A 60,923-nucleotide genomic window follows, 5' to 3' on the forward strand; every position below is an offset into this window, starting at 1 on the left:
GTGCAGTCGATACTTGGCGCTGTTGTAGGTATATATATCGTCTTTCCTCCTTTCACCGATCATCCACGGTAACGTTTATGCCTTGCCTGAACAATTGGTGCTCTATGCGTTACCGGTGTCGTGATTCTGCATCATTACAGTTGTATAAATTTCTGCGCTCATTCAATGAAGATTAAGTAGGGATTTCATCGTCTCTTCTCTTGCCTTTGTTTCGACTTGCCACCTGTTGACCAGCGTTTACCTCTTCATCCTTTTAGTGAAACAGTTTTGGGAAAATTTCTTCGTCGTCCCATGTTGTCAACTTCACCTGATAATACATGATTTGGCAGAAGCCGTATGTGTGCCATGTGAAAAGCAAATTTCATAGTGGCCGCGATAAATATAGGTTCGATTTCATAAAGGTCTGTGATTAACAAAAAAAATTCTGAACCACGTATACTATTAGCAACATTCGATCCTACAGAGGGACGCTTATTAGTTAATAACGTAGACATAGAATCGAGTGCATGGGCACTGCATCGCCAGCTTTTCTGCAAATATAGTGCTGTGCGCGAGGTGGGGGGGGGGGGGGGGGGGATCTACAGCATAAACTGAAATACGGCCAAGTCAACAGTGTTAAACTGTGGTGGCCGTTCAGCAGTTCTCGTCCAGTTTTTTCGCTCGCAGCCCCCAGTGAGCAAACACAGGAAACAAAAGAGGAAAAAAAAAAATGGATTGGACGGACATCATTCTAAGCTATTTTTGTTGTATAATTTATCATACCAGATAATAACAGAGGGCAACAGAGGGAAAGGACAAAAATTTATAAGAGAAGCATAGGGGATGAGCTCTATAGCACACATAGTCGAGCGCAGGCAAAATATGTGACGACGAGCGAATCTCGACCCGAACAGGGCTCAGCGAGCCGTCTCGCTCATTTCCTCCTCTCCTTGTGCGCTTCAAATGTGCTTTCTGCCAGTGCTACGAAAACAGTGCAATAAGACTACCTTGGGCTAAGGCTACGTCATGCATTGGGAATGGAAGTGTTTTGGGTTTCTTTCTTTCTTTCTTTCTTTCTTTCTTTCTTTCTTTCTTTCTTTCTTTCTTTCTTTCTTTCTTTCTTTCTTTCTTTCTTTCTTTCTTTCTTTCTTTCTTTCTTTCTTTCTTTCTTTCTTTCTTTCTTTCTTTCTTTCTTTCTTTCTTTCTTTCTTTCTTTCTTTCTTTCTTTCTTTCTTTCTTTCTTTCTTTGTGGTGCGTGAATTCGCCATTCTTTGATAATCCGTGACGAGAGGTCTGCCGCCTTCGAAACGTAGTCTCGCGGAGGGATCGATGCATCCGTAGGTGTCACTGCAACGAGAAAACAACCTCGCTGGAGCAGCAGTGCGCGCAGCCGCCTGGCTTCAGCCCGGACAAAGACCTCAAAAACGCTGTTTCAGCCGGAACACCATGACGGCTTCATCGACTGCCTTGACTCTGCAACAGGAAGACGGGCAAATAAGCGCACCTGCGGACACAGCGCGTGCTTGAAACTGCCGGGGTTTCACAGACTGCTTTTTTTTTTTTTTTCAATGCGAATAAAGTAAAAGTAATACCTCTCTCATTGTGTGCATGTGTGTGTGCACGTGCGTGTGTGTGCGTGCGTGCGTCTTTGTGTGTGTGTGTATTTCTTTTTCAGTTAAGTCCAAAATGACTACTTAATGGTGCTGATGAAAAAAATTGCTACAATTTATAAACATGAGAGCGTTAAAGGTCCCGTTCACCAGAAAATACGGCGTCAGCGAAAAATCACAAGCAATGGTCAGAAAAGGAAGTCAATTTATGTATTTACCTTTGCAGCCGTTTTGCAAACACTTTAGCTATGTGCCCTTCAAGGTTAAGCAGCACTGAAAGCAGCGAGAATCCAAGCCAGATTCCAATATATCCTCCGAAGTAGCCAAAGGCTTCCACCATCTGTGAACCAAAACAGGTGTAGATATCGTAATGTGATAGGTTAACTGACAGGGTATCAGCAGACACAGACTACTTTCTCTAAAACTGGAATGGCAGCTGAGCCAATTTTTCAATCCATTAACACAAAAGGCAGAGACTACATAATTTCAGTGCCTCCCTGATACCTTTATCTGTGTTAGCGCTTCTATTGGGCCTGTTTTTTATTTTTATTTTTCAACTAAACCATCAAAAGTTATATTTAAAGTATTTTATTTAAGGCAAGAACAACAATGCTGAAATTAGCGGTATGTTTATGGAGCAGTTTATTTGCTCAATATAGACATTACTCCTCAAATATAAGGCTTAATCTACTCACTGCTCATAAAATAATAATGTTTCGAAAATACCCTTTATGATTTAGAGCATCTAAACATTTTACCTTCACCAAAAAGAAATATATTTTCACAAGAGGCAGCCAGTCTGGAAATACAAAGTGCGTGTACTACACGGCCTTTCTTTTTTCAGGGCGAAATATTCAAGCCTTGCTAAAAAAAAAAAAAAAGAGAACTTTAGGCAATTACACAACCGCCTGAATTTCGTATTCTTGCTAGAAATCAAACAAAAAAAAGTCGTATAATGTACGTTAAGTTATTTGTGGCACCAACAGCATTTCGTTCATGCATATCAATAAGACCTTAAGAGAGCCGACATGAGATCATCGTGAAGTCGACGCAGGAAATTTATTACTTTTGACCATGGAGTTATCACAGTGAAGGGTCTGAGCACAATCCTGATAAACATCAGTGACCAAAGCGAAAGCGGCGGCATGTTTCGCTCGACCCGCCTTTTTTCATCTCTGCGTGGCAGCCTCTCGGCGAGCTGGGTCCTCTGGATGACCTACACGTTTGCAATAACTTGCTTCGCGTGCCTGGACAACTTCGCAGTGCAGATCTTATAGAAAAAAAAAAAAAAAACCCACTCCGAAGAGGCAGTCGCAGTCGCTGCGTTGCGCAGTGCGGCGGGCACCGCTGGCAGGGTTGCGGGGCAGCGAAAACGCGACACGAACGAAAACGACAAACAAAACGTACAAATTCACCGAATCCGACTTTTTCTCCTTAAAAAAGGTGCTTTTTATGGAGTTGATGGCAAACGTAAGATGTATTAAGCTTGCAGACAAAGAAACTATTATTTCCTCTCGTCAAGAGCAGGCACTATTTTTCATCGCGGATGCGGGGAGCGCAAACAAGAGCTCTAGCTTTTGCAGTGTTGCACTTGATGTATGAAACGGAGTATAGACGATCTAGACAGAGCGATGGCCGCGGCTTCAGCGTAGCTGCGGGGAGTGTCGACGTTTACGGTCGTCATGTGACTTGACAAAGGCGAGCGCGCGGTTACCTCGGTTCCGGCGGCGGCGGCTGAGTGACGTCATAACTTCCACGTGGTTTCTCTTCGGTTCAAGAACAAACACGCGCACACGCGGCGCACGAAGAAGAGGCTATGCAGGGGAGTAGTGAAAGCTTTCGCATTTAACATAAGGGAGGAAGGAAACGAGAAGTGCTGTACTGAGGCGTGTGCATTGACTGCGACGAAACAGAGCGCACAGGCAGCGAACTTCGCACAAGGCTGCCCTGTACATTTATAAGACACCTCAAGTCTTACCGAGAGGTTAGGTTGATACTGCAGCACACGTTGCGTGTCGGACGAAAATTTTATGATGAAAGAAAACTTGTTCCTGCGACGACAGAAACAGAGAAGTCTGAGTAAGTCAACCGCAGAAATGGGACAGACGACAATCAGTCGCAAATCAGCAAAATACGGAAAGCCGCGGAATCTTCAGAGACCAAGTTCAGGGTCAGCTTGGCTATACAGACTATAATAGCTAACGTTAATAGAGCTTACGGTATCCATAGGGTTGTTATATAAAACTCCCATTTTTTTTTTTGTAATTTTGCTTGCACCTATACTGCGGAATGGTTTTCGAACAGTAAAGCTTAAATCTGGACCCACTCAAAGAACGAAGTTTAGCCACCTCTATCGCAAGGCATACTAGCAAATCAACATGGAGTCGCGCAAAGCTGGATCATCTGCATAGCTCGTGCTTCTATCCCCTGCGCCGCAAATTTTTGCAGAGAGCCGCCGGCAATTTACCCCCTCGATCGTTTGCATGAAAGCGAACGTGCATATCAAATCATCTCCCGTTTTGTTGTGTTGTTTTTACGTCCAATTAGAGATTATAAAATATTAAATGTATGGACCAGACCGTGTACTTTCCTTGTTGAGCGGTGAAGTCAGTGGGAATCACATGCACTCATGGTGCTCCACGTGCACGGCGTTGAGTATAACATTTCTTGAAACACCTGGTTCGTGTTAAGTGGGTCGCCTTGTACAAAATTGTGGATCTGAGTATAGTTTGACACCGAAAGGCAGATTTTTTTCACTGTAATCGGTACACTTATTACTGCTAGTGACCGTTGTCGACGTATACGGAAAGCATCTGAAAGCACAGATATCTTGAAGGCCTTTCAATGTACAGATGCCGTCATAGCTTTCCATCTCGATTTAACGAAGATGAACTTTTAACTTGCCACCGTACGTTACAAGCTAGACCATTAGCTCATATCCACTACAGATTACATCTTACACAAAATATATAATTAAGATGACTCATACTTACATGTCTTTTCCAAAGTCAGACTGCGAATAGAAAGGAGGGAAAGGTACCAAAATATTACAACGTTTGTACCCAGCTCGTATTAACCAGCATTTTATCTGGTCAGATTAGCCGAAGCATGCGAACTGTTTTCTTCTTGCTTTTTGCTTATTTTTTAGGTGGCATGCACTGGTGTCCAACCCAGCCCCCAGCCGCAGTTTTTATTTATTATTATTATTTCTTTTCTTTTTTTTTTGCGGTGCACATAGCAGATGAATGCCTCCGCTAGCATGCTTTCTTCGTGCGGCGCATTCAGATTGCCTCTTGGAATTGGCGAGCATGACAGATTTAGCTGGCCGCCGCCGAGCGTGGACGTGCCAGAACAGCGAGAAACGCCACTTCGGATGGGCAGCTGCGCTGCTTAGCGCTGCTCGAGCCGAGGTCGAGAAACGGGTCCTCTGACGCCTTGGGCTGACTAGAAGCGAAAATAATAGTCAGTGACCGCGGAGAGTTGTAATTTGGAAGCTTTATTGTTACCACACTGGAGAAGTATCTTTTGATACACAAATGTGCCTGTCCACTGTCGCAATGGTCGCTCATTAAGGTGGTTAATTTTTGTACTGTGCGACGTGCGTGTTGACGAAAGTCGACGCACGTGTAGCCGACACTCAGTACTCCACGCTTCATCCCCGTTGTGTCTGTGTTTCGTGTTGGCATCCGTAAACACAGTGCACCCATACGGTGCAGTGACACAGTTAAACTGGCACGTTGCCGAGCTAGGTGGTGAGCTTGCATTATAGCCCTGACTTGAGCATAGATTCTAGTAGTGTGGAAGGAAAAAAAAGAAAAGTGATTTCTAGAGTGGCCACGACATCCCTGGAAAAAAAAAAAAAAAAATATATATATATATATATATATATATATATATATATATATATATATATATATATATATATATATATATATATATATATATATATATATATATATATATATATATATATATATATATCAGATTAAAACGCAAGACAAGGCTTCGCTGTCCTTGCCATCACGACCCTGCCGTCTCGACCTAGCCTTCTTTTACAATATATAATGTCAGGTCACATATAATTTCAGACGTAAATATTTTGGGAACGTTTAATTGCTACCCGGCTTCGACGCTTATTCTGGATGCAGTGCCTTGGGCAAAACTTTTGAGAGGCCGTCCAGGTCACATATGCAGAAAAGAGGGAGGTAGAGGGTTCTGTGCAGTTACGTCGTCCACAGTAGTGCAAGACACTGTATATTCGTCGCAACCATCTGAACTCGTCTTCTTAATTCGCCTTTAGTGTGCTTGAACCACATGCGACTTTCCGGGTTCATGGAAGGGCTGTTGTCACCGCTGTCCAAACTTTTATCCTGGAATAGAGAGAAACCGAATCCGCGAACAACGCCGTTCGTCGCTTCACCCTTTTCACGTACCTCGACCCGAACAGCCCTAACCAGCTTATATGCCCACAATAAGTGACGTTTAAGCAACACCTACGACGCATTTTCATACATCTATCGCGTGCGACAATTACACGCCCAATTTCCGATGCATGCGGATTCTAACCGACAACACGAATGCGGCACGCGAGCCATACCGTAACGGGACGAAAGAACACTTTCGGAGCAGGACTGGCAGGAGTTCGTCTGCTACGTGCACCCCAAAAATGGCGGCCGGCGACGTGGCTGGCCCCATTTGGGCGCCAGTCCATACCACCTATAACAAAGCGGAGAATATCGAAATGAAGACCTTAATTTGGCTCCATGCCTATTCGTAGTTTTAGTTTGCTAATTGTGTAAAATGAACATATCAGCCTTTTCGCGTTCCTTCTAGGAAGAATCTGTACCACATCCAACCGTCTCTGTGTGGTGAGCACATCCTCCCGCAAGCAGACAAGGATCACTCGAGCAGAAGTTGCACAGTCTCAAGAGCGATCCCTACCCGTTGCGCTTACGCAGTAAATTCGTCTGACGACTGCCGTATACAGCTCCCTCGCTTAATTTTCACCAATGTGCTTCGCACACTTTGCCGTACTGCACATGATCGCCTTCACCTCGTCTTCCTTCCTCTTCGCAGCTGGCACGTGCGAGGAAGAAATGACCGCTAGTTGCTTTGCGGCGAACACCGCTGGACGGACGGACGGACGGACGGACGGATGGATGGATGTATGGATGTATGGATGTATGGATGGATGGATGGATGGATGGGTGGGTGGGTGGATGGATGGACGGATGTTAAGAGCGTTCCCTTTGAAACAGGGTGGTAATAGTCATCACCATGCTCAACCTTTCTTTTTATGCTTTTTTTTTTGTACACAATTCTTCAACTTTAACGACGTTAATTTTTGACCCCGGTTAAAATTAAATACCCTTGTTTAATTTTGATTTAGGTTCCTTGCGTCCCCGCCGTGTTTTTTAGCCATCAATATTACAAATGCCTCTTTCTAACCTTTACCGCCGATTCATTCACGCTTCCTTTGTTGCCTTTAAACCCCAGGGCCTCTGCTAGAGGGACCATGTCCGCATCGACATCAGGATGGACACTGCCACACTCCAGTATAAGATGTTCAATTGTTTCTGGGCATTTACTGAACATGACACAAGTTTCATCTTCTTGATTAAACTTCCTTTTGTAGCTTCGGTTTGTTAGACATCCTGATCCGGCTTCAAAAAGAAGGCCGCTGCTTCTTGGGTTGCCGCAGAAGGTCTCCTTCTTAATCCGAGTTTTCCGTTTTCTATACATGTCTAGGGTCGGCTTCGTTTCCATTGAATTATGCAGTTTTTAGCCTCTGTGTTCTGTACCTGTTTAATGTTTATTTCTCTGTTGGGCCCTCCTACATACTTACTGGTTAGTTTTCTAGTCCTTTTCCGCCACTGTGAGTCAATGCCCTTTCTGTATAAGTATTTAAATAGGTTACCTGCCCACCTACTGTCGTCAATTTTCCGGAGGCATTCTTCGCACAATATTTTGGTCGGAGCTTCTCGTGCCACGAAAGGCGCCCAGCCCGCGACATGGATACGTGGCGCACTCTGTGCGCAGTAGCGGTTAACTACGCATATCCCATTTGTGGCGGAAAGATCTGACGGACGACAGATGTGTAGCGTTCTACCCGCTCGCCGTTGATGTGTTAACTTACAAATGTTTTCGTCCTACATTAGGCATTAGGAGCACTAGGGATATCAGCGAGACAGTCGTGTGTTCTAATTTGCGTTTAGGCCTGAGTTTGTGAGAGTTGCATGATGCTATATTCCTACGTACCTTGTCCAACGCAAGGCTGCTCAACCTCACGTCGTATTTCGTTTCTCTTCAAATAAAATGGCGACCGCGCAATCCACAGTCAGACGTTGAACATGCAAAAGGAAAAAATAGGCACAGAAGACAAATTTTCTCCCATTATTCACAGGATGTCTTTGTTCAGTACTGAGTCTAGTGGAAAGAAAGAAAAAAGAGTGAGAACAACGTTGCACTGGCACAGAACACATGATTCTACGCGGGAACATAGGGGCTACAAACGCGCGGGATTCGGGCATAGAAAAAGAACGACAGATAATTACGATTCTCGATGATGCGAATCTTGAGCACGCAGATCTTCAAATATTTTAGTTTTGCGATATGCTAAGCTATTAAGCAGAAAACTGAAGAGAAAATGAGGGACTCGTTATGATACACGGGTGAAAGAAACCAAATGTCGGTACTACATACTTATTACAGTACTAATTCAGGTCAACAGCAGAAATAAAAAAGAATCCGCTACGCTCACTTCGGCATCGCGCCGACTGGCATGGCTTTTTTAATTGAGATATGTCAAGGTAAGCATTCTAATATGCATGAATATGTATACCGCTAAAGATTGGCCTTGAACTGAAATTCTTTCTCCTGTTCTTAATTGTTGAAAAGATAGCCTTGTGATCTGAGATGTGGCAAGAGATGTTTTTCAGGCGCTTAAGCAATGCCTGGTTCTGGAGGACGAGGCCTATACATCTAGCGTAGAACTAGATGAAGAAGATGGCTACATAGAATGAAAGATCACTGAACAAAGGTTGAGGGGGAGCCTCAGACTGAACGAGATGAAGAAGATGGCTACATAGAATGAAATATCACTGAACAAAGGTTGAGGGGGAGCCTCAGACTGAGTTCGCAAGCCGAGCCAACTTTTCGACAAATGGAATTGTCTTCGTCTGTGTATGAGTTACGTGAGGTCACCACAGCAGTAGAGCTTCTCTCGACCTTGTGTCGAGCGACGCGAAGGAAACGTGTGCGCTTTTCTCATGAAATCATGTTTTACTGCGGTGTACTATACGCATCAACCGGTCCAAACTGAGGTGGCCCCTACCCCCTTCCCTCGCCATACCCACCTTCTCTACTTTCCACCTTGCCCCGTTTAACTTGCGACTCACAGAGGTCGTGCGACTGTTTTGGTCGAAAAGCGACAGTCGCAGGCTAGATGAGCACTGATCGATTTTCCAGCGTTGCGACTGCTGGTAGCAAACCGCGGTAACCAATCAGCGGCGCAGCTGAAGTGAACGGAATTACTTCCTGCTCTTTGTTGATAGCGAACTGTCAATATCGACAACTTTCGTTCTGAACGAGACGAATTCGGGAAAGCGACTCGCAGGTCATGTTTACAAACATCGGTCAAGCTGAGCGGCTCACGCCCTTCGCGCCCCACAAATGTGAATGGGTCTATAGGCTTCCAATTTTAGATATTCTAACATAGCCATTTTCACTCTCCAGCCGTATTCACCTAATCCGGCTTTCGTCCTTGTCCCCCCATTGTGTCATATACCACCGCTCTCACCATAAACTTGTGTTTGTGCCTTCGCGGCAGTCACCCCCTCTGTGCTCCTTCGCGTAGCGCGACTGTAAGGTTGCGCGGCAGGCTGCGCTTCGCTCTGCTACTGTACCAGGCACGGCTAATAGGTGGTCGATTACGCCAACTATATGATGAAAAACGCAAACGCAGCTGAACAGACAACGATATACAGAAGAAAGCAATTGCTTTTTCTTAACCCAGACAAGGACGAGCAGCGTCGTCCTTATCTCTATGTGTGTGTGTGTGTGTGTCTGTCTGTCTGTCTTCTCTGTATCTTGGTTTGTTCAGCTGCGTTTTTCACACGTGCAGACCACTAGTTTGACAATCCGTTGCATTAACGCTAACTGCAACGCCCACGAAGCCTAGAAGCGGCACTCTAGAGAAGAGATGCTAGCGCTCAGCGCGCATCCTCCGTCTCTAGTGCGCTGCCGGCGTGCGTGCATGGGAAACGACGGGAGTGAATAAGTTGAGAACAGCACTCCATACTCACTGGCAGGCTACGCGGCAGCGACTCAGGCACAGCTGGTTGGTCCCCAAGTTTTCAACCTTTCGTGTACATATGTCTGAAACATGAAGAGGTCTTACATCTTCATTGCATGCACCGAGCTCGAGTTCAAAAATGGTGTAATATGGTGACTGTTGATGCGAAAGCATTATGTGTCTCAAAAGTAGAAAAGCTGCCGGCGTCCATGACACTAAAATCAATAACATGCCTCTGGCAGTTGGCAGTTGACATGGCCAGACAGTGATTGGTGGGCGGTTTGTGTGAAGCCACGAAACCATGACCTAATTTGCAAGAGATGCCAATCCCGGCAACACATTCGAGATGGCTACTGCATAGCATATGGAGTTACTGATATATGCAACAACAAAAAAATGCACAAATCATGCAAAGATTTGTACCAATACTGCAAGTAAGTTATCTTGAAAGAGGCATCGCAACTCCTCTATCGTCGCGCGAAGACAGTGTGTGTCACATGACGCTCAGCGCTATACATTTGTGTATGCGCGCATCAGCAGTATCCGGCCTACTTGGAACGCGCCGAAGCCTTTCACAGCGCATTCTCGCTTTCATTTAAGGGCATTCTGAGAGATTTCGAAGAATCGAGAATCCGGCCGAATGGTTTTTGATTTTCTGCTGGTTGTGATTTCATCCGTTTATATGTTCGATGTCTCAATGTGGATTAGACTATGATGGACACCATAGTGGAGGGCTCCGGAATTTCTACCTCCTTGAGTTCTTTAATATGCATTGTTATCGCGCACTAGACGGACACCTTGCTTTCCGCTTCCATTGAAAAGTGGCTGCCGCGGCTGGGATGGGACCCGCGTCCTTGGGAGCACCAGTCGAGCGTCCTAACCACTGACTCACCGCTGTGAGATTTTCACTTTCTGCCTTTTTGTTTCAGGAACAACCCTACAGCCAACACTGATGTTGCACTCAATGTTTTCCGGAAACGTTTTCACAGATGGGTGCCGTCCTCTTCGTAAAGACTAGAAGCACATCGTCAAAACAGTGGCTCCTATTTATATGGCTTTATTTGCAGGGTTTAAGGTTCCAAATAAGCACAGATGATGAGAGAGGCCGTAGTGGAGCGTTCGTGAAATGTAGACCACCTGGGGCCCTTTGGCGTGCACTGACATTGCACAGTACACCTGCCTTGCTTGTTGCCTCCATCGAAAAGCAGCTGCCAGGCCGCGAACAATCTATAAGTCTAAGGTAAATGAAACTTAGGTGCGAGCTAGCACGTTTTGCTCTTGTTTAGCGTTGTTTATCTTGATTTACCCTTGTGTAACTTTTGCATTTGCGGCTCACCTTGTGGATCCTTTTCGTGCACATGAACTTTGTTGCTAAATTATTCACTAATTGCCTAATTTCTGCTTGATTATGATGAAAACTTACTGAGCCCGTGTAATTTCACACATATTTTAAGTATACAGTAATCTGCTACTCTTATGTAGGTTACCACTCGAGATAGATATAAAGCCCACTATTGGGAACCCGCGCTGCTCAGGGGAAGCGCTTAAAATCTAGAGTGCCTCGATGCGGATATCCCCCGCCCCCCCTTCCGCACCGTGGAGCCTGAGGATATCTTGTGAAATTGTCGGTGCCGCCTCCGCGAGGGCGCGCGCCATGTTCGCTCCCACTCCGCGTTTCGCCTGCGTCAGTTTCACGTGCGGCGTCGTGTTTCCCGTCGATACATGCCGGGGTTTCGCGTACTTGCGTGGACGAGTGCACGCATCACTCCCAAAATGGCTGGACTATGTTTTCAATTCTTATAGGTACAAAGAGAAAGACCCTGTGGGCTATACATGTGAAACGGGACAAGTGGCAGTCGACTAAAAGTTGACGCCTATGCAGTGTGGATGCAGTATTGGTATTTTTCGTTTCCTTGCTTTTCCCCTCATAGTTACGTGCACATCTTTAAACAACGTTAGCGATTTTTTAGGCATTTATTTACATTTAACGCATGATATTTGGTACGATCGTTTATGCCAGCATACATCGCGGAATCGTGTGCTGTATTTAAAACGCTTAACCAACGTACACTTCAGGACGCGCAGCTGAGGGCAGAAAATCGCATATTTAGTGTAAAGAGAATAAGTTGCCAAGAATACGACACCTTGATCTGAACAGAACAATAAAATACAAGCGTGCGTTGCAGTGGCGCATGCCCATTGACCTTTATGTTCTGTCTCACTGCCGTTCGTAATACGTACCGAAAGCTGCAAATGCCTCTGTTATTGATTAAAGGGGTCATTACTATGTAATTTTAGGCCAACCTCCCGAAATAAAAAAAAAGTAAATGTGTCAAGGCTGGTTGACGCATTAGTCAGGTTGAAGTCAAAGATAACAAATCTGCAGCTGTCGTGGCAATAAAGATATGAATGCAATTAAGGGGATCTCTTAGAAGGTATGAGACTGAATAATTAATATTACATTTAGTAATGTTATTAAAGAAAAAACGTGGAAAAAATTATTAACCAATATAACAATTAATTCAGAATGACGCGAAAAATTAGATTGGCTATTGCTTAAAGTAGCGCAGCAAAATTAATTCGTACCGAAAATAACTAATCAAAATAAAGTTCCCCAAATGGCACTCAAATTAGCTACGAAAATTAGTTGTAAATGTCTTTAATGTGGTAATCCTTCGTAGTCAAGCGCAGTCGGAAGGCATATACTTTCGCACTTCTGCGAATAAACTGCCCCTACAGATTTATTTTCCGCATACTGCTTTTTTACCGGTCTTATATTGCCGCGAACCATTGAGAACTTTATTTCTTCTTTTTCCTACAGCCGCTGGCATGCGGCCTTACACTACAATTCCAGCGCAAGCATCGATTATGTATTCTTTCTTTTGTTCATTTATTTTTTCGCGAGAAGTAGATTTATCATTTTATTTGTTGCGAAAGATGCGCCGAGATATATCTCGAAGATTACAGCCATTCGCGTGTGTTTCTACAATGTTCCAGGGTATATTAGTCGCCCATTGCAGTTTTATCTCGATCTTTCTTCGTAGCCTTTAAAAAAACCTCTGACGCACTAAACGGACACTCGTAGATCGACGACTGTCGAACACGTTTGTTGCTATCGCCGCCGCGGATTCCTTTGTTATTTTGCGGGCGCCAAGTCAGCTTAAATAAAGAATTTGTTCCAGTGAATTTCAAGCCTCCTCATTTGTCCCCAACGGCATTGTCACAACTACGTGACATCTGGTAGAGGTGCTGCCCTTCGTGTACTGGTTACCCCTTCAAGCCAGTACCACAGCCCCGTTACTGTCGCCCTCGGGGACCAGCCCACAGGTCACCCAGCCAACCGCCGACTTCAAGGGCTCCAGCCAGAACAGGGTCTGCTACCGGATGGTGTTCGACCCCGGAAGAAGGTCCTAACGTCTACAATGGCCCAGGCTATGGTACAGGTTGTCATTCATCAGCCCCGACAGCTCCCCATTTTCAACGGCAACACGGGTAGAAATCTAGAGGACTGGCTAAACCAGTACGAACGAGTTGCCGCTTTCAACAATTAGGACGATGTCTTAACTCCGAAACGTCTTCTTCGCTCCAGGCGGAATAGTGCGGACTTGGTATGAAAACAACGAGTCTTCACTAGCGATGTGGGAGGACTTCCCGAAGAAGCTGTTGAAACAGTTCGTAGTGTGGTAAGGAAAAAAGAGCGGAGCTCCTTCTTCAGTTCAAAGCCCAGCTCTCCAACGAGCCCGTCCTCGCTTAGGTTGAGGGAATGAAATGCCTTTTCTACCAGGCCAACCCAAACACGACAAAAGGTGAGAAAATTAAGTGAGGCGTTTAAGAGTCGCTTCTTGCAGGACTTGTCCGGAATCCACCGAAAACTGGACGAATTTGAAAGTGAAGCGTCGACCATCAAGAAGACGATGGACACTGGATGCGCCACTATGATCGACCACTGCAACCGGTCTGCGCAAGAACCTACAGCAGCGCATCTACGAGCGGAGAAAGCCTTCGGGAGCTCATCCATGAGATCGTCCGAGAGGAACTTCGCCGGTTGCTGCCATTATTCCAACAACCCCAGGTGGCAACGCTCGCGGACGTCGTCCGTGAAGAAGTCCAGTAGGCGCTGGGTGTTCCTCAAGTGGCTGCTCCGACGGCTTCAGCACAAGAAACAACAGCGATGAACTACGCTGCTGCATTATGTCGTCCGGCGCCCCGGACTTTACAAGCCCTCGCCGCTACCATCCTGTTCCTGAAAGCCGCCCCTTAGCCCCCACTCGCCAAGCCTACCAACGACCTCCAAGCCCCAGGAAGTGCGACGCCTGGAGGACTGAGAACAATCGGCCATTATGCTTCCACTGCGGTGAGGCCGGCCACATTTTACGCCACTGCCCGTACCGACGAATCGGCCTCCGTGGATTTGTAGTCCACGCCCCACGACCCCGCCCCGGTGAACGACCGCAAGAGATCGAGAACTACCTGCGTAGCGGTGAGTTTTCACCACCAAGCGGTTGGTTCAGGTCTCCATCGCCGTACAGGGCCCGCTTTGCGTCACCATGCAGGCCGCAACTACGATGACAGTGTTCGAGGAAGGTCCCCAAGCCCCCGTAGGGGAAACTGAAGGTAGCAACCTTTGGAGGTAAGGTTGCTTTACGGCGAACTAACCAAGATCCTTCGTTGCCGAAGACGAGTAACAACAATGATGCTATGATGCAAACACTCCTTAGAAGACGCCTTCGACGCGCCCAGACTTCAAAGTGACACCGCCGCAACGCACGACGTCAATATCCAGGATGACGCGACCAGACTCCAAGTTGACACAACCGCGCAGCGAAGTGACGACGGTGTGCCCCGGCCGCGACTTCAGCACAAGACGAAGCAGAGATCGAACACCGAAGCCAACATTCAATATGAGGACACGAACGAGTGACCTCAAAGTTGCTGTCGATGGTCGCACGGTAACGGACTTAGTTGACATCGGAGCTGACTATTCTGTCATCAGTGGCGCATTCGCCGCCCAGCTCAAGAAGGTGACGAGCACTTGGGATGGCCCGCTAATTCGTACCGCTGGTGGTAACCTTATTACGCCGTCGCGGCGATGCACCGCAAGGATTAGAGTGAAAGGACATAACTATCCTACCAGATTCGTCGTCCTACAGGAATGCTCGCGCGACGTGATCTTGAGCATGACTTTTCTGAACGAACATCGGCGATCATCGACCTCCGCTCAAAGCTCATCAAACTCTCGACGGACAACGCCATACCTTCCACGACAGCAACGATGCACCACATCGCTCTAAATATCCTCGACGGAGACTTGACCGTGCCGCCACGATCAAACGTCGTCACCTGCGTGGGCAACGCAGACATCAAAACTGCCGAAGGTGTCGTCGAAGGAAGCAACCAGTTGCTCTTAGAGCGTGGACTATGAATCACAAAAGGCGTCGCCCATTTTTGTCATGGACAAGCTCAGTGCTGGTCACGAACTTAACCGAAGAATACCGGCACCTGAACAAGGTCACGACGATCGCTTTCCTTGACGAGCTAGTGGACACCCAAGATATCTTCGCCCTCCCCAGCCAACCTGAAGACGATGCACCCAATCGAATAAAGCAGCTCACGTTCGACATTAACGCAGCTCTGCCCCAAGACAGACAAGACCGGATTCGCACTCTTCTTGAAAGATACAGCAGTGTTTTTCTTCATCGTCGAGGGTGCAGCAAACTCTGTTGGCAACAGGATAGTTAAGTGGGCGAGTTGGTGATACATTATCAAAAAAACAAAAACAAAACAGCGCGAGCAAACGGGGACGAAAGGAGTTCGCGCTGTTTTTTGGGTAATTGGATCTGTTGGCAAAACATTGCATGATCACGGAGGACCACGCTTAACCACTACGTCAAAGCCCCTACCGTGTATCGCCGCGAGAGTGCCGGGTCATACGCGATCAAGTTGAGGAAATGCTTCGTGATGACGTGATCCAGCAATCGAAGAGCCCCTGTCACCAGTCGTTTTGGTGAAGAAAGAAGAGGGTGCACGAGAGGGCACACTTCGTTTCTGCGTCGATTACCACCGCCTAAATAGCGTAACGAAGAAGGATGTGTACCCCCTCCCTCGTATAGATGGCACACTGCACCGGCTATGCAATGCAAGGTACTTCTGATCGATGGAACTGGAGAGCGGCTATTGGCAAATTGAGGTCGATGATAGAGATGGCGAGAAGACCGCATTCATCACACCGGACGGCTTATTCAAATTCAAGGTGATGCCATTTGGCCTCTGCTCCGCACCAGCCACGTTTCAACGAGTAATAGACACAGTCCTGGCTGGCTTGAAGTGGCAAATTTGTTTGGTATACTTAGACGACGTCGTTGTCTTCTTGTCAAATTTTTAAAGACCACTTAAAACGGCTGCAGACAGTGCTGGATGTCATCAAGTCATCGGGACTAACGTTAAAACCAGAGAAGTGCCACTTCGCCTACGAAGAACTGAGGCTCCTAGGTCACATCATTAGCAAGGATGGTGTTCGCCCAGACCCAGAGAAAATGGCTGCGATCGAACAATTTCCACCGCCTACCGACAAGAAAGCTGTGCGCAGATTGCTTGCGCTGTGCGCTTACTATCAACGATTTGTCAGAAATTTTTCGCGCATCGCCGAACCGTTGACGCAGCTTACAAAGGCTGACGTAGCTTTTAAATGGGAAGCGCCGCAAGGAGACCCCTTCGCCAGACTTAAGGCCTAAAGTGTGAGTCCCGTCCCGTCCTAGAATACTTTGATGAAAACGCCGAAACAGAAATTCACACCGACGCAAGCAGTTTGGGCCTAGGCGCTGTTCTCGTTCAGAAGAGTGCCGGACAGGAGAAAGTTATCGCCTACGCTAGCCGTTCCCTGTCGAAAGCTGAAGCTAATTATTCGACGACGGAGAAAGAATGTCTTGCCATCCTTTGGGCCACATCAACATTTCGCCCCTATTTGTACGGACGACCATTAGGGTTGTGAGCGATCACCATGCTCTGTGCTGGCTCGCCAACTTAAAAGATCCTTCCAGACGCCTTGGCGGCACCTTTTATTTGCCGCTTCCTCGAACGCAGCACCACACAGCAAACAGATGCAGGCCCAGATATCTAGGAGGCGTTAGTACAGCAAGCATCAGCGGCGTTTGAAATTGATTTACAGGATAGAAAAGGCGCTGAATCTGTCACAATTCTCCGCGGACACATGTACCACGCCGTGAAAGAAGGGAGGAAGGTGGGAGTGAAAGAAGAGAGAGAGATAAAGGTGCCGTAGGGGAGGGCTACGATCCACAGCGCTATAATGGATTTCACCTCATCACACTTTAGTGGTCCAAAGTTGCACCTAGAATTGTTTTTTTTTTTGTTTTTGCTGTGAGATGCTTCCGAAGTGCGGTGTCAGTGCAGAGCGCATTGCATGCACGCTTCTGATCAAATCTGAGTTAGCTGCGATGAAGCATTCGCTACTTGAGCCGAAATATCACACCAACGTGAAAGGATCTTCGTGCGATATAGCAACATTCAGATGGGTTTCCGCGTTCTGCTCTAGCTAAGCCCAATGAACGTGTGCCATACTTATCTTCTGCCCCACTGAAGCACTGTAATCACTCAACTAGCTTTATCAGGGAAAGCATTTGCCCACCAGAATCGCATTCCGTGTGTCGAAATATATTGCACCTTGGAAGAGAATGGAACACATCAGTAGACAAAGTCCTGCTGTGGCGTTTCAGCACCTGCCGGTTTACGACCGCGCGCCACTAGGATTCGATGGATTTAATTATCTTTTGTTTATTCTTCGAAGTGGAAAACACCATGGTTCGTTCCAGCTAACTATACATTTGAAAGACTTACAATGGTGGCACTTTAAGCAGTCCTGATGATAAATTACGTGCAGAAGAGTCAGTGGCCTAAAGTGTGAGAGCGCGGAGAAGAGTTACTTCCCACAACTTGTAATCGCCTCAGCTTCCGCTACTGATCTCCATAAGTAAGAGGAAAGAATGAGCTGTATCGATGGATGGTATTCCAACCATGTGCAATGAATGCAGAAAAGAACTAGTACAAACTTAAAAAAAAATATAGCTATGGTTGTGTCCCTGCATAGGGTGAAATCTGCGGTAGGCATAATTTTAACTGTGCGGTGTGTATGCCTACACATCCGGCCACCCCGTGCACCTTCTGCGACCAAAACCCAACGTATAAAATTTAGCGGCCTGAAGCAAGATAAAGAAAAGGGATGCCTCAATTTGTAGCATACGTGCCTTAAAACAGCCATTCATTGTCAAGCAGCCAGCCAAAAGTACGAAATGTATTGCAGGCAAGATGTTCTGGATGTAACTGAAGAAAATCGATCTAATCGAAAGAGATTCATTCGAACGTATGCTGAACAAATACCGCACGAGCGTTCAACCCTGCGTAAGCAACCAAACTCAAACATCAAACGAACTAAAAAGAAGGCGCTTCTAGCGCTGCTGGAAGCGACATTCGTAACAAGCAGCGAGCGAGTCGGGGGAGTTGTTTTTGAGCATGGCTCACTCAGTGTGGCTCTCTGAAATTCTTAAGCGGCCACTAGGTGAGTTGCGACAGTTTATAATTTTCAAAACATGTTGGTTAGGTAGGGCATTGCGTACCTGACCTTTAGCACTTCAGAGTGGTGAAAATATAGCTCAAACAGACGTTCTTTACAGCGAGCACGTTTTTACCCCAATTTGTGCAAACCGTTAAAGGGAACAAGCAAAATGTCATTTGTACGTACGATATACGACAAGAGAAGTCGTTTTAGGAAGCGTGATGAAGTAGTGTACAAACGAGAAGCAAAACAATCTATCGCACTCGTCGAGCCGCTTGAATGCAGCTCTGGCACTTCTCTTGCACGACTACGGTGGAATCGATTGTAGAGCAGGCGAGCAGTTGAGAACGGAGCAGCATGTATTTCGCTTAGTGGTAATTTAGCCACCCTTCCACGCCTTCAGTCGTGCTATGCGCAGTCGTCCTACTCAGAGAATGGTGCACCGTCCACTAGGTGGCGCTAGTGGTACGCTGGAAACTCCAGCGTCGGTCTTCTATATAACCAAGCCGCAGGAACCTGTGTGGCCTGAAGTTAGCCTCGATATCTCAGTGTCTCGGGTGCGATTCATATCTAATCTTCCTAATTTAATAAGCTGCCCGAGTTGACAGCTCGTGCCACTAGGCCATGTCACGTGGTCTCGCGACGTCACACAGTCCGCCGACCAGTCAGTTAACCAATAGAAGGGTGCAATGATACAATCTCTCTTCTTCCTATGATCATGTCCTTGCGCTGTTGTATTGGTTGACATTGGTTGGTAGGCAACAACTATAGCCCGAGAGCCAGTACTTCTACGACTAGCCAGTGTCCGGCCATGTCACCTGCCTTAGGTTTCAGCCAGACATAATGGCTTCTTTAGCAAGTGAGAGTGGCAGTGCGGTAAAAATATACCCTGCGAATGTAAACGTTCAAATCAGTAGTAGATTCGCGGTACTGGAAAATCACCGGCGCTCACCTACAGCTTTCACCGCCCAGTACGTAAACGGATGAAAGGTACAAGACAAACTCAAAGCACGTAACAAGGATGATAACGTTACAGGCGGTAGAGTATACGAGCAGTCGTGCATCGTCTAATGGGTATCAATAAGTGTCTTTAGATGCCTTAGTTTGTAAGCTGAACTCGCAATGATGTCATTTGTTGGAATGACGGTGTTACCCACCAGCCCTCTTTGGACTGATTTCTAAACACGTAGTTATGCCCAAGAGGTCGCCCGTGACGTCCAGAGATGGAGCTAAGCGCTAAATGATAGGCGCAAAATACAGAGGTCAACCGCGTGCTGCAGCCGCTGACATAAAGACATAGCATGCTCCTTTGAGAACGAAACATTTAGAATCGTTTGGGGGCTAGGAGGGCAGTGACGTTTTTCTCTTGTTTTACATGCGCGACGTATTCCCCTTCGCAATGCACACCTTCGAAGTGGTGCATGACGGATATTTCCGAACGTCTAGTACGTGAACTGTGACTGCAGTGTATCGAAGACACTTAAAATGACGCTGCTAGAGACGTTGACATTAACAACCAATCTAAACAATAAGATGGAGCGTGAAGGCACTTGTGCGCTTTCACTCGAGCCTATAAGTGGAACTGTGAAGCCATTTCCTACTGTGTGCTGGACATGACTTCACATTTCTCTATCCACGTTAGACGTCAGTGGGTGAAATGCCCACATGTTATACAGCACGTATGATACGATCAAGAACAGAAGAAAAAAATAACTTGGAGGATACCGCCTTTAAAAGTATGACGCAAAAACATTAATGGCTCCCGTTTTCCGGCTCCCCCTTGCTGATTCTCGTTCGCGCACAAGCGCTTTGTAGTCCGCTCGACACTAATGCCTTATTTCTGTGCCTCTGTTTCGGCACACAGTAAAGCTGCCGCATTATGTGAAATATCAGCCGACATCCTAGGCGTGCAATGTGCATGCCTGCACGGAGAGGTACCTTGTCGGACTGGCATCCAAGGGTCCTCGAGGACGGTTCGATTCCCTTCACACTTCCACCTCAATGGAGGAGCCGAGTTGTCGGCTCCTGCCAAAGCCGTCATCTTATGCGGTCTCGAAACATTACATTACCCGATACGACCAATCATTGTCCTTCCGTGTCAACTGCCACCTTCCAGTGCAATGTCCGTCATTGTTCGCTCACAACGCCGACAACTCCGATGCCGAAATTTCTGGAGAACGGGAGCCTTTGATACAATCGCGTCAGAAACAAAGGGGTTCTATTGCATGGTGTTAGGTATCATGTTTATTAAAGGTTCTCGACAAAAAAAAAAAAAGTGCACTGCAGAAATTAAAATCTGCGGCAGTTGTGAGAGGTCATCGCAAAACAATAAAAATATTACTTTTTTTGTCATACATGCTCGTAATTCTGCATGACAAGTAGCCGATGATTGCAATGTGAGACCAACGCCTTTAAACTATACCCAAGTGATAATCATGAAAATACAGCGCTTTGAGGAGAAGGCAAAACATGGAGTGGACAGCACGTGCGCTACTCTGTGTGCGTTCACCCTACATTTTGTCCTTGTCTTCAAAGCGGTGTATTTCCATGACAATAAACCAACTCGCCCGAACATCCACCCTGACGAAGGAATAAATAAACTGGTTATAATATTTTGGCCCAGAGTTATTTCCATCTCAAGCTGCTAGGCCGGAATACCGGAGTTAATATTACTGTGTCGTTAGCAGGACACGAAAAGTTCCGGTGACCAAGGATGACCAAGCTTGTCATGAGCTTACAGCGCGATAATGCTGTAAAACAGGCCTTAATCTTTCCTTACTTTTCCCTCATTCGCGACATTTTGCGGCATACCTAGCCCGACAAGCCCGCGCAGAGCACGAACTGGTTCTGCACAATATATGGAGCGCAAATCAAGCCCGAGAGCCCCTCGCTCTAATTCTAGATGATGAGTGCCACATATGGAAGAGCAAGCGATATGAAAACACATGACCGTTTTGATTTCTTTATTTACTTTCGCGAGTACGGAAGTGAATTTAATGTTTCCCACTATGCAGACAAAGTTAGCACACATACCAGTAATACGTGGCTCCCTATGCTTTCCTATCTTCCGTGCATTCTGATTTTTTAAAGGGTGCTTTCTTCCAAAAACAGTCATACTGCAGCAAAACTAACTTTAAAGGAATCGTTAAACAGACTGTAGAGAGAAAGTTAATCGAGCAGTGGCATGAGACGGCAGGTATGCCTTTTTTGTCGTCAACACCGCACGGGCAAGGAATAAAATTACATAAAAGATAAAGATCTGCGCCATCCCTCGCAGATTCTAGTTATGACGCTCCGTCAAGTTTATTTTTCGCTTGTTATGACTGCATAGTCGATTTCATGCACAACGCTGTTTAGACAGGGGGAAACCAGTGCGGGTAAGGAGGTTATTGGAGCGGACAGTTGGGCCGAATTGTGATAAGGCGAAGCACCGCTCGCTTTGCATATCTCGCAGTTGGCTTTAAGGAAAGTTTCATGCGGATTCAACATCGCAACCGCAGTGTCCAATGGTTCTCAGTATGAACTACACCGCACCATTGCTCGGGGAAGCGCTATCGTTGTGTAGCCCATGCTTAGCGCAATAGTACAAGTTCAATCGCGTTCTTTCCTTAAAAGAAGCGGACTTGGATGAACGGTGTGAAGGTGGATGGTAGCCTGGGTGGTACAAAGTACGGTGGCGCCATCTGCTACGCGGTCCGTAAATACTGTACGACCACACATTCTAGTCATATAGATAAAGCGGATTTATTTTCTTTCATTTTCTCCAAACGAAAAGCACGTAGAGTCATCTAGGTTGACTGTGGATGTATGTCAGGGATTTCATTGGCGATAATTGGCAATCAATAAAGTGATAAAAAACCCGACTAAAGCGTAGCTCCTTTGTAAAAATGGTATTTCTCTTTACTGCGCCTTTTGGCCAAAACATTTTTTCAAGCGTGTTCATTGAAGTTGTGCCATGTCAGCACAGGTGTTTGAAAGGTTTGCTTGGTGATGAAACGAAAGGTAATGTCCATGGAATCAAAGGTGGTCTAGTTTATGCGTTCTGGCACCTCAAAAGCTTTCACTCCTAGGGTGTTACTTTTGTAATAAACGGCAACGCAACCCAAGAGACGATGACTAATGAGGGTCATGAAGCGGGCAGAGCGACATGCGAAAGTCATCATGCATATAGGGTGCCAGCTGTGTCCTCGGATCACAACCAAACAATGTGAATTGCATGCCATTATAATATATTAGCTTTTTCGTTCATCCCTAATTAATTCCTTGTTATTGCCAAATAAATTCACTGGTTTAGTGAACGATATTACCCTTTCAAAATGAAGAAAAGAGGGGCATCGTTTACAACTAACAAAGATTGTGAAGAATACAAATTCTTCATAACTGGAATGTAATTCTCATATCATTCCACTCTAACATGCAAATAGTGCAGAAAAGTACAGCACTCCCATACCGTCTCTAATATTATCGCAGACTTGGCCTCCAAATGTTGCAGCAAACTCGTGGTGCGTGCGAACGCACTGACAGTGCTTCATTTCCAGTGACATCTCGCAATCCTGGACACATATCTAGACAAAAAGATGATTAAAATAGTAGTTAACACACTGTGCGACGAAACGAGCCTAAGAAAAATCCGAAAAGTCAGGCGCAGTGCTTATGCGACACGCATTGTTAGATGAGTAATCAGACTGTCCGAAATATGCTCTCCGGGAAACGAATACCAGTCAGACAACGGCCGAAGCGAAATCGTCGACTGCAGCACATCGCCTTCTTAAAAAGCATAACAATTATACAATGTACGCGTGCCTTTTACCACGAGCACCTGCCTTCATTTTTTCTGATAATCTGATAAAATGCTGATACCATGATTATTCGGCACCAGGCGCACGAGTACACATGAAGGGAATTACGCAAGCAAGAAAGCCCAGCATGGTTAAAGGCCCGCAATCGTGACAATTGAAACAGGTATACGATGTTTCTCCCAAACCTGTACAGCCTTGGTCTGTAGCCGTATGGCTGGTCTAGGGTGGACACAAATGAATAATCACTTCCTTATCACCAAGTTAATGCGCCGGTACCGAGAATCATCTACAACTTGTTTTTGGGAACTGATGGTTGCAAGTTGTTTTTGGCTTGCTCGGCTGTTTGTCGCTAATGTGACCTCGCTTTAGTAATACCCGTACTATATGCAGTGTATAAAACAATTAGTGGCAGCTTCTCTGTGTGCCGATGCATAGCAGTGAATAAAGAGAACGGGTTGCTTCGCATTAGTCAGAACAGCACACGAGATGATGACGCCTTCAACAGTAGTGGGTAGCATGCCCTTGTCTTCGAAACGCTTGCTTCAATACGTTGTCTTCGGGGCAAATGTGCCGAGCTTTCGATGCTCGCGAGATATTATTGGAAATCCGGAAGTCAGTACTTCTCTATTTTCTTCGCCCCGCACTACTCAGCGCAACGTAAAATAAAGGACAAAACAGCTCGGCGGTAGTTTTGTTCTCCTAAGTGAACAGCACTTCACTAAAGAAAGGACAGCATAAAAAGACACCTTTTTGCTTGCTGGCGTCGAAACCGACATTTTCGATGTGGTAGCTGGAAAGTTTATAGCTCCGCTAAAACTTTCTTGCAGACGACATTGCACTGGCCTAATAAGAACAGTGAGCTGGTTTGCTGGCAACTGCAGCCACAATAAGTAATTTTTTATTTACTCCAGTAGACAAAGATTCAGGCAACCATGGTAGGGTTTTCAAAACCTTCATTATTTGGCTAACGGGAACACCGAAATACTGGCGAATATACCTCATGTGAACGTCAGCATGGCGAACCGTCATTCGGCGTTTTTACATGCTATATAAGACCGATAGCATTACCACATCACATGCAACGAAAATCATCTTCCACTTTCAAAAATTTGATGATGTCGTAATGATACAAATGATAATGCATTTCTTTAGAAAACGACAAACACCATTCTGACAAACTAAAAACACAATGCCGTCGTTCTCAGGATTTCCGAGTAAAAGGTATTTGACACAGCACGGCAAAAGAATTCCTTTTCCGCCATCCGTGTCTTTGCCGCCAGATCCCTCCTTGCTGTTAAGAGAACATGTCCCCGCAAGCTGGACAAGCAGTCGCCGTACTCGTTAAAACAAATTTGCGCGCGTGTTGCACATTTAAAGAAAAAATGCTTTTTACGATTGCTGTTTACCTTTCCACGGCCTTCACATTTTGTTTCTTTACATAAAGCTTGTTTCTTGGACTTGTTTAAGAGACACTCATTCAAGTGCAGAGTAATTTTTCGAAGCTCACGTCATACGAATGGGCCGTGTGGACTCCGATTTTCGGAGCGCATTTACTCACTGTTGCGACCAATTAAGTACACGAGAGTAGTGAGCAGGCAAAATACCACGAAATTTGAATGCAATTGTATAGTTATGAGCCTGTGCGTAACCTAAAAGTGCAAAACGTGGGGTTACTCTTGGGAAACCGGCTGTGGTAAGTTCGAACTCATCCGCTTAATCACGCGAGTGATGTGCTAGAGGTGCAGCAGGTTCGATCTACAATGTGGTCAGAGTTGACCAGAACCGTTAGGTCTAATGGCTGTTCAAGCTCGCGATGAAGTAGTAACAGCGAATGTCTACTCCACCAAAGGCGGAAGGCGTTCCCGCTGTTAGTGCATCATGGGATAGGAGAGCTACGGTCGTTGTCTCCTCGGCTCTCTGTTACTGTAAAGATAATACGGGATATGCTAAAGGTGTCTGATGTCCGGAATGGCACTGTAGGTATTCAAAGTTATGCACTGAACATGTGAAATCATCTGCGCTGCGCAATAGTTGATGCCATCGGGACCATATGACAGCGACCAGGCGAATAGCAGTAGTTATACAACTGGCTCGGGGAAACCAGTCGCGCAGCTCAGCTCTCAGCGGGGCCGTAGGAAGAGTAAACAATGTTTCCGGAGCGATCATTATGCTGCGGCACTAAGAACGTTTAGCGTGGAAAAAAGTAAACAAGGCGCGTTTGTCCTAGAGCGTTGCATACCGCTAAAATCATGTACGGCAGTTTCACCGAGCCAAAACACACTGCTTCCTTGGAACACTATATAAGTAAAGGTGCTTCATTGGTCATTACGCTGGCGACTGCTCATCAGACGCTGCAGAATCGTAACCCATATGGTTGGTCCGAAATGTTGGCGCATGAGTCGGAACACATGTGTGTGACTACTGTCCATTCAAAAGGAACTATCAAATGCACTCTATGGAAACCTCCAATAAGCATTCATCATGGTTCTCCCTTACACTTTTTTTCAACAAGAATATAATGTAACGGCAAATACTGCATTAACGACAAATGCCTAGAATATTGAAAATAATAAAATACTTGCGGTTCCCATTTTATAGGTTGTCAACCAGAACTCAAAGATTGTCAGTCGAGCGGTTGTGCGGCTGGCAGATTACAAGTGTGCCAACGAGAAGACAAAATTTAGGCGATTAAGTAGAGCGGAAATGTTCGACATCTATACTGTAAGGAAAAAATAAGGAAACGATATAAAGTACTCAAAATGAGAAGCGGAACGAGTGTACTTACATCCTGTGTGTAGTACCCGAAGTATTTCTTCTGATTTCCCAAGGCGATATAGTCCTTACAGCTCGACTTGTAAGGGGCCGGCAAACGTTCCACTTTTTCCTGTATGCGGTGCAATGCAGATAACGAATGGCTCCGTGAAGCATCTCTATAGGCTCATGCTAACACCTTTGCTGACCCACAGGCAACTCTGCGCTGAAGTTGAGGCTGCCTCCGTAGTATCAAAAGGTTTAAGCGCCTCCATTGAAGTGCTGTTCAGTTCTATGTTCCGCATTAGAAATGTTTACTCATAAAGCTGCCTACATTGAATTGCACGAACATACGATGGGAGGGTGGTGCCCGATAGTGGCACTTGCTATTTTTTTCCAAGAAAAGGATTGAAATCGCACAAACTCTGGCGCAGTGAATACCCTGAAAGCATACAAAAACTACACACATGACGGCATAGGCACTGTACAATTTAGTGCTCAGCGTATGACGTAAGCAATATTAAGAAGAAATTTTGGGCAACGCATACTAAACTCCAGTCGCAGATAAGGAGCGGTGACAAAAAAGTATAGAGGGAACCCTTGTTTTACGAACCGCCTCCTTTGCAGCACAAGACATTGATGAAGCAGTACCCTAGTTTAAAACAGTTATGTCGTCCGAAGAAGACAAATTGAAACAGTGACACGGAAAAAAAAAATGATCCCGCAACTTGGCACCTCTCGTATCGACGTATGGAAGAAATGTCGAAGCCGTGACATTCGTACTTATCCTGAGTGATTTTTTCCTACTGTTTACACATTTGTAGCTTAAACATTATGCGAAATATGTCGGTGCTGCCTGTTGGTTAAGCAGCAAGGTGGACATTATCTAAGTTATAGAGTTTAATTATCGTGCTATTAATTACCTAAAAAACAATTGAATTTTTATTTTATATTACTAAAATGAAGGTCGTCAAAAAAAAAAAAAGGTAGGTCTTTTTTATTTTCTTATTTGCCAATGTGTCTAAAAATATCGAGCGCCAAAATGTGTACCTAAAAGCTTGCTGAGGTTGAGTTGGATTTCACGTAGTTTAATACGAATAATTGGTTGACAGGAAAGGTGCAGTATCTGTCACACCTGTTCTGTGGACACCTGAACCATGTCGTAAGAGAAGGGAGGAAGGTGGGAGCGAAAGCGGAAAGGGGGAAATGATTTCCATAGTTGAGGGCTCCGGAGCAATTGCGGCCACCTGGGGATCTTGAACGTGCACTGACAAAGCACAGTACACGGACGACACTTCGTTTCGCCTCCACCGAAACGCAGCCGCCGGCGGATCGAACCCGGGTACTCCGGCACTGTAGTCGGGAGTCTTACCCCCCCCCCCCCCCCCACTCCCCCCTCCCCCGTTGCGGGGCTTTCATGTAGTTTGGTTATAGAAAACGGCATCTATTGCATTTTTATACATCGAATACGGACGACGTTTGTGTATTCGGTGACGTAGAACGAGATAACATAACTTTGGCAACGATACGACGCGCAGCGTCACCATTATATAGATATGCAATGCGTGAAAGCCAACTCAATTAGTTTTGAGATGCGTATTTTTGACGTTCGATGTCTCCAGTCATATTGCCAATTAAGAAATTTTAAAAACATGATTCACCTTTGAGGTTTCCCGCCTTCAATTTCCAATAAAATAGTGTCCCCCGAAAATAGATTTAAGAAAGTTTATTAGGCGAAATTGAGTTAATAATGACCCAGCCATTAATCTGAAGATTGTCTGGTACAAGAAAGTGCCGCATTGAGAAACTTATGCTGCATGCATTGGCGCTTCGGGTGGAATTCTAATGATACACAATCTGTACGCGCAACTGTTTATTAAAGCTCACGAACAGCTGTCGTTTAGATCGACAACTATCACACTGGGAAATAGTGACCAACGCGGCTTTTACTGTAAGTGCATTTAATTTAGGCCATGGGGGAAGGACTTAAGGCACAGGAGGGAAAATGGAAGTTGCCTTGAATTTGTATATTACTGCATCCTAATCACAAAAGTTTTTAATTGAAAAAGGAGCTTTGCAAAGCTACAAAATTATCCTCCAAAAAGAGAACTAATGCAGGCATAGGTGTCGCACGCCGTTTTCCCGAACTAACTGCGGTGACAAAGATCACTGAGAACGTAAAAGGAGCACTGAGGGGAAATTAAAGTCGGCCTGTGCCGATAGGTTACCGTAATGCAACGACATATAGGCTGCTTTCGCAGAAAGAAGCAGAAAAGGCCAGGAAGGTAAATACAGCTGTCGCCCCCGCAGATAGATTTCTTATCTAGGCAGTTATGAGCGGACAAAGTTTTCTTGATTTTCTTTTTGGATCTAAAGGGCTATTGGCTTCAACGACATTTATTTCAAAAGAATGATCATGGAGAACTTTGTAGACGTCACCCGTCTGAATCGAGCAGCGGGACAAATTTTAAGCGCCATTTTTACAGCCATAGTTGCGCGCTTTGCAGTAGTACCAACATCAGCCTGCTCCGGCAGAGGCATAAAATCGGTGCTTACGAAGAAGGAAGAATAGATGGGGCCGCCCTGCGAGCGTCCATTTTAACAATACAGTACTGTACCTGCGAGACGGCGATGGTGTACGTCATGCCCGGCTGTATCATGACCGAGGAGAGCTTGTCGGGTGGGCACGAGTACGGGCTGTGCACAACAAGCGGCAGGGCGTCCGGCTCGCCTAGAGCCACCGTCGCGTTGCGCTCCCAGAAGGCACGCAGCACCAGCTCTGCCAAGTTAAGCCGCGTGGCAAATTGACGGCAACGAAGCGCTCGAATAGCCTCGCCCTCTTCATAAGGCCATCAAAACAGGAGGGGAGAATATCTAAAAGGCGGCTGTACTGACTAAAAAGAACATTCTCGACATTTTCTATTCACAGCACTTGTAATCCCTTTGATGTTCATGATTGCTGATGGCTTTGGGCCAATAAATAGTCAGATCATACAGCAGCCTACAAAGCGCAGTTTTATGTATGGAAAAATTGTACACTTTGGATGTTACCTAATTTTTATTCTCTTAGGCGATTCTGTCGTTGGGTCGCAATTCTGTCTGAAATATTGCCTTATATACTCTGTTGTTTCATGCAGATATAATTATTGTTTTCTGCCTGTAAATCGAATCAAGGGTGGTTTCGAGAATGTTGCGCAAGGTGCTCTTGTCACACTGCGCTGTGCATCAACGGACGCCTGTGCCGCATACGAGTGCAATGATGCTCTAAGGCCAGACCATGCACATTGAACAGAAAATAAAATAAAATGGTATTTTAGATTATGAATCACACCGAGGTCAGTACAGATGTGAAAAAAAAAAGAAAGCTGCGTCGCGAAATGCTGCTCCTTATTCGAGACAATATAGTACATCTCAGCTTACAGAAACGAAAATAAAAACGTGACGTAATTAGAAAGGGCGTTTCTCGACTACGCCACAAGACATGGTGCATTCTGGGGTGAGCAGGCGTGCATGCGCTCTGAAAAGCGTAATTTATAGTAATCACCATAGTTCCAAGGAGATTCACATTGCTGCACCGGATGCTGAGAGTTGGTCCACTGGTAGGCATCGATGGTGTAGCACATTTCATTAGGGTACCTGTAGTAAGTCAGTCGAATGCTGGCAACACCGGGGATTTGCATGGAGAAAAAGATATTAAACAAGTTAGAGGTTTTTTTGTTCTCCCCCGCCCGAAAATTCTTCGCGAAAGCAGATTGAAATCCTCTTTAGCCTTAATAAACAATATGACCGAGCGCTGCTCAGGAAGTAAGGAAAAGCCGGGGAACGTGATGGCACAACAGACCCATCCGTCATCAATAACACGTAATTAAAAGGCACTTAAATGGAGCTCTAGGTATTTAGCAAGTTTTCAAACCTATCGGTGATGTGCGGATTCGAGAAACCCCGCGGAACGGTGCGTTAACGAGTAAGAAAAGAAGTCCTTAAGCTCTTTTCATTTCCCAGGAAGGCTGCTGCGAACCCACGCTGGCTGGCCGTGGCATGTCCTTTGCTATGCTAGCGATATGGGTCTCGATTCATAAAAATCCACTGTGCGATGTGACCGTAGGATTCTGTTGGCGGAGCCGAAGAATGCAAAATGGAAAGGAGAGAAGGGGAGACGCACTACGGTAGCGCCCTTTGCGGGAGCGAGAGCAACTAGTGTTCGTGCAGGAGCCGCGTCCACTCGTCACCCCTGAGATGTTCACAGCGCACCCCATCAGCCTACGTCACGACTGCGGATGGGCGATAAAGGGCCAGCAAATGAAGCTGTGAGCGCAGATCTCAGTCCAGGCACATGGTTTTTCCTCACCTTTTGCTCATACCCTACGCGCAGTTTCCTTTGCTGAATCTTTACCACTCATCCGCAGTCGTGACGTTCGTTGTTATAGGAAAGAAGATCATGTACCGGCATTGTTAAACGGCACGACATAGGAAAGACGCAAATAAAAGTCGAATAATAAAGTGGATAAGAAACGATGAAAATTTAAATTGTATTACTGACGCAGAAATAACCTACCACATAGTATAAGTGCCTCCATTATTTTGTTCTGCCTATGCATATATAATAGTGAATTTCCTATTCGATGAGCGTGGTACAGGCAAAAATACAATGAATATTAGGCGACCAAACCTTGATTGTAAGCCATTACTAAGACACTTTTTTGGCGCTTTTTCAGTTAGACTTTCTATAAGATCAGATTTGCATTAGTGCAGAAATACGCTGCTAATACTCGCCATATGAACGCAGAAAGTTGTAAAACAGCCAACTGTATACTCTACACGTTGAGCGTGAGTACTGTTTACCTCAAACTAAACCTGCAAGTTTCTCCGCGATGAAAGGTGTTCGTATTTCCTTTTGTGGTAGTAGCTAATGCTCTAACTTTAGGAGAACCAGCGGAAAATACGCGACACAAGAGCGAATATATAATCAAGGCAGCCGCCAATACACATCTGTTCCGTACAAAGTGTCATCGTCATTCTGAAATCGCAGCGTGTTTCCTCCTATACCACCTTTGCCAATTGTCTACCAGGCTACGGTCTATCTTGCATGCCCAGGTAGAGTACATGGACAAATGTGTGGTCTTGAGAAGAAGGAAAACGTTTATTACAGGTCACCGCAAAGGCCGTGCTGAAAAAAAAAAATGCTTGCTTCGTCAGAGCCTGTTGCTGATCTGCATAGATCAAAGCCAAATATTCACGGATGAAGGAAAAAGATACAGAAAATGGGGGAGCTAAGAACAACTTTTTGAGTGCAATTGCTGTGCTTATGATATGCCGGGTTCTTCAGAGGAGGTGAACTAGAAGATATCGAGATAGCTTTACTGGCATCAGAAGACAGAAAAATCATGCAAACTAGTAAGCTGTTCAACAAAATTCCAATAGTTAACGCCATTACTATTTTGTTTTAGGTTATTAAATATAAGGGGAGATTTGTAGATGGCCGTCAGTAACAACCATTTCACTTTTAAAATTTTTGAGGCGAGCCTTCCTCAGCGCTAGGGGTCATCAAATTTCTTCCACCACGCGCTATTATCGAAAATCGTTGCGGATGACCGCCAACCACTGTACGTCACTCCGCGGAGTATTTGCCAGGTGAACTGCCCTGTAGTGCCTGAGGTGCTGTGCTCATCGCTGCTCTCTGCTCTAACCCGCACAGGAGAGAGGCCACGCTACTGACGCGCATGCAATGATGTGTAGGGATGACGTCACTTCGCAACCCCGTGAAGACACGGGCTCTTCTAGTAAGAAGCGTGGCGAAAACTTTTTGCGTTATTTTCGATACCAGGGAATCATTCAGGCGTAGGAGCCAGCGGTTCTTTGAGTGATGGTTTCCGGGAAGCTCTCGTATTTAATTATGCACTCCGAAACTGAATGCCCGAACTATGCCAGCGGGAGGTCCGGCAAACATGCAATGAGAATACTCGAAAGTAGAGACGACAAACACTTTTAGTCCACATTGCTCTGCACCCCGGCACACTCAGCGGATGTTGGAAAGGAAGGCGTTCAAACCCCGGTTTGTGCTCTATTACACCGGGTCTCCCAACACTAGTAGGACCTAATTATTCAGAGCTGCATTTCTGATGCACTCTAACAGCTCCGATTAACAAATAGTGTGTGTCGAACCGGACCGTTATCTAAACATTAAGGGTCATCTTAAGGAAATTGCAATGAATAATTTTATCAACCCAGTCATATATAGCTATCTTCCTAAATTCGTATGATCCGTAGTGCGGCAAATGCGGCGAAATGGCTAACCTATATCACATGGTTTGGGCATGCATGCTGGGGATAAAAATCCATACACCGAAGGAAATTAAGGACCCCAAAACTTATGCCCAAGTGGCAGCGCTGCCCAGCTTTCTCCCTCTTTTTTATCACACACACACACACACACACACACACACACACACACACACACACACACACACACACACACACACACACACACACACACACACACACACACACACACACACACACACACACACACACACACACACACACACACACACACACACACACACACACACACACACACACACACACACACACACACACACACACACACACACACACACACACACACACACACACACACACACACACACACACACACACACACACACACACACACACACACACACACACACACACACACACACACACACACACACACACACACACACACACACACACACACACACACACACACACACACACACACACACACACACACACACACACACACACACACACACACACACACACACACACACACACACACACACACACACACACACACACACACACACACACACACACACACACACACACACACACACACACACACACACACACACACACACACACACACACACACACACACACACACACACACACACACACACACACACACACACACACACACACACACACACACACACACACACACACACACACACACACACACACACACACACACACACACACACACACACACACACACACACACACACACACACACACACACACACACACACACACACACTGTACACACACACACACACACACACACACACACACACACACACACACACACACACACACACACACACACACACACACACACACACACACACACACACACACACACACACACACACACACACACACACACACACACACACACACACACACACACGCACGCACGCACACACACACACACACACGCACGCACACACACACACGCACGCACACACACACACACACACACACACGCACGCACGCACACACACACGCACGCACACACACACACGCACACACACACACACACACACACACGCACGCACACGCACACACACGCACACACACACACACGCACGCACACACGCACGCACACACGCACCCAGACAATGTGGCGCAAGAGTAGTTGCCATTCTGAATTTCTCAAGAGTAATATGGCTCTTACTGACGGGTGGCTCCCAATTTTTTATTGCAGCCTGTCGCCCAATTGCAATAGACACTAAGTTAACTATTTAAAATTTCTCAGCCAGCCTGCTAGTTAACGGAATTTACCTGTTATCTCATGCCCGCCAGTACTGCACCGCAAATGCCCCCCTTGATATCTCAAAACGGCTATTTTTAATAATTCCGATCCACCTTCGCTGAAACACCTCGTATGAAATGCGCAAAAAAAAAGAAAAGCGCGCAGACACTTTGGGTAAACCAGAAAGGGATTCCAGTTCTTTGTCCCGATATAGTTTCTACTGTTGCCCTATCGAGTTGCACAAAAAAGGCTGAGGCGCGAGGTATTTTGTGTGCTTCCCAACGGGGACAGAAGGCGGAGCCCACTCACGCGGCGTTGCACGAGAAAGAAGCGCACTCGGTGACCTTTGACCGCATGTGGCACTGGAACAGCTCGTCCGGAAGGCGCGCCACATGCGCACGAGCCTCCACCTCCTTCCGCAGGAAGTGCCACCGTTCGGGATCCAGCAGCGTCTGCGTCGCACCGCCGCATATTCAGCTTGTATTGAACCGCAGTGGGACATTCATATATACGAGGTAAATTATTCCATCAGGGTGGCCAAATCCCGTTTCGGCGTGGGTGTGCGTTGTCGGATGGGGTTAGCGGGATCAAGCCGGACCACCGGTTCGGTTATGCAATTCCATCAATATATGGTATTTGGAGTGCGATATCACCTCTAGCCGAGCACGATAGCTTTCCTCTACTTCTGTTTTCCGCCTAACCCAGTCTCTCTACAGAAACATCCAAACCTACATGCGACCTAGACGAAGGTCAAAGCTTATTAGGCCTAGAGAACAGGATAACCAGTCAAAAAGTAACAAAGACGAAGAGAAAAGACGTACATCACGACGTCTGGTCGGGATGCAGGTCTCTTCATCGTCCATGTCCTTTTATGACTGGTTCTCCTCTCCACAATGTACGAACTGGCCCAGATTTTTTCACTCTTCTTTATTAGGCCTAATTAATACCAATCGAGAAAGCGCAAGTTAGGAAAATAACTCTGAACATGTCAGAACACACATTGGCGTAATTATGCCTTTCTAACATTAACCAAGTGTGTTAAGATTAGGTAAGCATAATAGGTTTATCCAAGCCTAAAGGTATGTGAGAACAATATAGCAGTACGCTGCTGTGTGAGCACATATTGCCCGCAATTGCATCTGTGTAAGACTAATTCAGCTTGCTTAGACTGAGTTAAGCGCAATAGGCCTAAGTCATTTCGCTCGTAAAACTTAACGTTGTCTTGCTCGTAGCGACCAGAACGTCATTTGAGGCGTGAGGACATGACTGCACCAGAAGGAAAAAAATGCTGCTACCAAGAAAGCACATGAATCACCAGTGGTGCGAAGCCAAACAGTTGACCGAGACTGCACTGAAAGCTCGTATACAAATATCGGTGTAATATTTGTGAATTTCATAAATTCTGAATAAACAGTGTTCGATAAAAAAAAAATGAGTGGCATAATTTTTGGACCTCCCTATATATTTTGGCATCAAAAGTAGTTTTCACTTCTGCACCATCAAATTACGCATCCACGCAATCCGTTTCTTGACCTGCAGCCAGAAGACGGAGCAAGAGTTGGACGTATTGCATAGAAACAAGGTTCATGTAAGGAACTGGATAAGCCTATGGCTCCACCCTGCAACATGCACATTATACGCGAAATATTGAATCCCGCATTTATTTTTTTATTCAGGAGGCCTTCAGCGCTTCGCCTCGTTCGCCCCTAGTGATATCTTTTCAGGAGGTATTTTCACTTCAGAGCTATTGTTTCGAAACCTTGTCTACACACAGCATTAACTTATGAAAACTGACTCCGATAAGAGTGGGAGAAACCGAACAACATAGCTCGCTGTGGAGTGCTAACGTTTATACTAGGGCATGCGACTTGTACCAGGTGCACTAATTCATATCAACACCTAACAATATGACGCGCGAACATCACTAAAATAGAGATCAGGTTAAATTACAAACGCATATTCTCCGCGGGAGAAACCCAGTCAGTGCTCGCTTGAAGAGATGCTCATGGCGTACACGTACGTTACACTCACCTCTTCTTCGCCAGCGCACTGGCTGATGTAATGGAAGCAGAGTCTGGAAATGTCGATCCTGCAATTCAGTACACAGTCACTCATATGTATCCATATAGAGGTCTCATTCCAAAAAACACGATGTGCCTGGCTTATAGGAAACACAACGACCACTGCATTTGCGCTAAGGTACAAAATCCAACTCCTCGCCTCAGTAGATCGGTGGTTAGGGGTTAGGGCGGCTGATCCTAAAGACGCGGGTTCGATCCTTGCTGCGGCGACCGCTTTTCAATAGAGGAAGAAAGCAAGGGACCCGTGTACAGTGCGATATCAGTGCACGGTAAAGGAACCGAAATGGTGGAAATTATTCAGAACCCTGCAATACAGCGCACCCCCCCCCCCCCCTCCCAATAACCTCAAGTATTTTGCCATATCAAGCTCCATAAACCCTAACCCAAACAAAACTGAACAGCACTCTCGTTTCGACGGTAAAGCATCGGCTCGGAAGCCCAGTCCTCTTCTGATGCTATAATTGAAATAGGGTGAGCATTTTAATCTCCTTACCAAGCTCAGACAGTGCAGTACACAGAAGGAATGTAATGGCACCGCAATGTTTTTAACATAGTTCTGTTCCTCGGCCGCTTTATGTTATCGTCATCGACCTCTATAGCGCTCCTTAAGGCTGGCAAATGATACATTTTCACTTGCTTATACTCGCCTTCCCTTTCATGATGTGCTTCCTTGCGGATTTAACAGGCCAGGAACAATGAAAAAGAAGGTTCCTCCTGAAACTCCAATTATACTCATGGCTCCTCAAGTGTGCCATTCCAAGAGATCCTGAAATTGGCCGCGGAATGGCACTGCCAATGTCACGCCTTAGAATTATTCTCTGCTACGAATTCTAAACTGCACTCGTCTTTCCAACCCTGCGCACACATTACCGCAAAGGCCAGCTACGAGGGTCAGGCATGCATGATATTTCACGGGGGCCTGGAAATTAGGGCAGAAAAGAAGAGCGCTTTTTTTTTATTTTGTTGCATCCCGCGCCTGAAACTGAGCGCACGCAGATGCACCATTGGTGATATAAATATCCAGGGAGCTCAAATAGCAATCTTGGAATATTGAACAGATGTCTGGAAACGATCCCTTGGTTCCACTAGCAAACATTCAGCCAAGTCGAACTTTCACGTTCCCAGTTGGGGACATAAAAGAAAGTTATACAGTTTGGTTGCCATTCACGCGCGCCAAACGAGACCTTACGCCCCGATAGATAGTGCGTGCACATCTACAGGGCAGGTCATAAACGGTACGCTAAAATGCCCGAATAACGTCACTGAAATTCGCGGCGAAGCTGGAAAAAAGCCCCGTGTGTGCACTGACCATCGGTGCAGACAAACAGTGGCGGCTGGAAAGAGCAGATTCTTGCGGACGTCCTCGACCAGCGTCACCGAGAAAGGGTACTCGAAGAAGAGGGACAGCATGGAGCTGGTCTGGTAGAGGAAACCGACAAGGCAACCGGCCCATATAATCACACGAAGGCAGATTGACGCCGACATCGTCGAAATGAAATCTCGGCCAAGGCGCACCCTGCGACCTTTATATACATGCTTGGGTGTTATTGATCAACGACGCATCTGCGGTGAGTTCCGGGAGACGAAAACAGTCGCTGTCCCGTGTCAGACATGGTTTCTCCGAAGTGTACATGGGCCAGTGCTGTCCAAGGCCGAGATCTCGTTACCACAACCCTCCAGTTACATGGATAGCGAGATGTCTAATGCTACAATAGAGCGACCTCTTTCATCGATACTTGAATTATCTCAACACTTATGCACGCTACGGGAGCTATGTTAGGCAGCAAATATTGAACTATCGTCAGGTACAGTTTCGTACGCTATCACTGCAATGCTGATTTTTAATTAGATGCAGATTAGAAAACACAGCGGCTCCATGATCCAGGCTCTCCGCGTATAATCGCACACGCATCCATGTACACAAGTGATCCTCGGATCTCCGCATTACTCCACTCAAAGGGACCGCAATGTATGCCCACCAGTACATACGCTTCCAGTGTTCGATTTGTGGTGAAAGAGCGACCAACGAAGTTGCTAGGGGGCTTCGTTGTTTCATTGGGCCAGACAGCCAACGAAGCGGCTTACTTCCGTTCGATATATTTGCACAGGCCATGCGTGCATGTGAGCTACCAAACCGTGTGCGAGGGGTTTCGCGTTGTAGAGCCCTATCTGCGTAACCGCAGGAAGGGTGTGCATCGGAACGCTTGGGCGCAGTGTGATCTTGCTTTAGTTACAAATCAGAGGGCAAGAAGCAGACGCTGTGCCGGTCAGTTGAATGGCAGACGGTCAGCTGGTCAATATAGTTCTCGAAAAGCAGACGAATACGAGTGTCGTACCAAGCAAGCCCTTCTTCGTCATGTTGCATCAGACCATTCGAAAACTCACCCGCCGTTTACTCACACCTGTGGACAAAGTACACGAACAAACAGCACATATCCAAACAGCACATCAACGGCGCTGCAACCACAACTCCTAAGGACATTCGTGTTTTAACTTGTCCCGTCGGAGCGGGCCTAGCGCGGGTGCTCCTGCCCACGCCACGTCTCGCTTCTTCGTATTCCTCGTCTGTACCAAAGCGTGTCGCGCACCACATCATTTGCGCTGGCGAGCCCCCGTTTTGTAAACCAGGACCACAGAGAAAGGATTCGGCAAATAGCAGACACTTCCATAGGGCCCAGCGGCCAAACTGACTGTCGCGCACCAAGCTTCCGGTGCTTGACACACATCCGCCTTCGGTTAAAGGCGGCGGGAGTATCACGGTGGCCATCGTGGTATTAGTTTAAATTCTGCCACCAGGCTACGTCACTGATTCAGGACTGAGAAAGCGCCTACTGGTCTTGCTCCCAGTGACCGAGCGACCCAACCTTGGCTTTGTAGAGAAGCTTTCTTTTGATGAGGGGAGGGCGAGGGGGGGAGGAGGGTTCAAAGCCCCATTCTTCTCCCCGCCGTGCGCAGGGGGAAGCGTTCATCGGTTCCTAGCTTGACTACAGCCCTACAGCGGGTAGGAGGACTGGGGGGTGCTAGCTTGCCTTATCACGGCTGAACTTGCGGTAGTAGCGACGCGCGCCGCCGCCGCTCGATCCGGCCACGGCCGAGTGTGTGTAACGTAAATGAAGTGTACGTCGATCGTCACCTCGTTTTATTGTTGGCTGTTTTTGATAGAGTGGAAGCTTGAGCGAGTTGATGATACATCACCGACATACCTTCATGATAGTTCAAGTGAACACTCAAAAAGGAAAGGTGCTCTACCATGCAAAATATTTCTGTAGCAATGTATAGTATACTTTGACTCACAAGATGTTTGCCCCACTGCGAAATGCGAGGGCGCCCTGTCCCATTCAAATGCGCACTGTGATAGGTAATTGTGCTCCTACGCGCCCCTCGAATTGGCGAGGGCAACAGTGACAACACAATTGCCTATTGTAGGTGGTGGTGGTAATTTATTGAATAATCAAACAAAAGGAAGCAAAAGAGTGCTGCTAGCCACGGCAACTGCTATCTAAAATCTGAAGCACCTGAGCTGCGACCGGCGAGAAAGCAAAGGGGTAGGGAGAGGATAGCGAGGAGAAGTGCGGAGGGAAGCAATAGCAAGAAAGGACAGAGGGAGCTTTGTACATCATTTACGAAATACAAAATGAAAGGAAAACGAGTTTGCGTCGCTCGCGCGCTAGTGTCCGAGCCTATTATAGTGCGCTGGGGTGAAAAGTGCGCTTGGTCCATGGCGACCCGGCCTTTCGCAGTACTGCAAACATTTTCTGAGACGAAGTATACATCTCTGGCGGTTTCGTCATGACCTTTGGCTGAAATCGACACCTGTTTTGCATCTTTCCTTTCCTATCGATGTTTTGCGCTGTTATCTTGTGGAGTTATGGCAATTTTAGTACGAGTCGCAACATTCTTGTGAGCTCTCTGGCGCAGAACTACTTGTATCAAACGTTATTACATATATATTACAATTTATTAAACTCCATTTCAATGAACAGTCATTATGGCTAATTTCTTTTTTTTAGTTCAGGCTTTTCCAACTGGACGCCCTACTCGGTCAAGGACGTGGTGTTAGAATCCCGCGAAACAACTGGTTCTTAGCACAAGGAGGCGTACCCACTCAAAATGCAATCACGAACAGCGCCGTAAGCTAAGCGATAACGGGTGAAAAGGCACCTGCAGCAAAGCCGAAGTGAAGTCTCGAATACCATAAGTTGTTCAGTTTCCTGCACGAAATCCCAGCGACGCTACTTTGATTAGCAGCCAAATGTGGTAGTTATTGCAGCCAAATATAGAAAACAGATCTACTCTCCGCCAAAGGCTGCGGGAAACAAGAGGCGCCACCACGATATTGCCGCATAGAAGACGACGCCAAAGATGACTGGTTCCACAAGCGCGAGCCTGGAGGAGAAGGAAGTTGGAGCGCAAGACTCGTCCAGGTTGATTATTAAACCCGTCCTATCTTTGGGTCCTCCTTGGTGTTCTATCGAGACGTGACAATATGTTGTTTCGTCCTTCCCCTATTCCTTTCACAAATATTCCGCTCAGCCAAGCTCCCATCTAATGGCAATTCATTGTGAGCTCCTTGTAGGGCAGGTGTGGTAACTCTGCAATAAGAACTAGCGACAAATTGTCATAATATATATATATTTTTTTTGTAAGTATATTATTGCATTCGGGGATGTGGGCACGAGGATGAACATTTAAGCATTTCGATGAAACGAGTGGAAACCTATGAGGATGAACATTTGCGCCTTTCTATGAAACAAATGGAAAGCTATCCCCATGCTACTTGGCATAGAGCCAAGGCCGGGATTCCCATTCTATCTAGCAAACGGAAAGTTGCCCACTGCTGAGAGTGCACAAAATAGTGCAACCTCCAGTGTACTGCCTCAATTATCGCTAAATAGATGACAATGAATAATGATTACCGAACTCCCGCCTGGTAGGTACAGGTCACCATGCAGGAGCAGTAGCATTGGAATATATTTAGCAGATAATAACATACTACATGCTCTTATCGCCAGAAGCCGACCGTGACAAAATGCACTTTCAGAAGTGAGTACACAATTACTGCACGAAGAGTGTTGGGGTAGGCGAAGGAATTTTAATGGCAGTCGCCACGTCGGTTTTAGCGTCGCGATAAAAAAAAATCAAAAGCATGGCACTGGCAGGGGACATCTGTCACTTGTCATGGCCGAGCACTGATTCTTCGATGTCAGAAAGTTGTGAGGAGACCCAGTGCGTACTTGCAAAAAAGCCATGATTGTTTCATAACATACGACACTGTGGCCGGAAAAGTCGCAAAAAAAAAATTAAAATATAACGTTCGCTACAGACAACGTTCTAACGTAATATAACTTTCGGAAACGGAGAATTTCGAGTGACGTTCTGTAACTACAGCCGATGAAAGAGTCGCATACCCTAGTTATTTACAGACGCGGGACGTACAGTACAACGCCAAAAACAAACCAAAAGTATCGTTTCTCTTCCTGAGAATGTTCGTTCATTCGTTTCAGGGCGAGCAATTTCGCCTTTGAAGTAAAATACACACCTTTCGGCATTTCTGCACCTGCAAAATATGTTCGTATTGGGCTACATTTCACACACACACACACACACACAAACACACACACACACACACACACACACAAACACACACACACACACACACACACACACACACACACACACACACACACACACACACACACACACACACACACACACACACACACACACACACACACACACACACACACACACACACACACACACACACACACACACACACACACACACACACACACACACACACACACACACACACACACACACACACACACACACACACACACACACACACACACACACACACACACACACACACACACACACACACACACACACACACACACACACACACACACACACACACACACACACACACACACACACACACACACACACACACACACACACACACACACACACACACACACACACACACACACACACACACACACACACACACACACACACACACACACACACACACACACACACACACACACACACACACACACACACACACACACACACACACACACACACACACACACACACACACACACACACACACACACACACACACACACACACACACACACACACACACACACACACACACACACACACACACACACACACACACACACACACACACACACACACACACACACACACACACACACACACACACACACACACACACACACACACACACACACACACACACACACACACACACACACACACACACACACACACACACACACACACACACACACACACACACACACACACACACACACACACACACATCTTTGTCTTCGTCTTCTTGCGCTACATATTTCTACATGAAACAACTACAGCTCGGCTTGTTTTTCACACTTGTAATTCATACTGATGTTTGCTGTGCGCTTCACACATCAGACAGTCTCACATGACAAGCGCTAACACCGGTCCCGGCAGCTCAAAGTGTGCTGCTGATGCTGCGGCACGCAGCGCGCTTCACATACAGGTTGTGAAGGTAGAGCATCCGCCTCGCATTCGGGAGGTAACGGGTTCGGTCCCTGATGCCGCCGGTTACCCACCGATTTTTGAATGGGTACAAGCTTTCCCCCGGCCTGGTGCTCGGCTCTTCTGGGGTGAAATGCTTGGGAGAAGAGGTAAACACCGAAGCATGGCCTTGTGGTAGAGCATCCGCCTCGTGTTCGGGAGGTACCAGGTTCGATCCCTGGTGCCGCCGGGTACCGGCTTTTCAATGGGTACAAGCTTTCCCCTGGCCTGGTGCTCGGCTCTTGCCCCCAGTGTACCGGAAATACACAGCTAGCACCGGGATAGAGGAGAGTTAGCGAGCTTCCCCAAGCGCGTACTCCCAGAAAGGGGCGTTTGTACCCTTGACTGTATGTAACCGGTGGGTACTCGGCGGCAGGGGTCGAACCCACTACCTCCCGAAGCCGAGCAGGGGCATCAAACCACTACTCTACGACGATTGACAGCGCAGACGAAGTAAGTGATGAAACGCAGAAAAAGACAAAATATTTGTTGGTGCGTACACCAACAGTATTTTTCTTCTCGGTTACCTACCAGCGGTTCCCTCAAGGCCTATCTCCTTGGCGGTGACACTCCAACTAGCAAATCTCCGGTCTATATCTTTGTACTGGGAGTCTCTCTAGTCCCAAATAGACGGGTGCCTTCGGAACAGTGGTATGGGCCGTTAATGTTTGCTCACATGGGATAGTTTGAAAGAACTCATGATGGCAGACGGCACAAAATCGCGTTACAGAACTCGCCAAACTCACCGTAAACAACCTGTCCCTATGCTAGTGTTCTCAAAGACACCGTCACCTTGACGTTGCCGCTATCTGGACTCGCATTGGATACGCTTTTCGACGCTTTTCGCAACGACGCGCCGTGTGAATCGCACTCCCTTTCGCAAATGTGTCCCAACTTTACCCGGGCCACCGAGCTATCGTCCCGATTGTGCACACAGGGGCTATTCGCTGTGACACCACGGGACTAGAAAGGGGTTTCACAACTGCTTCGTTGGCGGTTACCGCCGCAGTGGTGCAGTGGTAAGATGTCCGACTAATGTGCCGAGTACCCGGGCTCGGTCCCGACCGCCGGCGGCTTCGTTTTCATTGAGGCGAAATGAAGAGGCGTCCGTGTACAGTGCGATGCCAGTGCAGGTTAAAGATCCCCAGGTGGTCGAAATTACACCGAATCTCTCCAGTACGGCTCCTCTTTCTCTCGTTTCACTTTCACTCCCGCCTTACTCCATTCCCTTACGGCGCCGTTCAGGTGTCCAGAGAAGCAAGTGTGACAAATACTGTGCCTTTCCCTTCCTGTGAACCAATTACTATTGTTAATATTATTCGTCGGCGGTTGGTTACTCGGTATCGCCATAGCGAGGAGCATACAGGTCCGAGCACGTGAACGCTTAAGCGCAGGCTTAGGCTGAGTGTGATCATTCAGCCGATACATCCGCCAAGGAGCAGCAGCGAAGAGAAAGCGTGATTGTCTTCAGGCGGAGACCGACGAAGAGCGAGAAGCTCGCATAGAGAAGAAATGTCAGCATGTCGGCCATCCTTTGCAAGCTTTCTTTCGAACGACTTGATTTATCCGTTATAAATATCTGATTTTTTTTTCTTTAAGCAGTCATTTATTTGTGGTATTGATTCGTTCTCTCCACATTCGAGCACGGACCCCAGTTGAGGAATGTTCAGGAATACTGACATCGCCTTAGGGCCGTCACAATTGACTCCTAGAGATAAGGCTACACTGTGTTAACGCATTAGATTTAAAGGCGCCGTTCGAGAAATCGGATGGCATCACCATCTTCAGCAAAAAAAAAAATTCCTTGCATTTCATGGAAGGCGGTTGTTGGCAGGGGATTCGGCGCACACGTCTCTTGCAGAAAGTGGGGGGTGGGAGGGGGCACACATATTGGTCGTCGGTTTGAATGACGTCACGAGTCTGCCTGATATGGTCGCACCGGAAGGCCGCGCTGCAAACTAAGGCTTCGCCTCTGAACTGGAATGCATCTCTCCAGGACCCTTGGATCCAAAGTTAGACACGATATCCTCTAGGTCACACAAGCACGTTCCTGCGGCTTGGTTAACTCTTTCGGGACCGCGAATGGTCCTTGAAAATATGCATTTCAATAGACCTCTATTTTAACAAACCTAGTATAACAAGTACCAAAACGTCGCTATGTAAATTTTCCGTCATACAAAACAAAAATAATATTTTACTTAGGCATTATACATAACATTAAAAAAAAAACTGCCTGTGTAAATTTTTGAAGGAAAAAGATGAAAAACTGTGAATATAAAACTAAGGAATAAAAATAAAATAACAACATCAGAATACACTAAGTGTGGCACAATGCTTCTTATCTTACTTGAGAAGATATGGTTCGCTTTCGCGTATCTGTAGGTGTCTTTTGTTGGCACTCTTTGCACCAGCGACACCCACCCTGTTCTTCTAGGAGGGCGCTTCACCTGTGGTCCTGAGCCAGGCAACGAAACAGTTTCGTGCTTTTGCCAAGCGCAAATGAAGTTCGCACAGGCATTCAATTGCTAAGCTTTCGAAGTTTTTTGTGCTTCATGTTGTGGTGGTTGCTCAAAGAAGGGTGGAGTTGGTTCTGGGTTGTCGTCGATACTGAGAACCTGGTAAAGAAGTTCTTCTCTAAAAACTACGAGGTGATAACGATCACTTCGTTCTGCAGCAAATACAAAAAAAGCAAGGGCTGAGAGAATGTTTTTTTTTGCTTCTCAGTGCATTGCTCTCATTGCAGCCCAGGTATATATCGGGTTTCCGAAGCGATGAAAATACCATTCTCTAATACGTCGACTAAAGTTGGTCATCTCCATGGCTGCTTGAAACGCAAATAAATTGGATTAACATAGCAGATAGACTCAGTTAGCACGTGCACTCGTGATCGAGCTAAATCTGAAAGCATGGTAAAAGAAAAGCGCGAAACAAACGAGGAGGAAGAAACGCGTGAACACAGGACCTTGACTGAAATGACTGACTGAAAGTATACTTTCACCGTGGAGCACAGGCTAACAGATTGTTCGCTACTGATATCATTCAGGTAAACAGCAGTTGGAGCAGCGTAATCACGCGATTCAAGCCGGCTTCGTGACCATCATGACGCTAGCTTGATGCCATTTTGGTTGACATTTGGCCCACCCAGATCCGATAAAAAAAATCGTTTAATGTTGCTAACTGCGAAAAAAAAGTTAACCACATATAAACCTAAAGTAAAGTTGTCATACTATCTTCTGATATCAGAATACATGTCAACACGTCGGAATTTCAGTTCTGCAGCGCGTCGAAGTCCTTGAACCATATGTTATCCATGGCCTATGGAGCGAAAAAGTTAAAGTGAGCCTTCATATTTATGTCGGGGGTATTTGGTATATATTGTACTAGGTTACGACTATGTGCTAAGGAGAACGTGTGGGATAATGTAGTCACAGACTGTAATACTAAAGTATAAGTGAGCTACAATCTGCATGTACGCGAACTAGATTGTTGTGAGGGTAGCTGGCAAATGGCAGCGTTTAATGATGACGCTTAATACCCTTGAATGAGAAGCTTAAGAGTACCCCGATATATTTATCAGTGCTGAAAAACTGCGCCATCCACCTACAAGAACGCATTCCTGAGACGCTTAGCGTAGTGCGAGAATTATCAACAGGCTATCAGAACAAAAAAAAAACAAACAAAACAAGATGGGTGTTTTAAACTCAGCGACGCTCTTTCACCGTAGCGGACGCCGCGAACGGTTGAAAATCACTTACCTCCACTCTCACCCCGGTGCGATAGTCGGAAAATGTTCGTCTGCCTGGAGTGATACGGCGGTGAACGCGCGAGCTTCGAGGATACCCGCAACCATAAATTAAGTGAACATAAGGTCTCTTCCGCGTCTAAAATTTCGTATTGTAGGTTGCAGAAAATTATTTTGCGTTTAGGTAATTAAGCCACAGAACCGGGTTAAGTGGAGAAATATGGGAGAGGCCTTCGCCCTGCAGTGGGTATAATCAGGCTGATGATGATGATGATGATGATGATGATGATGAATTAAGCCACAATTCTGCGGCCGGCATTTTTTCCGTCCAGTGACCCCTGTGAGATTAAAAAAAGAATCTTACTCCTTTACGTATACGGTCATCTAGATAAGTACAGGCGCCCACAGACTTAACACGAATGACGGAACGCGTGGTCTGGACTGCCATCAGTGCCACGAAGCGATAGTCATCGGTGCGAGGTAAGGCTCTCGGTATGATTGCTGTGGTTGACGATAGCTGGTGTGGGAGCTCGCTTTGATTGCTTTTTTTCTTGTCGCTGATCGCCGTGTGGACAGTGCGTTCATCACGGGGACGTTTCTCGCCGATGCAGCCTCCACGGCACCGACAGCGCTCTTTTTCAGTTTTCTAATCGCACGAACCAAGAATTGCGCGCAAAGCTGCCGCAGTTCGTGACGCTTGCGAGTTTGATTCAAATGCTGCAGTCGTAAAAATGTTTTCAGCTCTGTGGTGCGCTTCCAAGTAGAGCCCTTTTAAAGTAAAGCCTTTTTACGCATTTGAACCCAGATTAAACTTTTATTTTAAGAAATTGTTTTCTTAACATAGTGTTTTTCAGCTTTTTTCTGTGAATCATTTGCACGTTTAGTTCACGCCAGCTCCCTTTCTCTTTCTGCTCTCCCTCTCTGAAAGAGAGAATAGTCCTGCGTCTCAAATTGGAAGGAAAAGAATAGAGCTTTTGTCACTGGCTAAGTGAAGAAGAAGAGAAAAAAAAAAGCAACGAGGGCTTGATAAAACTCAATCTTAAAGCCTCCACCACGAGCCTCTTCACTGCTTCCATGCGCTCCGGCAGTCATTAATAAAGCGCGTCCACCAGCTCTACGTCCGCCTGCAGAAGTTGCCACTCCTCTTGACTGGCAACACAGAGGAAGTCCCAATTGGTGGAACTGGACCATGTATTCCTGGAGAGCCTCGCTTTCATCGTGCTTCAAACATTTCCGATGATATTGAGGTAGGGGCTGCGGCTTGGCCACTACACCTGTTTACGGCATTGCTGTTCAGAAAGGCTTGCGCCCCTCGAGCCTTGTGCACTGAGGCGCGATCGTGTTGCAACTAGAAGCAGCCTTCCTGAAACGGCCCATCCAACACACATGACATCCAAACGTTCTCCAGGATGACGATGTATGCCTCCCTTCTCATCCCGCCTTGAATCTTGTGGATAGGTATACGGCACCCCAAACATTCACTCCTGTTCGGCGGCTCGACCATCAGATATAAGCCGTTCCTCGTACCTGAAAGAAAGCGAGCGTTTTTTTTTTTTTTCCTCAGCTGTTATGACATGACGCATCAAAAGCATACTGGTAATTTTCAGGACTTCAAATTCTCTGGCGCTGTTCCCATCTTGTGCGGAACGCTGATTTATTGCTGAACACGACGTAGCAGAAGTCTCCAGGCGTCCATTCTTCGTGGGCCCCTGCGAACTCCAGCCGTTGGCGGTGGTGCGGTGGGTCAAGTCGCGGCTTCGTCTTGGATGCCTGGCTTTGGATTCTGCGTATGGTTTCCTCACTGACATGTGGGCCAAACACGTCGCTGACTTCTCTCGCGCCGATAAGAATGGACCATCAGCTGTAGCTGCGACAATCAGAAGATCTTAGTGCGTTGTTGCACTCCGGAGCTCCACGCGGACCACCTTCTTATCTCTGTTTCTACCTAAATGCCTGTATACTGCGGCTGACAGTAGAAACGAGCCGCCCCATTCTTGCTGATATTTCACTTTCGCTCATCGTCTGAGCCATATGCACAATGGCAGCACGCTCGTCAGTGGACACTCTTCGAGATATTTTCAGACAATTATCCTCAAATGCATCGATTCACACAAATTATGGCCAAGCATCACCGCTAATATTGCTTCCATTGCCTGCCCCCCTGCTACAGCGGTATTGTTGCTCACACCACTACGCTGGTCCTTTTAAAGCGCAGCTCTTCGGCGCCCATTCCTGCGTTTCGCGTCGTAGTCGGCGTCGTGCCTTGTAACCAGTTCCGCCCCCCTCTCAGCGTCCCAACTCTGCCCCCTTCTTCCTACGTGGCGGCAACCACGCGTGTTCACCGATTGCTGCGTGCGCTCCTGGCTCCACCGTTCGCCGCTGCGCATAACTGCGATATCAAATGGGTTTCTAGTTGGCTTGAAGAGAATGCTTAAATATTTTCGGTCACATGTTAGATCTTTTCTCTGTTACGACATCCAATTACGATTCGAAATTAATTGCACTCATATGCGTTCATGCTCAGGAAACGCGCAAATCTTTTGCCACGTCTTCCTAAGGCCTCTCTCATAGTAACCAACTATATATTCCGCCCAGCAGCCCAGCGACGGTCTGCGCTAATTTCACACAAACCATCACGCAAGACGCGGAAAATACACCTTTATTGATCGGATGAGACGTTAATTGCGCCCACACAGACTGGGGCTACAACCGCACCAGTGGTAGAGGACAAGCACTCTACAACCAGATACAGCAGTCGCAGCTGACTACCTTCAACGATTTCGACCTCTCCACGCGACATGGCGAGGTCGGTCAAATGGACACTCCAGACCTAACGCTAAGGAAATATCTCGGGTACCTGAAATAGGAACGAGCACCAGACACACTAGGCAGTGATCACTACATCATAGCTCTGAAAATTCACAGGGTCCAAAGGGCGGAAGCGTACTTATAAACATCGCGTTACAAACTGGGAAAAATTTAGAGAGCACCGTCAGCGTCAATCCGCAGAACCAGGGGAAACACTAGAGGAATGGGTCCAACACCTCCTCCACGATAAAGACTCCCACACACAACATTACACAACACAGCAAGACGTCCCCACGCTCGACATGAAGATGGCTCACTTAACAGAAGCCCACGCCAGCTTAACCAAACGTCTCACCAATCAGAAGCATAATATCAAAATTAAGCAGAAAGTACGAGATCTTACTGCATAGATTGAGGAACATGGCAACCAGTTGTGCCGGCAAAACTCGGCGCAAATATGCTAAGGGTTGAGAGGACACCTTACTACCGCCCGCGCATGGCAACTGCTCAAACACATTCAAGATCCCAGCGAGAACAAAATAATCAAACTTAACACTATCGCACGCCTAACTCACTGACACTCAGTTACTGTTGGCTCAGCTCAAACATGTATACACCACCCCGGGGCAGCCACAACGGCTGCCACCCTATGCTGGCAAAATTAATACTCTGCTAGACGCGAAGATCACGTTCGCCTAAGTACAAACAGCTCTTCAGAAACTTCGAAACACCACTCCAGGGGAAAACCGAGTCACCAACGCCATACTCCACAATCTTGACGACAGATCATTTCATACACACACAGACCTAATCAACCATCACTAGAAAGCCGGTACAGTCCAAACGCATAGACGCATGGGAAGATAATCCTTATACCGGAACCGAACAAGCCAATCATCCCCTACGAAGATGCGCCTCATATCGCTCACATCTTGCATTGGGAAACTCTTTGAACACGACGTGTTAGCACGTCTTACAGCATACATGGTCGAAACCACACAGTACCCACATACTATTCTAGGTTTCGACCTCGGCTCTTCGCTCAGGATGGCTTGCTACAGATAACTACTGACGTACTCAACCTGAGCGCGCCAGCACACACGAAGGCAATTCTAGCCATTGACCTCAAAAAAGTTTTTGATAACGTCAAACACACCACCGCCATTCTACAAGCACTGACTGAGCTCAACGTAGGTGCTAAGGTACACGGATACGTAAAGGCCGTTTTACAAAACCAAACAGCCACGCTGCACGTCGACAACAACCACACACAACCCTACACGCTGGCCAGCATAAGAACACCACAAGGCTCTGTCCTATCTCCCTTTCTATTTAATATAACGCTTATTCGCCTTGCTCACAGATTACAAGCTATCCCCCTCCTTTAGCACACGCTATATGCTGACGACATTACTCTCTGGACAACTCATGGGTCCGACGGACAAATCGAAAATACCCTACAAATCGCAGCGGACACCATAGCTACTATCACACATGCCATCGGTCTTGAATGTTCTCCAGAGAAATCGGAGCTCGTAATCCTGCCGCCGAAAGGTGGGATCTACCACACGAACATTGAGATACACATCCAGGGTAGACGCGTCCCACGTGTGGACATGCTACGTATACTTGGTATGTATCTGAAAAACGACGGGAAGAACAAGGAGACACAAAAAAGGCTGAAACAAACCCTCGCCGCAACCGCTCAACTAATAAGACTAGTTACGGGCAAAGCGCACGGACTCTGAGAAGCTGATACTCTACGCATAATCCATGCCTACAAAGTTAGTTTCATCCTCTATGCGACTCCTTTTCTTAGACATACCGCAGACGAAACTCAACAGCTAGACGCCATGATTAGGCAAGCGACGAGAACGGCTCTTAATCTACCAGGGAACGCAGAAAAAGAGAAACTGCTTGCCCTGGGACTGCACAATACAATACGCGAATTAAGTGAAGCACACCTTCAAGCCCAATACATACGCCTTGCCGTCATACCCCCCACGGGTAGACAAATATTGCACAAACTCAACATCAGGATCCCTGCCAACGATCCAAAGCTAAGCACGCTTCCATCTCACATCAGAGAGTCTCTCTACATCAAACCGCTACCTCGAAACATGTACCCTTTGCGGGATCAAGGCCGCAGGACTGCACGAGCGAAAGCACTACACAAGTGGTACGGGGACGCCCCAGATGCGGTGTGAGTAGATGCAGCTGTAGACGACCAGGGAGCTACGGCTGTTGTATACCAACCAAATACCGACCCCTCAGTTTCGAACTGCCACCAGGCACCACAGCAGAAGAGGCTGAAGAGACAGCCATCGCCATGGCCCTGACAGACACTAGTGCCAACTACATCATCAGAGACTACAAAACTGCAATGTTAAATTATGCTAGACGCAGGGTACACCTCGCAGCCAAAAGTTTGATAGCCACAGCAACCCTCCCAACCCCCGACGCGTTGAGCTCATCTGGGTGCCTGCGCACTCAGGAAATCCCGGCAACGAGGCCGCCGACTCCTTAGCCCGAGGGTCAAGAAACCGGGCACAGGCGGAACTCGGGGGCGATTTCTCGAAGGAGCGCATGCATACCTTCGCTGAGCTCACCGCATACTTCCGCGCCGAACGGCAACAATACCTACCACCACATTCCTCCCTTACCACCAGGGAACAAAACCTCTGGCGACGATTGCAAACGAGGAGCCTCCCCACTCCCTCCCTATTAGCTCGCTATCAATCAATCCCAGCAACCTGCCTCCTTTGCCAAGCCCCTAAAGCGACACTGACCCATATCCGACTAACCTGCCCGGCGTCTCCTCCCCCCGGCGGAATGGTACCCACTCCGGACTTGGGAAGACTCGGAGACCACACTACGCGCAAAGGACCCGGCGAAGCAAAAGATCGCAGTTCACCGGGCTGCTGACGTCATGGGTAGATTGAACATGAATGTTTGAGTACTGTGGGGTCGTGCGGGGATCCAGGGGGCCATGGGGCCCCGAATACCCTTGCGAAAATAAATGCTTTGTCTTCCTCTCCTTCCGAATGCATGATCACTAGAGCAGTACAGAAAAAGTAGGACATCAAGGGAAATTGTTCTGGAGACGTAAACCGACGCGCGGTGTGGAAGCGAAGGAAATGAGGAAGAATTGACATAATTTCATGCGGCAGATTTTTTTCCTTACAAACCTTACAGGCTGCACTAGCTAGTTTTTGCCCTGTTGCTCGTTTTTACGCACTTGGTACGACAGAATACCTGTGGCCTTATGTACAAATAATTTGGAAGCTTATCGTGGTTTTCATAATATAAATGTTGTTACGTCCGCAGTATTCGGAACAAAACGAGCGCGAGCCGCGGCAACGTGTAGCTCGCAATTTTTGGTTCCCGCGATAAGAAAACTGCAAAGAGCATTGCTCGGCGTGGCAGGACGCAACAGGGCCCAAAAGGGCAGAAGCATCTCCGTGACGAACCGCGCGGTCATCCCCAACTAACAAATAAGCAGTCAAAGTGATCTGGGCACCAGCTATCGTCAGCCGTAGCGATGGTACAGCAACGGAGTTGTTTTCAAGCACGGCCAACTTCAGGCACCTCTTCCAAAAGTGTTAAGGAGTCAATAATGGTTAGTCGCGATAGTTTGCTGCCGAAAGAATTCTCAACGCATGCCGGTACATTACCTCCCCTGAGCATTTCTGATAAAATATTCCAAACGTTCCCTTCTGTATTCCACTCCCGCGTAGTACTTCTGATGCTGCGACTTGCGTCGAGGACCGCGCCTTTACGCATCGCCCCATGGTTGCTTGAAACGCTGCCTCCGTTAATTGCAGCAAGCATTAACTGCGAACACTTGCAGTGCTTAGTGCAGACAGACAAGTAGCGATGCGTGAAGTTGAAGCGCGTTATTCACGCTTCTTATAATACGTTAGTGTGGTGCGCTAGCGATATAATATCTTGAGTGGCATACTCTGAATCAAAGAGATAATTTCAGCGGACTCTTGTTCAGGTAAGTAAATTAAAAAAAACTTAGAACATGAAACACAATTCATGGCTCCAATTAACTCCATGCCCTTGATTACGGCACTTCACTCCCACCCAGCACACACATTTGTAGCACCCTGAAAGCTTTCCTGAAAGTTTTGTGCTACTCAGGGTTGAAGCATGTCCGTGGCTGGCTCGTTGGGCTCGTGAAAGGATTTGTTAGCCATTTTGAAGTATCTGAGCAGGTAAGATTTCAAGATAAGCTCATATAATGCTTCCACATCCAATGAGCATATGGAAGCATTCATGTGCCACAAACAGAATATTTTCCTGCTGCTAGATTGTATTTCCAGCATTTGCTCAAAATAGCATCCATGTATTCGAGTTTGTCTTTCTGAAGGATTGTCCGCTTGACGTTCATTGCCGGCATGTCGTGAAAGCGCACGATACCTTTCTGTGACAGCTTGTCATAAGCCTTCAGCTGTGATAAGGATTCAGGCCTTCTCTAAATTAACAGATATCAAACATTGTCACGAAAATGCCCGACAACGAACGTCGTAACCAGCCACACTATAACGGCTAATTCACAAAGATTACACCGAGGGAAAAAAAACCCTCTCGAAGAGCTTACTGCACACAAGCATCCGCAATTCTGTCCCCAATCCGGGTCTCTAAGCTGCAAAGAACCCCATTTTTTATATTATGTCGCGATTTGTGCGCATAGGGGAAACAGCTTATCGCTTCGGCCCCTCCGTGGTGGTTCAGTAGTTAGGGCGCTCGACTTCCGTGCCCGAAGATGGAGGATTGGATCACGGCCGCGGGCCGCTTTTCGATTGAAGAGAAGTAAGGCGCCCGTGTGACGTGCCATGGCAGTGCACGTAAAGGAGCCACACGTGGCCGAAATTTTCAAAACATTCCACTAAGGCGTCTCATAGCCCGAGTTGCTTTGGGGCGTTAAACCCCTTAAACCAAACCAAACCAAACCAAATCTTTTACAGCGATATGTGTATACAAAACTGCTTTCGGGGAAGACGGCGCCGGCGCGGTGTGACGAAGCCGACAGCTGCGGCCAGTTAGCAAGTATACGCCTCTCAATTTCGTGAAGCTGAAGGTGGGCTGTAAGGGACTACGTTAGTGTTAGGCTGAGAATTTATTTCCGCTGCCTGGGATTATCAAGAGCGGTTACTGGGCCCAGTGCATGGATTATGCGCTTACACCCCGTGCCGAAATGAGGCCATCAAAGCCGGATTTCAATACAAAGGCCTGGTACTCTGATACCAACGGCAAAACCACGGATCCATCGCGGCCGGTGCCAGCTCATGCATAGGCCTTGCTTGCTCACCGATGTCAGCGCTTTGGCCGGCACATTCACTGGCCTCGAAACGCCCCAACCCATGAAGTGCTAAAGTACCACAGAAATGAGCTCTAGCAGCTGCGCGGACACGTGAGAGTGTCGATACACGAGCGAAGTCAAGGAAAAAGTGCTGACTTTCGCAGCATTCTCTGGGATCCCGTAGGGTACCTCAAGTTGACACTTCCCCTGCATGCACCTAGCTTTATTGTCGGTAGTTTTGAACAAATCATTTTAAAGGGTCAGTTTTACTTCTTTATTTACCAATGATTGAACAATCGCACTTCTCACAATCGAGGATAAAAATTTTATCATTCTACAAGTCTCTTGTAATGACAAGACGGTGGCTGCGTCTGTCACATTTATTACACTGAAGTACTTTTGAAAACTCTACGCAATCCAGAACTTTTGAAAAAGAATAAAAAACAAAGCCTAAGTCGCCGCCAGCTTTCTCCGTGGCTGCTCAGAAAGCACCGATACCGTTCAGGGAGGCGCTGGCTAGGTTGCGTGGTATGGCTGCGCGGGCAATCTGCGAAGGCAAAAAAGAAAAAACAAAACAGAAGGCAAGTCAACTTGTGTAGCAATATCGGCAGTTATACCGATTTTCACACATTAAAAAAAAAAAAAAAAACATATAATGAAGGCGACCTTGCAACGCTTGCCGCACCACCCAAAGCGAGACAGTGAATTATAATTGCTCCAGACCGAAGCGTGCCAACCTAAAAATGCTGGCTGCTCTTTGACTGTAGTTTCCACTCTACTGTGAAACCTGAAGCGCTCTCCTAATTGGTTATTCTAAATATTGCCGCGAAATCTTGAAGTCTGCATTACTTGTTTTTTAGCAGCCGCCGGCGTGAGGCCTTGTCAATCTGATTCTGGCTCGCGTATCAGTTGTGTATTCTTTCTTCGTTGTCGCGAGACGCACCTTTATCAGCTTCTTTGTCGCGCAAGATGCGCCAAGATCTGTCTCGAAGATTCCGATCACTCGCGTATGTTTCTACAAGGTTCCGGGTTGTGCAAGTAGCTGGTTGCGACATTATCTATAGTCGGGTGCAACTTTAGAAGACAGAAGGGGCCCCGCCCAGATGACCGAAGCGAAGCAGCCAATTGCCTCCGCGACTAAAAAAATAGTCCCACTCAAAAAATTGTGACTGCTTTTAAAACGCGTATTTCTCGAGATTCGTAAGTCTTGATAAAAGGTTTGGTAAAACTATCATAATGGGAATGCAACAGCACATGCCGGATCGCGAGAGAAAAATAACTCCGTGCCTTCTACATCGCTGTGCGTCGTCTGCTACGGAGCAAGATTGACGGCGCCGGGTGTGTAGTTATAAAGCATTCTGGCTCAATAGCATAAGATTCATATATAATTTTGTGTGTTTTCACAAGGTTATTTTTAATGTGTTAGGCATATATTATTGGTACATTTTTGTTCGGTCTTGAACTTGCAATGTCGTGAGTTCGCGTACGTTCGCGCACGGCATTCGTTTCCTCCATGGAGCCCAGCGAGGTGACATCGGAACGCGATCATTTGTTGTCGAACGAGGCTCGTGTCGCATCGATGACCACACCACCAAAGAGCCTGGGCAAGAACAAGAGCGGCCACATCCTGAACAACCGTTCACGCAACATGATCTTCAACTGCTACACGTTTTGGCGTAACGGGGAGCCTGAACCACGGTGGCCTGAACGCAGCGTAGAGGACACGAGCAAGTTTGTTGCTGACATTCTCGTTGTCAGCGAAAGGACTGTGTTCAGGGTGAAGGAGGAAGTTAAAGCTTCGCATTTTTCGGGTGGCAAACTGACGACGCCGTCGCGAAAGCGCCCACGCAATGCGGAGAAAAAAAGACACGGCGCGAAGTTTCGGGGGGGAACTGCTTCTAGTTGTGTGGGTTGAGGTCATGTGTCCACGATTTCTTCCGCCGCAACGAGATATCGACGGTCGAAAAGATAACTACCGAATTGTCGGAGCGTATGGAACGTTCATCACAAAGGCGGTGTACTGTGCGTCGCTTGCTTGCCGAGATCGGCTTCAAGCACGAAAAGAGAAGCCGCAGCTCAATGGTTATCGACCGGGATGACATCACCGATTTGCGGAATCGCAACCTCAGTGACGTGGAGTGCTACCGGGCGGAAGGCCGGAAGATCTTCTACCTGGACGAGACATGGGTGACTGCGGGACATACTCGGTCGATCGTGTGGACTGACACAGTAGTCCAAAAGCGCGGACGCCTGTTCGCTCGAGCAAATGGCCTGACGAAGCGTCTAAAACAACCTTCTGGGTAAGGTCAGCGCCTGATCGTCCCGCACATCGGCAGCGAGGATGACTTCATCGACGGCTGCATGCTTGGATGTATTCCGAGGCCAAAAGACAGGCGACTACCACGAGGAAATGGACGGCAATCGCTTTGAGGGCTGGTTTGATGACGTTCTGCAGACGTTGCCACCTGGTGGCGTCATAGATTTAGACAATGCACCTTACCGTAGCCGGCGAGACGAGAAATTGCCGACGACGGCCTGGAGGAAGGAAATAATACAGGAGTTTCTCACAAGCAAGAACATCATATACGGTGAAAGGATGGTAAAGAAACAGCGGCTTTAGTTTGTGGCATCTGTGAAGTCACACTTTCTGAGCTGCATCGCAGACAACACAGCTGTAAGGGCCGGTTGGATTGTACTGAGGCTCCCGCCGTACCACTGCGAATTTAATCCAATTGAGCTTGTCTGGGCCAAGGTCAAAAATGGCATCGCTGTAGAGACTTCAAGCTGTCCACGGTCGACGCCATCTTGAAGGAGAAAATCAAGCACCTAACGGCGGAAGACTGGAGGAACAGCAAACAGCACGTGATGGACTTGGAGGCAAAGTTCAGACTCGACACGTCTGGGAGTGAGCACGTTCAACCCACCATCATCCAGCTGGGCGAGGATGACACTGAAGAAAGCACATCCGACTGAGAGTTCTCCGGCATTGAGCCACTCGACAAGCATAACGGCTTCTCATTAACGAAGAATAGCCCTCATTAGGGCTACCAAAATTCTACCGGTGGGTTCGCAACAGCCAACCATTCATTCCGTGACATCTCAAATAAACAAGCAGTTCCATATATGGTGCATTCCTTAATATAGAAGCTCAATTCGTATAAAGAACGTCCTGCACGCATTGTGCTCGGTTTAAGAAGTGGTATAGAAATACGCCTAATTGCTGGTATATCTGAACTGACACACAATTGTTAACTCTGATTATCGTTGGCAGGCTCAAAATGCTCATTCAGGGAGCCACAATCGAGTTTTATGGGCCCCATGGTGCAATAACAGTAGTCAAGGCACGCTTTATGGCTCTGTTAGCTGTCTGCACCACAGTCATGTCATAGCCAGTGCTGGTGCAATAGCAGTAGTCGACACGAGACTGACAGCCCCTGTTAGAAGCTTGCACGCCAGATCACATTCATGTGGTAGCATTGCTTATTATGGTTATCTGGGTCGCACAAGTAACGACAATAAGAGAACGAATATAAAACATCATTAGCTTAGTAAGGCCCAAAATTCTAATTCAGGCCGCTACCGTCTAGTTTGACGGGATCCATGGTGAAATAAAAGTAGTCAAGGCACGCTTTATGGCTCCGTTAGGAGTCTGCACTGAATATTGCAGTCTTGTCATAGCCAATTTTTGATTAATTTATCTGACTCAGGCAAGTAACGTGGTTGAAAGCACAAGTAATAACGTGAATAACTTTGCAAGCATTTTTTTTAGGTTCCGGAAAAATGCTCTGCAAAGTTGAGCGCGTTTTAATGAGTCACTTTGTTCATTACAAGCCGGAGGCAAAACGACGACCACATTCAGACAGTGATATTGGTGAAGAAATAAATGGTGAAAGCTTCAAAAGCAGAGAGAGGGACGCGACGCTGCGTCGTCTCCCCGTCTGCTTCGTCTCTGTTAGCGCTGTTTTTAGGTTAATATCAACTAAGATCTGAAATGCAAAAAAAGGGGAAAGTAACAAACATACACAAAAACGCAAGAACACGCACACACATTTAACGCAGACGCTAGTAGAGGTATTAGGAGTGAGTTCACAAGTAGCTGTGCCTACTTTGTCGTGCGTTTTTTAAAAGTACAAAAATCAAATAACAGCAATAATTTATTAGCAACGTATGACAATCGAAAAGCAGAGCAAATCTGTGTTGTTGGAAAGCAAGTCGAGCACTTGCAGCACAACTTATGCGCGATTGTGTCACAGCAGGTATTCTACAGCTGGCACGTGCAGTGAGCGAATAGTTATAAGTCACACAGCGAAGCAAATTCATGCCGAGCTCCCTTGTAAGGGCACCAGTGTATGAGTCAATTTTATATTAGTACTGAGGCTGACATCAAGGAAGCAAAGACTGCTCCCATGCGCCTGATCGTTAATAATCCAATGACAATCGCTCAAGCAGCGCGTGTTAGTCACTGATTGGTAGCATTGGTGGAACGCAATCAATCGACGGGGCTACACAACAATGGAACGATGCCCTGCTATACACTCAACTATCAATCGCCTGCGCGCTGAGCTAACAGCAACGAATCTGTGCGTCAGAGGTTGCTTTCGCAAATCTTTTCGACTGAGGAACTCGTAGGTTGGTTACATCCGCGCACGTTTTTCTCATCCTGATAATTGGTTTTGCTCCATCACTTCGCCACGTCCGACGAGAAACGTAGGGGCACAGTACACAAACACACCCGCCGTTCACAGTATGTACCAGACTTTGGCAAACTCTCCTCCTCGTAACTTCACTTAGGAGCAAACCAAAACACCATAGAAGAAACACGCACGATGTTTGTTTGCAGCGGTGTGTCGCCGCAGAATCCGGTTTACAGACGAAGTACAGCGCAGCGTCACCGATGTTCGCTGTAATCTTTTTTCGTCGGCTCACGGCTCAGAACAAACGCACGCGGCACAACTTGTGCATCGTAAGCTCGCAATATTATTTCCCGCAAGACAGACGCCCACAAACAATCCGCAAGGTAAACGCCTACCGTAAGCAGAAATAAAGACGTAATAAAAAAAAATTCGAATTCACTCTGACGAAGGGAGACGCATACAGATAACGCGACCCGGCCCAGTCATACAATCTCTTTCTCTATGGCCCAGTTCGAAGCGAGGGCGGCCATGTTAGGCAAGTTCTCCGTCGGCGGGGTCACCGGCAGTCCGGCTCATGGCGTTACCTGAAGTGCGCGCCTATTGGCGGAGGCTTGTGTGCATCCGCCAGCATTCGCCTTTGAGGGGCAAATGCCGCTGCTTTCTAAAGTTGTACCCGAATATAGACAAGGTATATATACAGTACGACGAGCATTCTTAGTTCGACGATCGACGAGCACGATTGTTGCCATCGCCGCCGCCGAATTGCTTAGTTCTTTTGCGGGCGGAAGTCAGCCGAATAGAGTTTTTTCAGTGCAGTTACCGACTCTTCATTTCTGTCATCGGCCTTGTCACCATCCCGTGACATCTGGTGGAGGTGCTGCCCTGATACTTCAAGCAAAGACCTCAGCCTTGTTCCTGTCGCCCTTAGGGACCAGCCTACAGCTCACCGAGCCAGCCGTCGACTCCAAAGGGTCCAACGCGAACATGGTCTGCAGTCTGACCCCGTTCGACCCCAAAATGCATGAACATTGGTGATGTCCGCTTTTGGCCTTTGTAAGTTCTGTCCGAAAAGAAAGAACTCAAGCCCTCCACCAGTCAAGACTTCAACTCCCAGGCGAGCCTGTCCTGATCTACGTAGAGGAGAAGAAGCGCGTCTCTCGCCGCGCCGGCCCTAAGAGACCGAAGGTGAGAAAGTGAAATTTTCAATGCGAGGCGTTGAAAAGTCTCTTTTTGCAAGGCTGTTCAGAAATCCGCCAAAACCAGTGGCGAAATTTGAAAGTGAAGCATCGCCTATCACGAGGACGATGGGCACCCGGATGCTGCCCTACGAGCGACCGCTTCAACCGGACTACTCAATCCACTAACTCAGCGCATATGCAAGCGGAGAGAATCTTCGGTACCTGATCGCGGAGATTGTGTGAGAAGAGTTCTGCCGATTGCTACCAACACCGCGACAACCTCAGGTGGCGATGCTCGTGGACAACGTCCGCGAAGAAGTCCAGCAGGCGCTGGGCGTTCTTGAAGCGACGGTTGCGACAGTTTCAGTACAAGAATCAACAGCGATGAACTACGCTGCTGCATTACGTCGCCCTGCACTCCGACGTGATGACTTTCCAATCCCTCACCGGTATCGTACTGCTCCTGATAGCCACCCCATGGCCCCCGCCCGCCAAGCCGCACAAGACCTCCAAGCCTCAGCAAGTGCGATGCCTGGAGGACAGCGAACAACCGACCATTATCCTTCCACTGCGGTGAGGCCGGTCATACTCTGCGCCTCTACCCGTATAGACAAATTGGTCTCCGCGGATTTGCAGTCGACGCTCCACGACCATGCCCAGGTAAACGACATCAAGAAATTAGCAACTATATCTGCGTAGCGGTCAGATTCCGCCACCAAGCTATAGGTTCAGGCCCACATCGCCGTACAGGGCCCGCTTTGCGTCGCCAGGCCCGAACTACGATGACAGTGTGCGCGGAAGGTCCCAAAGGCCGCGCAGAGGAAACTAAATAGAGCAACCTTTTGAGGTGAGGCTGCTGCACTGCGAAAACACGAAGATCCTCAATCGCCAACAATAAGTGACGACGACGCAGCTGGTAAATCGCCGCTCCACAAGACAATGTCGACGAGATCACGACCAGACTTCAAGTTGACATCGCCGTC

At 47.1% G+C, this 60,923-nt stretch overlaps 1 protein-coding gene and 1 pseudogene across 1 annotated transcript; one reads left to right on the plus strand and one right to left on the minus strand.

Annotated features, from left to right (window-relative positions):
- Nucleotides 1-1,205: 1,205 nt before the first annotated feature.
- Nucleotides 1,206-37,149, minus strand: LOC146172421 (acid-sensing ion channel 1A-like). The gene is made up of 11 exons (XM_084585770.1): nucleotides 36,974-37,149; nucleotides 35,615-35,672; nucleotides 33,893-34,035; nucleotides 29,543-29,655; nucleotides 28,617-28,777; nucleotides 26,033-26,131; nucleotides 22,899-23,013; nucleotides 9,893-9,965; nucleotides 3,568-3,640; nucleotides 1,808-1,929; nucleotides 1,206-1,452 (listed from the first exon to the last, which is right to left on the minus strand). The coding sequence occupies exons 1-11, from the start codon at nucleotides 37,147-37,149 to the stop codon at nucleotides 1,398-1,400; spliced, it is 1,188 nt and encodes a 395-aa protein (XP_084441896.1). The 3' UTR covers nucleotides 1,206-1,397.
- Nucleotides 37,150-55,334: 18,185 nt separating this feature from the next.
- On the plus strand, nucleotides 55,335-57,241 carry LOC146172422 (uncharacterized; annotated as a pseudogene).
- The last annotated feature ends 3,682 nt before the right edge of the window (nucleotides 57,242-60,923 follow it).

Source organism: Amblyomma maculatum, unplaced genomic scaffold (genome assembly GCF_055883805.1).
Source record: "Amblyomma maculatum isolate TAMU_Amacu unplaced genomic scaffold, ASM5588380v1 scaffold_13, whole genome shotgun sequence".
NCBI lineage: Eukaryota > Metazoa > Arthropoda > Arachnida > Ixodida > Ixodidae > Amblyomma > Amblyomma maculatum.

Coding starts and splice junctions, on each gene's coding strand:
- LOC146172421 (XM_084585770.1), bottom strand. CDS start 37,149: ATGTCGGCGTCAATCTGCCTTCGTGTGATTATATGGGCCGGTTGCCTT. Junction 28,778..29,542: donor TGAATCTCCTTGGAACTATG/GTGATTACTATA, acceptor TTAACTTGGCAG/AGCTGGTGCTGCGTGCCTTC. Junction 9,966..22,898: donor CTGCGATAATATTAGAGACG/GTATGGGAGTGC, acceptor TTCATGTTTCAG/ACATATGTACACGAAAGGTT.